Raw genomic sequence first — 70224 nt, 5'->3', positions numbered from 1 at the left:
AGAAAAATTGTGGAGATGCAGGTCGCTCGTCAGAGACTCCTCAAACTTTTATACGTTCGCTAGAGCAGATCAAAGGCAGCCTACAGTAGAAATAGCGCACAGCTATTTCTGGCCTCTGAATATAATTAATTGTCATTTGAAAGCATCCGTGTAATCTTTGTTGTGATATTAATTTCACTGAGAGATGCTAACAGGAACCATCGATGTACACGGCCTTCAATCCTCCGTTAATCTTCAGGAAGAGTGTAGCAGATTAGACACCTTTAAGCATGAATGAGCTCTGTCCTTAGGACATACCCAGGTACCCCCGTGTGCTTCAAAGAGCTTGAGGGAATTTCAGGGATGGTCGTTCTTGGTGGTAGTGGTTGGTGCTTTGACTTACGGGCTGGATGGGGAAGTCAACAGGACCCGTATTTCCAAAGAACAACAGACCAACTTTACAAGAGTTCTGCAGAAATGCTTCAAAATCCTTTTGCCTGGGAAAGAGAAATAAGAATATTAGTCCAGCAGAGAAAAATCCTGTTTTTTCAAGGGATAAGTAGTTTTCATTTCACAGTGATTAGACAAGATCAACCACGGGAGTCGATCTTACAGAAAGACTTGACGAGACCGCTGGTACGCAGCCATGTAACAGCTCCTGGTGGAGAAGGCTCTGGAGCATCTCCAGGGCGTCCATCACACAGCACAAAACAGCCTGCAACAAATGCAGGGTGTGTAACAAAAAGCAGAAAATGATAACTTGAAGGTTATGGAAATAAGTAGATCAGGTAGGAAAGTGTAGCCCTGCAATGGCAGATATTTTTTTACCTGCATCCAGGTAAAAATAACAGGGTCTTATGACTGCTGGGATGTAACACCGAAAGAGGCATTTCAATACGAAACCCCACAAAGTTTCTGACCGCGAGGAGTAGCCTCAGTCCACTCGAGGGAGTTAAAGTTGTGATTGAAGTTGTGATTTTAAACCAGTTCAGTTAAAGGGTTGCAAATTGCTGAGCAAACATTGATTCTTCGACTTCAGTCGGATTTGTTTCAGTTCAGTTCAAGCCAGGAAGGAGAATATTTAGCCTCTGCTGGGATAAGCCACCGCAACCGAAATAAAAGTGACCGTTGTGGATTCGTATCAGTTTAAGTTAACCAGTGTGAAAGTTTGTAAGTAGACAGTAAGATCTTTAGAGGAAAGGACTCTCTTTTATACACATTTCCACTGAACCCAGGACAATGGGACCAGGATTACAGGGTGTTACCATGATACAAATGAGACACGGTATTAAGAAAAACAAGTGTTACCATAGAAACAGCTGATAAATGGGCACATGCAAAAATTTTGCCCTTAATTTGCTTGTTTAAATGGGAGGGGAACTATTTTGATCCTGCTTAATTGCAGCTGATCCTATTTAATTGCATTTTTTTTCTACCAAGTCCGATATAATGTCGCAGTTAGAGCAGCAGGAGAAAACTCCAGAGATCTGTAATCTCAGGTCCTGCCACCAGGAAACTGAGGCAAGGATAGATGACGGTGCTAGCTCCCGCCAGGTTATTGATTTATCCTTGCCTCAATTTCACCCATCCACAAGAGTGAGTGCATAGCAGGAAAATGAGAATTAAAAAATGGATGAGGGAAAAATCCTTCGCTCGCCTGCTTTGCTTGAGTGGCAATAAGATCGGGTCCTATGGTTGCAATGACAGGGGGGGGTCGTCTTTTCCTATTTGTCCTTTGCAAGGTGCTAATGCTGATTTTAAGGTCGCGGGAAAAAGAGCTCCACATTTAGCAAAGCGGAAAAACAGCAGCTAAGTGTGGAGAATCGGAAACCTGATTTGAATAAGAGTAACCAGATTGTAGGAACTTTAAATAGAATGGCAACTAATGTAATTAAAATGAAAAGGTTCAAAGCGCATTAAAGGGCATTAATATGCAATAAGGAAATTCTTAACTTGTTCTATCTCCAAATACACGGTCCTGAAGGTGAAAGGAGCGGTGCCCGTGAAAGCCGTCCTTTGGGGGAGGGCATTGGGTTCAGCGCATGAGAAAGGTTCAGTCGCAAAAGCCTTCCATGGAAAGTTTGGGCACTGCAGGACATTTCATTTCGCACGATAGAAGCTCGATAACAAGCACCCGGCGGGCTCAAGCCGTGGAGCGGATTCACGTGTGAGCTACACAAACCTTCATCCTCCAGTGTGATGCGCATGAGCAAAGTCCTTCAGTCTCTCAAGGTCTGCCAAGGCAGATAAATGTATAAATAGCGCAGGGAAAGGGCCACGCTGGTTCAGCAGCCCAGTCGCCCTCCTGAGCTCTCTCCCGTAATGGCTGGTACCGGCTGCTTTGCGAGAAAGCGCCTTCTGCAGCGAGGAGCTCTGAAATAACCCACCTTCGGGGAATCTCCTTCCCAGACTCCCTCGTTAGATGTTAGCTTAAGTCCTTATACCAGATTATGCCCCTAAATATAGCTTTATTTCAGCAGCAGATTGTTTTATTTTAGCAGTAGAAATGGAGATGACATTTTTTTGGCCTGTGAAACGGCATTAATAGCATCGCTATTCTAACATTTTTCAAAGCTTTAAAAAACTAAATGAAAAAATTCCCATTACATATTTTCCTTTCTACATTGCAAGGATTAAAACCAGCTAGTCAACACAAGCCCTGTATGTCCTAATTATCTCCTTTTCTTGTAGCTTTAAACGATTCATTTAAGCTCCCTGCATAAATATGTATTTCACCTAATGGAACTGGAATTCTGCCATGGACACCACTCCAAGCAGGATTACACCTCTGGGCATCAAAGTAGCTGGGGGAATACAAACTTTGTGATTTAAACTCCACAAAGAGAGCAGCAACAAATGCTTTGAAGAGGAACAGAAAAGAGGAGCCAGTAGTAGGCAGAAATATTTCTGTTTGGAGGTGTCATAGTCACCTCTGGATGGGGAGGCAAAGGGCACAGGGACTCACTCATACCTACACACAGGCTCCCAGTATTCTCACAGCAGCTATTCCCAAGCGTGTGGTTGACAGATCAGGTTTTAGACAGTGTGTCCCACCTACAGTAACTGCCATATGCCAGATCCCCCAAATTAAAGACACGTTTCTCTTGCGTGGTGACAATGCAACTTGTTCTCCTGCAGGAATCCTCATGTCCCTCCTCAGCCTGTGGTCCAGGGAAGGCTCTTAGACAGTTTCTTGGACTTTGCATTCACCAAGACCTGCCGGGACATAATGTTTTCCCAGTGTTGGTGCTTTAACTCAGAAATGCGGTGTGCTGTCTGTTTTAACTATAGGGACATAGTTCTCCTCTTGAATTTTAAAGGAGTGCAGCTGACAGTATACCTCTGAAATATTTGGTTTCTCTGATCTTGTTTTTTGCCTTTTGAAAGGAAATCTTAAAAAAAAAAACCAAACACTTTCCAGTCTCAGTGGAAGTTGTTTCTTACTAAGATAAATGGATAGATGTGAGAATAAAGGACACGTACCCGTTCTAGTTACATCCTAGGTATTTATGTTGTTGCAGCATAAAAAAAAACCCTCCAGTTTTAATCCCGCATAATGGAAGATGATCTTCCCAGGGATAATATTTAGGCAGGACCCATAAGAGCCCATCCACAGCTTCTTAAAAATAATAAGCCCACGGTTGAATTCTCTGGTCTGCAATTTGCAAGCGTCTTTACAGTCTATTGGACAACAGTTTTCTCCAGAAAGGACAGTGTTTCCCAAACTAGAAAATACGTTCGTGCTGCAGCAGGGAAACTTCTCCCTCCTCTTCCCCCCGGTGCTGATTCCTTTACTGGGGCTCTCACCAAATCTGAATGGGACAGGAAGGACAGAGGGAGGCTGTCCTTGGGGAGGGGGGAAAGGGGCCGGTGCCGCGGTGGATGTCACGAGTAGGGAAAACGAGGGATGTGTCTCAGCTTTAATTAATCGCAACAAATCAGCAATGATGGGTGAGATCTTTGGCTGATCCACGGGGCTAAGGCAGCGAGTGGACCCAAAGGCATGACAACACACATGCTGCTATTTTTGTTGTATCTGCCTCTGGCCCTCTGCATAGTTTTTAGCAGTAAAACTGATTTTCTACTTCTCTCAACTCGCCTGCTAAAATCACACGGGTTTCTCCTGTTTTATTATGTAACTTCATTGTCTTGAAGCAAGAGATGAATCCCAATGATTTTCGTTCTCCTCCCAGCTGCTATTTGCTATTCTATTAAAGAAAGCCAAAACCCAAACACAACCCAGATGCTCGTGTGAATTCTAGAGACCCTGGTAGGATTCGGTATTGTAGTTTTAGCTGAGAAACCAGAATATTCTGAATCCAGTGATGGAAAAGTAACTGACACCATTTCCAGAGGGAGGCACAATGATGCTAAAAGAGTGGATAACTAGGAAGTTTCTATAATTGCATCAATTACAGATATGACCACAGTCCTTTTTGGGTTTGAAAGGAAGTGAAATAGATGCTCTGGGTTCGGATATCATCACATCCTGGCGTTATTACTTGATATGAAAGAAATCTTTGGCCCTGAAGGCTTTACAATAGTCTCTTCTGGATTTGTCAGGGCGTGAAATGAAGGTCCTGCTGATTCGAAGCGTATCTTTCATAGCCAAACATGTAAGGGTAGAACATTGGCCGGTCTGAAAATGAAGATGACACCCAACTACTCGGTGTCATATAAAGGAATGACCTTCTGGATTCCACAGAAACTACCGAGATTTCAAAGGGAATGTATTTGCTTCTAATTAGAAACCCAGACCAGAAGTAGGAAACTTATGCAAGAAGATAATTAAACCAAATTCCTCTCAGTCCCTGTGCGCCTTATGTCCCGTCAGCCAGGAGCTTCCCTTTTAACGAGCCGTGTTTGTCAGCCGGGGTCTGGTGGTGGGTAACGCCGTGAGAGTCGACGGGTCTGTGTTCCTTCATGCCAGCTGAGAACGTGTCTAGGTGACACCAGAGGGTGAAATACCCAGGCTGGAACAGAAAGCCAGGCAGAAAATATCGGTGGCAAAGGAAAAATTGGAGTATTAAGGCTTGATTGTGACACGTAAATTACATGTCATTGGGTTTATGAGGCCTCTGTATTGAATCCGCTGTGGGACTGGAATACTTGCACAAACTCAGGGTGCTGCTCATCAGGTGGAAAATAGGTTCATCAGGCTTAGGTTTTTTTAAGTGTGATATAATTGTGCCTTGAATTAGCCCACTCCCTTCCAATGACCTTTCTTGCAGCATATTTTGGATATTAAGAAGAGCTGGATCTGGGGCAGAGCAGTTCATCCCTCCAGCCAGGAAGCTGAGATGCAGCCAACTTGGAGGGACTTTTTTTGTTGGGTTTTTTTTTTGGGTTGGTTTTTTTTTTTTTTTTTGGACTGCGCATGTTGCCAAAAGATTAGAAATGACAATCATCAACAAGAACGAGAGCCAGGGTAGGACAGGGCTGCCTGCAATAACAGAGGGAGCCCCTCCGACAGCGCTGGAAACGCTCCTTCAGGGTTCACGGAGGCCAAGGGGTTCTCAACCCTTTTCATAGGGTGGATGATGTTTTAATACTGAGATTCTCTGCTGAGAACATGATCCCACGGACCCCACCTCTCCTTTCGCTGGAAAGAGAGGGAGCTGCAGCAGTTGCTTACGTGGGAAGTGACGGTAATGGGAGAGAATTGAATGTAGCTTTAGCTGCCTTTAAATGATTTAACAGCTGGATATAAGGAGATGTGACTGCCACTAAAGTCGTTCCATTGGTTTTAGGAGCTGGACTGGCTTCCAAGCAATTGAGCCAATTTAAGAGATTATATATGGTGTCTGGGGGAACCCCAGATACGAGCACCAATTTGGGACAGTTATCTTCTTAAGGCCCCTTTGAGAAAGGGAGGAACAGCCAGCCCCACTGTGCACTCGGGGAAGTGAGGGGGGATTTTAAGATGTCTTTGGCGACATTGACTTTGCCATGTTCACACTTTGCTGTCATTTGAACTACGGGGGAGTCGCTGTGGCAGAAATACCATTTTAAACTTTCTGTGGCACCACAGGGCACGGTGAAAGAGGACGGTGGTCTAGGTAGCCTTTTGCTCTAACCATGGCCTTTTTTATATAAACTAGTACATCCTAAACTGCATGAAACCCTCCTTGTTCGTATGCTCTTTAAGCAGGTAGAGCTTGCAGCCAGAGGCCTGAGGAAAATGTGTGCTTGCCCACAATAACTCTGCTGGGTGTTCCTTGGGGCAGGAAGGTTTGGAGGAACTACAAAGGAAAGACATGGACCTATTGGAGTGGGTTCAGAGGAGGGCCACAAAGATGCTGGGAGGGCTGGAGCCCCTCTGCTGGGAGGACAGGCTGGGAGAGGTGGGGGGGTTCTGCCTGGAGAAGAGAAGGCTCCGGGGAGACCTTAGAGCCCTTTCCAGTCCCTAAAGGGGCTGCAGGAGGCTTTTTCCAAGGGCATGTAGTGATAGGACGAGGGGGAATGGCTTCAAACTGGAAGAGGGGAGGTTTAGATGAGGTGTTAGGAAGAAATTTTTCCCTCTGAGGGCGGTGAGCCCCTGGCGCAGGGTGCCCCGAGGAGCTGTGGCTGCCCCATCCCTGGGGGTGTTCAAGGCCGGGTTGGACGGGGCTGGGAGCGACCTGGGCTGGGGGGGGGTGGCCCTGCCCAGGGCAGGGGGTGGCACTGGGTGGCCTTCAAGCTCCCTCCCAACCCAAACCATTCTATGTGTCTATGATTCTAACTAGTAGTTAATGAGTTTGGTAGAAACACCTCTGGAACGAGCATACCCAAAAGCACACTGCAGAGGAAAAAAGCCATGAAACTGTAGTTTTCATAGAAATCTGACTTCTTCCTTCAGCAAAGTATGTTTGCATTACTCGCATTTCTCTCTTATAAATTTCAGCTCGTCAGTTCCTTCCGGTGTGGGTAATCACAGAGCTTTGTGAGTTCAGAAATCTTTGTCCTTGTCTAAACTTTGCACTACAGGCCTTGTTTATGAGCTGTCTGGAGAGGATCTGTGAATCAATGGAGCATTGTTCAATAAATAATAAAAGCCAGACACAACTAGGTTCTTTTTATATGAGGCTTTTCCCATAGGAGATAGTATATAAAAATGTCTGATGCATAAGAACATGGTTGCTTCCTCTATAGAATGTAATTTAAACTCATCAAATTAATTACCACTTTGACATACCGTCACTTGAAGTAATTTGTAACATCACACGTGAAACATAAAGTCACTTTGCAAGATGGGACCTTGTTATGATTTAGATTCTTTTGTGATCATGCTGGAGGAAGCTGTAATTAATTTCTGTCCGTGTGATATATAAGTGGCACTTTGCTTCATGTTTAATGCAAAAGGATTAAACCAGGCCTTTCTGGCCCACCTCACTTGTGTTGAAGAGTCAGGTTTGTCTTGTGTCTTTCATCCCACTCTCAGTTTGTCGTATGTATTGCTGTGCCAGAGCAAGATGTGATGTCTGTCGTTTAAAGTACCTACACAGTGGTCAGAGTTAATGTAGCAGATGTTCAGATTTTATTCGTACGTGTGTGAGACCCAGAGTAGACAGTTCTGCTCCATAGTCACTATGTTTTCTTCTGGTTAGTAACACCTGGATTCATCATCACTGAAAGCGTAGCTGTTGGAATCAGAGGTACATGGAAGGCATTTCATGGGAAAGGGTATCAAGCCTCTAACCTTTCCAAAATCCTATGACTAAGCAGTGCAAGTGGTGACGAACCCATTTGCTCTTCTTATTCCGGGACATTCCTCATTTTCTAATAAAATATGTCTCTTTTTGAATCAAGGTTGCAGCCCGTGCTCTGGTATTACTGCTTTTTCTATACTTCCCTGAGTCAGCCGGTACCCACTGCCCATATCCATCAGCCTCAACCTCTTCATTAGTTCATCTGTTTGAAAGATATAGTGATCAGATATGAAAAAAAGCTTAAGATAACATGGTATCATCTCTCGGTGTATGAGATAAGTGATATTAGTAATGAAATATTCCATAAATCATCTTTATCTGCAGAGCTGGATGGGACTTCAAGGAACCGGGTCAAAAAGACAAGTACATATCTTCACCTTTGCATCAGTCAAAATGCCTAAGGCCAGACTGTAGCTTCACCTGACACAGCTTTCATCACGCTGCCTTGCAGAGCTTGTCTTGCTAGAAATGCCCTTACAGTTCCACACTATTACTACTTGTTGCAAACAGTGATATGTCATTGGACTTCTACTTTGCCTGCCAAGATTCTCTGGTTATGTCTAAATTTTCGTGGCAATAGAAAGCTCAGGAGTGGGTTTCTGCACACCCAGTGACCCACGAGCTCTCTGTCTTTGCTGGCAGTTTGTCTTGCCGTAACTCGTTCTTTGTGTGTCCTTTTTCTGTTTAGGAGGAGCTAAACTGAGAATATCTGAAGGAAGACATGATGTGACAACGCTTACTCCAACTACTCATAACCGCAAGTAGAATTTGGGGACCACGCAAAGGTGTCGCTGAGGCTTTTCCACTCAAGAGAGAGCAGCTGAGACACCCAGAACCAGATCTGAAGGTGAGTAGCAGGTAAGCGATGAGGCTGGGGAGCACGTTTGACCTCAAGCCTGTCTTGGAGGCAATTCCAGGCAGCAGAGCGTTCAAAGCCTTAGTCTGGGTGATGCGAGGGTAGATATGGACAAAGCCTGGCATGTCTGTAAATCCACGTGACAGATAAATCCCACCTGGAGCTTTGGGTTGTTATTTTCATTAAAACGACTTCTTTCAAGGATGTGCTGGATTCTTAAGGTTAGGGTGGGAAACCGAGTAAAATAGCTGCTTAAAATACCACTGTGTCCTCACCGAAAGGCCAGTGAAATCCGGGGAATGATTCCTCTTCATTTCAGTGAGGTTTTGATCTGGCCATCATCTGCCCTATGGCTGGCAGAGGAGTGGAGAGTAAACACAAATGAGAAGTGGGCAACCAAGTATGTAATTTCTGTTTGTGACTGACCAGTGAATGAGCCCTCTGTTTGTCCGGGGAGTTCAGTGACCAGATCCACACATCTAGTCTTGTTTAGATCACTCTCGCAGGAAGGATACTGCATGTTTGTGGCAGGCTTTAGTTGGGAAAACTTCAGTCAAGCCTGTAAGTATCTGTTCTGTTCTACCACCATCGCCACCAAAACCCATCTGGTATTTTAACAAGCTTGCACTGCAAATTTCCATATCTCCAGAATAAAATTGCATCTGGGGGGGGGGGGGGGGGGGGGGGAAGGAGGAAAAGGAGTCTTAAACCAAAGCATTCAGGAAACCACAAAAAGGAGGCTCTGTGGCTAACATCTATCTTCTCAACCCGAGCTGGATACACTGGAGTAGAAATCTTGCTCAAAGTGGAGAAATTGGAACCAGCCCGGACCGGCAGCTTCCCCACGAGGTCTGCTGAACGACAGAGAACAGCCCCTATTGCCAGCACCGCACTGAGGAGGACAGGGTTGACTGGTGAGGTGCTGAGTGCTTTAATGCACGTGAACATCAGGATGAGTCGAGGACAGGAAACAAGTTGCCAAACGGGGCTTCAAAGTCCTTTAAGGGAAAGCCAAGGCAGATTCTGATCACACCTCCGGTCTAACGCAGGGCTGACTGGAGTCAGTGGGCTTCAGTGGATGAGGCCTTGACCACAATGGGCTTTGAATTGCATTTCCAGAAGGATCTGCAGAAGTGTAGCTCCAACAATTTCAGCGCTGTGTCTTCCTAAATGAGTAGTAAATCAGGCCTAATGGTGGAAACTTTTCTAAGCAACCTGATACTCCAGAGCCTCCTAAACACAGAAGTAGAGGGATAATAACAGTAATAAAATAAGAGCCATCCTAAAGGCACAATCCAAACTGTTACCAGTTTCATCCAGTCCTTTCTGCCTGCTGTTCACCCTGGGTGACTGTAATTTCTTTCAAAAAGCGAATGTACCTAGAAGGGTACTTTTTTTGTGGTGATCATGTGAAACATTTGCAATGGAATGTGAAAATTTTCTGGGTGTGTCACACCCCCCAAGTTCTAGATAAGAAATAAAGCGAGACTTCACGGGAGGAGGGCACTAAGGTACAGCTGAGACGGGCCACGTTTGAGGGCTCTCCATAACCCACATAATGCCTTCAGCACATGAGAAATGGCTGTTTCAGAGCAATAGAAGATGGCTCCGAGAAGCACTTCCATGCTTCTCTATCTCATCCAGGATTGTGTGTTTAATTGATCCATCTTCATTAAGTATTTTGAGATCCCCAGAGTTAAACGGCAGCACCTGATTTACATTCTCATTAAGGAAAGCAGATGAAGTGAAGGAAGAAAAGTGAGTGTGAAAGACAGCATCAAAGCGAAAGGAAAGGAGGCTCTTTGCAGAATGTTTTCTCAGGTGTAAGAAAGGGTAAGGCTGTTTCTAGCCAAAGACATCAAAGGCAGGGAGCCCCCTCCCCAGGCCGCTGGGCCGGTTGGGTTTGGTGAGGCTTTGGCTCAGCAGCCGAGGAGTGACTCAGAGGGACGGGGAGCAGTGTTTTTCATGTGTAATCCGGAATGGGTAGGAGCCTTTGTTTGGGAACCTTTGCAACTCCCTAAGTGAGTTCATCCCAGTGAGGTCAGCGGATAAAACATATCGGAGACAGGTGAAGAAATCACTCTGACTTTTTAACACTTGTGTTTTTAAATACTTCTTTAGTACTGATTGGATTAGTCCTGTGCTCTGCCTGTTCTCAGCCCAGTTCTCTTACCAGCAGGAGGATGCTGAGTGCAATCAAACGGTCTTGTGGTTACACTGCTGGCTGATCCAGGACCCTTTTCGTCCGCAGACATCCTGCATGACTCTCATCCTTCCATCTTAGACCCTCATCTGTAAAATGGCAACACCTGCAGTGTCCCTGGAGGAGGGACTTGCCCGGGGGTCTGCAGTCCCCAGCCTTGTGCTGATTTCACAGAGCCTTCTTAAGTTACTTAAGAACAAAGACTAAATAACAGTACATTGCTCAATAGTTACGCCCCACAAATGTACATGGTTAGGAAGAGAATTCTCTCCCGCATGCAGCAGGGCAAGATTGTTTGGTTTGTGCAGGAGGTTGTATGACACAGCTTCTCCGTGAGCAGGGAAAAGAAATACAGTGACACAGGAGACCTCCTCCTTATCCCTACGTCCCTTGGACTAAGGGACAGGGACCGAAGGCACTTGGAGGGAGATAAGGAATTTTTAAGCATGGGGCTGCGATTTGGAGCACTTTGAAGTTGCATGGGCTAATGAAGAGAACAGTTTGTCCTGGAAAATGGGAAGTTGGGGTGGGACCGCTGGCTCTCGATGACCTGTTGTGTAGCACTGGCTAATTTGCCCATTGTCTCTCCCGTCTATTTAAATCTGAAGCTCTTGGGGGCACCATATGTATTTACACAATGGGGCCATGATTTCCATAGCGCTTGTGCTAATTATCCAACACAAATAATTAATGGATGGAACAAGTTCTGGCTCCGGGGTTGAGCTTCTAACCACCTGCCCTGCTTATGACTTAAGGCCAATTTGATTGCAGCAGAGTGAACACAATGCGGTGAAGAAAACCCAGCAAATGATTCAACTTTTTTCTAAAAAGAAAGGCTAAATATCCAGTAATCCTAAACCACATCAGCCCTTTCTTCACCTAGGCTGGCTGCATCCTCCTATAACTGCTAAATGCAAATAGTTGAATCAAACACCAAAACCTTAATGCTGTTAACCACTGCTGGATATTACTGTGTTGCAAGAATGAGAGCGGCAGCAGCAAGCTCTTGGATCAGTGCCACCACTTTATTACTTATTACTTATTTTTATATAGCCTTTGGCATGGCAAGAAGTCCTTCTTTAATTATAAACAGGAATGAAGAAGCCACAAGAGGAAATCATACAGTATTGTAGCCGGATAACTGGTACTGCACTGATTACACAGGGGCTCTTATCAAAGCTGACACAGTGCTGGGGCTGTGCAGATATTGTGCTGGAAGCCACAGGCTGTGCGTGGGAGAGAGCCTCGAAGCGGACGTAAGAGCTGTGTAATTCTGCTGAATTGAATTCTCCATGGAGAACTTTTTTGTTTCCTTTTTCTCTCTTTCTCCCTCTCTCCCCCTGCATTAAGGAAATAGGAGAAAAGTAAAGACAAGTCCTGGGAGACGAAGAAATAAGATAAATGTGTAACCTTTTCACTTCTTCTTTCAGCATGTTGGGGGGGTGGGAGGAGAAAGCTCAGTTTGACACAGAGATGAGCTATGGATAACGACAGTTGTTTGTGGAACCATGAGAAAACTCCTGAATCCTGTTTAAGTCTCTCCCAAGAAGCGAATAACTACTGTTTGTTTATCTTGCCAAAGCCTTTTCAGTTTTCTGGAAGGACTGTCAGCTCCACCTTCTCTGTAGGCTCTGAGGATCCTGTCCGGAGTCATCTCAGCTTCTGTCAGTCTACCTTGGCCCGTGCTGTCCTCTGTGCTCGGTCTCGCTGATGCGTGAGGCTGCTCCGAGCACTCCTGGGTGATCTGAGAACAAGTTTGCCTGGGGATCACCAAATGGCTGCTGGAGCAGAGGCCACAGATCTGATTTTTGTAAATTGTTCCTCCATCACTGATCTGCTGTGAGACTATGGGAATATTCCTTCTGCTGTTTTGGATACCATTCTCTCCATGGGTAGATGCATCTCTGGGGAGGAGCACAGCACAAGGCTGTATCTGTCCCCTTTCAGCCCTGTTTTGGGTGAAGCTTCTGCCCGGCACTGCCATTGCTCAAGGCCCCTGCACTGCACGTTAGGGATTGTGCTTTTTAACACGGGTAACATTGGCCTGGCCAACCCTCTGACTGCACCAAAACAGGGATAATATGGATCAGTCTTCTCCCCTGCTATTCCCTTGCAGAGCAGAAGGCAGCTGTAAAAGTGCTAGTTTCGGTTCTACAGCTGACAAACCCTTTTCTATCATTTCGGGCTATAAAGCCTCTAAATCAAAAGTCAAGGGCAGTTTGTACACACACACACGCACTCAGGGCTTTAAGCCAGGCCGCCTCAATAACTGTTCTCCAGGTGTGACCGGTGAGTATTTTTTCTTGCTTGAAATCTTCCCGTTTGGTCAGATGTTGGCCCCGTCTCTGGTTGTAGATTTAAACTCTTGTAATGATCTTTTAGCAAATCCTGTGGACACCTACAGATTTTCAGAAGCCCCTTTATTTTGTGGGGCTCTGTAGTAGCAAAAAGAAGCCTATTGAGCTTCATTGTCTTGTTTTTCCCCTCCGTTCCCACTCTTGATTAGTTTTCCAGCCAACACTCATTGAAGCCCCATAAATAATCGTGTCAGAGCTGCAGACATCTTCCAACCCTTTTAATTTTTTTCCAAAAGCCCCAGATACCATCTACGCTGACTGAAGCCAAGCGCTCTGGAGGGTTGGTGAACTTGAAGCTTTCATTGCCTACAATCTATAAAGGAATAGAAAGCCAGAACATATTTTTATTGTGCCCAAAGGGGATTCAGATCAAGGGGTTTGGATGAACTTCCTTGTCTTTCTTTGCTCTAAGTACTCCTTTCTTAAAACAAAGTAGATAATTTACTAGTGATTTGGGTGATAATGTGGAGCCAAATTCTTGGTGGTTTCCTTCAGTTAGTTCCCTCTGCAGAGAACTACGTTCTGGTGACAGCGCTATGAAATAGAGTCGTGGACAGATCCTGCTGAGAGCAACCGCTCACACTGCCGTACCTGGGGATTCCGTCTGCTCAGGAGGGCTGTCAGGTCATCGGATTGAACATAAACGCCAGGTAGGAGAAAATCCTCCTGAAATTTAATGTGATGGCGGATAAGGGATGAATCACCTGATTAACAATGGGAGGATTTCAACAGCTTAGCTCTTTCTCCAGATCATTAAAAAGACATTAGTTCCATTATTTTTTTTCCCCCCTCATTCCTACATCCTCTTATCTGTAGCTTGGGGAGAAGGCAAGGACAGGCAGAGATTCTCCTGCAGTGAGCAGAGGAAAAAGAACAAACTGGGCACAGAACAAGGATGAATTTCCACCACACATCCCACCACCTCGAGCTCAGGTGTGACACTGGGATGAAGGAAAGCTGTTTCACTTCTAAAAATATTTAGAAGCGTTTTGTCCAGAGGCTGAAGCACAACTGCCACTAGAAAGACAGAAGGAGGTGTCCACCTATCTGTCTGCTATCTCCGTTGATTAATTTGCTGAGCCCAAGCCATGGCAGTGGTCAGTAAAGAACTCCAGCTCCAGGATCAATGTAATGTCTCACCAGACCAGAGCAGTGTCTGTGTGTGTTTACCTAAATATAAAACACGCGTTATATAAGAAAATTATCTCCAGCGTCTTCGTTACCAACATCCCCTGTTACTAGAAAGTCCTCCTCCTTCACTGGCATTACTCGGGTTTGGTAGCCATGTATCCATCATATTTCAACTTGCCTTGTGGTCCCTGGGCAAAATAGGCATTTATAGTCTCATAACGTGCGGTGAAAGATCTACCAGATTTGCATTTTATTATTTTTATTTTTATTACAGAAATACAGACTGAGCCCAAGCTGCAGTTCCCAGTTTACCCATCCTCTGGCCCTTTAAATTGAGGTGGGAGAGGAAGAAAGCGGGTTTCTGCTGGGGGAGCTGTTTGCCACCTGGTGCCTGTAAGCTTCCATCCCGTCTCACTGGTAAGTTTGGGGCCTTTCTGGTATTTTTTGTGGTTGCTCTTCTCCTTTTTGTTCTAAAGAGGGTAAGCCCTGAAAAGTAACTATTTGGAGTGGTTTTGAGTGCTATGCAAAGCTCTGTGGGAGGTTTTCAGGTGTGTCTGATTTGCTAGGTGTGTGTGACACTGAAGGGTTTGATTCACATAAGAAAAAAGATGGTTTCCAAAAGAACTTGATTATGGTCTTTGTTTGGCTGTCCTGCTGCTGGGAAGGACTCTGGGGCCCAGGGTAGATGGGTGGCGCGTCGGTTGGTTGCTGCCTTGTCTGGGATCTGGTATAATTTAGTCCTGAGCTCAGGTGGGATCTCTAAGAATTGTTATAATACATTTGTCTCTTCAACAGGTTAAACTCTGAATGGACAAAACAAAGGAAAGGAGGGGAAAAACAAGGGCACAAAAAATGCTATAACTGGCCCGGGGTTGTGCAGCGCGGTTAAAAATAGACCATGTATCTCTAATGCTCAGCTTAACGCCTTGCCCATTTACCTGTGTCCTGCTCTGTCCTCATCGATGGGTTGATGCCACAGGTTCCATCTGTGTGCAACAAAGCCAAATCCAGCTGATGGGGGAAGAACGTGCTGCCGGCCTCTGAGCTCCCTTGGCATCGAATAGCGACGACAGAGGTTATATTTGGTTAACTTTCTGCCTTTTCAGTTTTATTTTTTGCTTCTTCAGGAGATCTCTCATAATGGACTAATTTTATTACTTGTACAAAAAAGCCCTCTCAGACTCCAGTGTAAGGACCAGCATGTCCCTAAACTGCTGTACTGACCCCAGACCCAAATATTAGAGTGTGTAGCTGAAATTGGGGAAAAAGGGAAAAATAGCAATGTGAAAAGGGACTCTCCCCTAACAGGTGGAAACTGAGGCAAATAATCTTCCAGCCCTGACCCTGAAAACATCCACATATGTGCTTAATTTTAAGCATGAGTGGTTCCTTAAAGTCTGTGCTTTAAAGGATTACTAGTGCTTAAAATTAAATACACATGTATGGATATGGGGAACTGGATCTTCAGTCTCTCTGTGTGCGAATTGGCCCCTTCTAACTTGGAAGCACCTCTGTGCTCATGTAACTTTATGGCATAGTAAATACCAAAATAAGATTATCGGCAATGCCTTGGGGGTTGTATGGCACCTCGCACAACAGATCCCTGCAGTTATCCGGGGCCTCTGCTCTACTAGTGCAGGAGAAAACGAGCATGTAAGCGGCGCTGTTTCCATCCTTGTCATCTGCCTGCACCTCTGGGGTCTCTGATGCTTCATTTTTTTAAGATCTGCTTCAGCCAAGGGGCAGAAACTTAGTCTCAATGCATTTTATTCATCATTTACTTTAAAACCCTCCCTTTCTCTTGCTTCTATTGTTTTCACGTGATGTATGTAATCGCGTTGGGTCTGCTGTGAGGCTGGGAATAGTGGTTCCATGCGAGATGGAGAACAACTTTCTTCTACCAGTTAAGATGTGCTAGCAAGGAGGAGGACATTGGCACTCGGCAGAAAATAATACTCCTCTCAACCCCCAATTATTAAAAATGAGTCTCAATTTGTAGCACGAGGGTTTCATGTTCGCTTTTAAACCCTTGCCTGGCTTAAAACTGCATATTCTTTATCTTTATTCATGTCTAAGATCTTTTTAAAAATCCTCCTACGTGTCTTCAACAATATCTTGGAATAATGAGTCCCACTGTCTAATTATGAAATATTTTTTTCTCTCAAAGCTTTTTTTTTTTTTTTCTTAAATCGTGAAAAGTGAAAAAGTTTCGCTCCAACCCTGCGGTACCTCTGCTGCAAGAACTCCAGACTCTGCTCTGGGTAGGGTTGTGTGTGTGTGACAGCATCATCCTCTCTCAGCAGCTTATCACTGTTCCTTTACAGAGACCAGAGGGAGAAACACTGCACTGAGCACTTGAATAAGACTGGGGGGGTCGCACCACCTACCCTCAACACTTGCTTTAAGTCCAAAGTGCTGCGGTTTAACTATTTCTGGAGAACAGCTCGGAAGTGACTGCATCTTGTGTGCCAGGTGTGTGGTTGTAGCAAATTAGGGTGCTGTAGTTTTCCCCGTTTCTCGAGTCGGGCAGTGGTGTGTGACTTATCAGCAGGAACCGCGTTACCAGCATGTCTTCCAAATTCAAGAGAAAATATTCCAGCCTGCCTCATTTAAGCCAGGGACAGGGGAGCCTGTTTTCCTCGCATCTTTCTCCATCAGCTAACTAACCTCTATGTCGCTGAACAAATCTACCTAGCTCTGGGTTTGTCTTGCCCAACTTTATTGTGGACATCAACCTTTCAGAGTGAGCAGAGGAGACTCAGCCTCTCCAACACTGTTGGAGGCTTCTGTTTCTGCTCCTCTTGGGCTACAGACTGCCCTCCCCAAGGAAGGGGAGATGTTGCAGTAATCCTGGGTGTGGAGAAGGGAATGGGAGAGGATGTGGAGCAATTCGGAGGGGCCAGCGTGGGGAGCTGGAGTCAGGCAGGGATTTCTTCTTTCTCGAGACAATTTCAGGAGCTGCGACAGCAGCTGGGGCTGAGTCCATCACCCTGGACCACAGGTTGTGATTTGCACCCGGAGGACAGCAAATGCTCTCTCCACCTTTCTCTGTTGTTCAAGTGACACGGAACAAAGCAGCAGCAGCTCAGCCTCGGTGTCATGGAACCATAGAATGGTTTAGGTTGGAAGGGACCTCAAAGATCATCGAGTTCCAACCCCCTGTCATCTCTTCTCACCTGACACAGGCCCTCTGTTAGGGCTTACTTTTGTGTTTTTTTTCTCTTCCTAATGGGCTTCTTGGTTTCTTTCTAATCTACCACCATTGGTACAGATGTAGTCATGGGATTGGGTCTCAAAATTCATCTTTCTCTCCAGTCTTATTTTCCATGGAGATGGGGGGCCTGGAGAACCCTGCAGAGTCATCCTTCCTGAGGTTTGGAGCTTGAACGGAAGCTCGCGGGCTGCTCCGGCACAGTGGGACGCTGTGAAAGTCGGCAGCGCTGGTAGAGCCTAACAAGCGGCAGTCGGCCATGCTGCAGGGAGCGTTGTGTGCTGAGGGTTTTATGTAACGTGGGAGAATAGGGGAACCCAGTGTCTGCGGAGGGAAAATTGCTTATTCCATAATGACTGTTCCGCTGCCTAGTACAGAGTGGAATAATTAGGGTTTCTTTTCTCTTTAATTAGAAAATGGCAAACATAGATTAATCAATTACAAATGCCTCTTTATACTGCAGTGCACTGCAATTAACATTACTTAAATGTGTTAACAAAGTAGGAGGCCTGTATTTGTAAAGCGACTTCTTACTGTTTTTTCTTTCCCCAGTTTCCCGGCTCCCAACATGACTGAACCCTTTCCGTTTTCCCTTTCTGCTCATGCCCCTGCTCCTTCTGCAGAGATTTAACAGTTCTAGATGAGATTTTTTTTAAACCATTATATACCATATAGTGTTAGCAAAACTGCTCTTTCCAAAAAAGCCCCTTTTGGTCAGGCTTGGAGGGCTGGAGGAATTAACCCAGGGGAAGAAGTGGAATCGACGTATTCACTGGGGTCGCACACGACAATAGCAGAGTAAAATCCAGGAAATACAATAACTTGATTCATTACTTGTTTCTTACGCCGCTGCCAAAAGCGTGATTAAGTCACAAAGAGTTCGATTAGGGACACTTAGTAACAAAACCCCAGCTCCATTGACATGGTCTATTTTCAGAGTACATCTAGTGCTTGTGCTCGCTGCTACGGGGCCTCTTCCTCACTCGGCATTTAACAGCCTCCACCGTGGAACAAAAGTAGCGGAGGACCGAGTAGGGGAGGGCGAGGGGACGGCTGGGGGAAGGAAGCCGCTTGCATTCAAGCGCCCAAATAAAGAAGCAGCAGCACAGGAGGGAAGGCAGGGTGGCCCAGAGGCTGGTGCCCAGGGTGCCTGGGTCCTGCTCCGCACCCCGATAGCATCACCTCTTCCCCCAGTGCTCACCTGTGCTTGAGGCTGGACCAGGGCTGGGAGCAGTGCCTGTGTCTCCATGCATTGCTGCCATCTATTGGGAGGAATCGGCTCGCTCTCACCCCGATTCCCTGCCGGAGCCGCATTTCGGGAGGAGCATGGGACTTCCAGCCCCAGCTGCTATGAGCGTGGAGGTATTGCTGTGCCATGACCGCCTTGATGTGGGGTCATCAACCTGGAGGGTTTTTGGGCATATCCTTCCTACGCTCATTGCTCTCCTTGTATCTTTGTGAATTATGTGGTAGCCCCAAATTGCCCTCTTGGACTCCCAAGTGTTGGCGGCACAGTTGGGACTCGGGCAGCACCAGCATTGCTTGGTAATCGTAGGACCATAGAGTGGTTTGGGCTGGAAGGGACCTTAAAGATCATCTAGTCCAACTCCCCTGCCCTGGGCAGGGACACCTTCCACTAGACCGGGTTACTCAAAGCCCCGTCCAACCTGGCCTTGAACACTGCCATATACTTAGTTGTGTGGTGTAACGGTGGTTTTATGCTGAAATGAATGACCCTGTGATTGTAATGAGTATTGGATGCATAGAAAGTATTTGGAAGCAAGCAATCTTAAATTTGGATGCCCCAAAACATCTGGTTCCTTGCACTGATTCTGCATTGCTATTTTGGATGGACTTTGGGGGAATAAAAAAAAACAAAAAAAAAAACAAACCAACAAACCACATGGTGACTGGAAAGAAACCTGTGGCCTCCGGAGGGGGAGAGCTGTGTGCGCACGTGGTGCGTGTGCTGCTCTCCTGGCAGCCCAGTGTGCCCTGGCCGGGAGGTTGACAACTGCAGCAAGTGGCTATCGGGTTTCTGGAGGTGGTTGTCTGCTCCTTTCTTCTCTACTGTAATTTAAAGACACTTAGCACCTTGGATCTGCCCCAAGATGAAATAGGTAGAGCAGGGAATGATATCGCTCACACGTTCATCACAACACGAAGCTAATGGAAAAACAGGTTTTGTTGTTAGGTCATGTCTTTGTCCAGGTGAAGACTAAGGCACAGTTCAGTGTTTTCCACCCTGCCCAGTGGGTACTGCCGGTGCGATGTCGCGTATTGCTTTGTCTTGTAGTGATCCCTCCGGCTCACGTAGGTGGAAGGGGGGTTTATGGTGACACAAACAGGAGCTTCCCCATCTTGCCAAGAGCATCCCCAGACTCCAAGAGGTGGTCCCGGTCATCTCCCTTAGATTGGTGATGGGTTGTCCCCTTTTGTATTGCCCTTGGTGATGGCTGGTTGCAAGATGCTGTCTTTTAGGGGGTGATGGGCACTGCATCAAACGAAACAGATGCTCCTTCCCAGCAAAATCTCTCAGGGACTAGCCAAATATAGCAGCAGCGTTCTGCTCTCTTGCAAAGCAGCTCCATTCAAATTCACAGCTGGTGTGTTTCTACCTCCCGTATCGCCACGCAGCAACTCCAAGCCCCTCTCGCTTCTGCCTGAAGGATGTCTACCCAGGTTGCTGCTCTCCCAGCGTCCGAGGAACGGGGTGTTCGACTTCAGCCCCACTTTGTTTGAAGGGAAGAGGGCAGTATGTTGTATCTGCCTCACTTGGCTCTGTTAAGAAATATCTCATGAAACAGAAGTCATTTCTCAGAGAGTTCGTTGTGTGCCACCTGTGTTCTGTCCTCTGTTGGCACATTTCCCTGAGACCTCAGATAAAAACAAAAAGGGCTTTTATGTTTTGTGTCGAACGTTTCTAGAACTGAGTAGGTGAAAAAGACTCCATCTTTAGTATGCCACACGTGCACCGCTCAGCGGCCCGACTGCCAAAATCTGCCCTATCCAAAAGGGAGAACACCTGCAGCCGTGGACAGAGAGATCTTTCCTGCTGTGGGTGCTTTCTGGGGAAAGACATGGACTCTCCGGACCCCAAATGTTGGCAGAAAGCAGGGCCCTCTGTGCTGTGCTGCCAGCCTGGCCCTTAGGAAGTGGTTGGTTTCCGCTTGGTAATAAAGCCGAGCATGTGCTGAACTACCTGCCCAGCTGCGCCCCCAAGGAAGGAGCCCCGTCGGCTTTCTCTATAGTTTTCTTTTTTTTTTTTAACAAGCCAATATGTGCTAAGTTTGAGATGTAGCTGATTAGGGTGCTCGCTATCAAGTATGTGGTTTCAATTTGGGATATTGCTGGCCATCCTCCCGGGAAAGATGCTTTGAACTGAAGCAGCGGTATGTGGCTCACCACAGCTCTGCTGACACAAGAGTCGCCGAGCCTTTGAGAGGAGAGGCAGAGAGCAGAGCTGTCTCCCTGCTCCTTTCATGCCGTTATGTTGTGAGGAAGCAGGGACCACAGAAACACGCTGGGTGGGAGGCTGGAGGACTGTCTCTCCTCCCAGATATTGGCTGGCTTAGAACAAAAGTGCACGTGGGAGGGGTTGCGTCTTATATGCTCGAGGATGCAAAGGCAAACAGCTTTGTTATAATGTCACCAACGATGATTTTGGGATTGATAAGGCCAAGGCAGCTGGCGCTTCACAGAGCAACAAGGAGCGCTGTCATGAGGCCAAGGGGGGGAAGGAGACCAGCAGTTGGGATGCCAAAGGGCTGCTCCTGCTTTGGAAGAAAATGGGATGCAGCGATTAAATAGGAGTGACTGGGAACGGGGCGCTGGGGTTCTGTTCCTGCCTCTAGGAAAGGATTTTGATCTACGGGTGAAGAGCCGGGAGCCAGGCCGCCTGGGTCCCCCTTTTTATTCTGATTACATCCGTGCATCAGTTTCCCACTCTGTAGAATGAGCACAGAAGGCTTCCCCTTGAAAAAAGTTTGTCGCACGTCATTCATGAAGTAAACTTGAGTGTTGGAGGCACAAAATATACCGTCCTTTTTATTTCTTGTGTTCACAGATTTCTCACTGTGTGGTTAAGATTAACTTGTCAGTTGGGCTCGTGTTTATCCTCTTAGAAATAAAAGGGCAAACTGAATCAACACGTGGATATAAATAGGGTAAAATCAAATTTTATTGCATGTTCAACAGTAACATGTGCTTACCATATCATATAGCTTAATGTATGTTTAAGTAGCTGCTGTCCGTCATAGTGTGCATTTATATAATAACTTAATTGGAAATGGGTTATGCTTGGGGAGATTAACTTTGCAGTGTTGAATGCTTTCAGTTTCCTGGAAACATGTTCAATGCAGTAACTCCTGGTTAGGCCTCTTTTATTTAAAAAAAAAAAAAAAAAAAAAAAAAGAAAAGAAGCTGTTGAAGATGAAATCTCTTGAAGATCCATTTTAAACCCCTCGCATGTGAGAAGGGCTGGATCTGACCAGCATAACCCGGGAAGTGACAATTGCTTTTTCTGCGTAGGGGTACTTGGGCGCTTTGTTGCAGGCATGGTGAACTGAAAATCTGTATGTTTCTTAAACAGGAAAGGTTTACTAAAGAAATAACTTGCAACTAACAAACATAAATAGACTTGCACATAGCTTGAGTTCCAGCTTTGTCTTCTTTGTTTACCAGGAATTTGTCAGACAACTGTCTAGGGCTCTAATATAACCCATAGAGGCTTCAGGCAGCTCCGTAATATATTGCAAGAAAAACTTTATGCAAGGCATCTCTCCCCCAGAAATCCACAGCCTGTCCTGGTGCTTCTTGTTTCTAACCATAACTGTGCTGAAAAACTCACGTTATTTAACAGCTTGCGAAAGTGAGTATGTTAACTGCTTTCTGACAGTTAATAGATCACCGGGAGGGTACCTGGTGGTGCTCTGGTCACGCGCAGTCCTGTGCGTGCTGTCACCAGTTCCCCTCCCACGAAAAAAAGGCCGTTAGCGCAGAGCACAGCTCACCGATATGGTGGGACTGTCGGTGACCGTGAGTCTGTAGATTTTACATCATTTAATTCTGGTGAGGACACCAGCGCCCAACCTGTGCCCAGGTCCCATGGTCTGCGGTACCCGTAGGTGTTAGGATGTGTTTTACGCTGGGTTACAGCCACCCGCTCCATCCAGCCAAAGATGAGGGACCACTTTTGGTACGGTGAGAAGTCTTTTGCAATGCAGGTAAAGAGCCCCATGGATAAATTTGGGAGGGGAGCAGGGCTGCCTGGATGCTGAGGCTGGTACTGCCTTTGCAGGCAGAAACGTGTAACAAGTGCAGCTCTATTCAGCCGTTTTAATGAGGCGGCTGAGGCTAAAGGGCCGCCGGGGGGATGGGAAGGCAGGCACAAGTCTGGCAAATCCTTTGAACAGTTTGGACCAGCAACTGAAATGTATTTAACCGTTAGATATGAAACTCCAGCCTTTCTTCTCCCCCCACCCTCCCTTTTCAATTAACAGTTGGTCCCCAGGCTAACAGCCTGCTGATTCACTCACAGCGGCCATACAGCTGATGCTTCATAAAGTCTCTGTGTTAATCTAATCCCTAAATAGCTCTGGTCTCCATCACAGTCGCAGTGGCAATTTCGGTTCCAAATTGTCATTTTATTCTTGTAGCCTCTGAAAAGTCAATAGGTTCCTGGAGGCGTTGCCTGCCCGTTGGGCAGCTTGGATGGAAAAGGGCTATTGTAAACCCAATTTAACGTGCCCTTCGGTATGGACGGGGCACGACCCAACGCCTGCTGAAGTCAGAGAGGCTTTTCCGAGAGCTCGGAGTGGGCTTTTGGAGCAGGGCTGTCACAGGCTATTCTCAGTTTCTGTCTATATATTTAGATGGGATTCTGTGCCTCTATTAGGGCCTTTCGCTGCTTCTCATAACCAGAGTAGCTGAGCAACTCTGCATTCTTTGCATCCTTGCCCAAATTTGCACTTTTATTCCCGGAAGCCATGCTGAAGCGCAGAGCTGGTGTGAAGGGAATGAGTTTGCAGATTTTGCTGTGTGAGCTGGCTGCCTGGTGGCATTGTACACTAAAATAACCAAAACTCCAGACTATTTTTAGAACTAGAGCATTCTCAAAAGCTTCCTGCCTTGATTTCCCCACCTCCCCCCGCTATTGTTCACTACTTTGGGCTATGCTGTTGCTCCAGGAGTAGCCCCAAAAGCATACCTGCCCCAGAGAAAAAAAATACTCATTTCTGTGACGTGGACTCTTGAATTACGTTGTTCCGCCTGTACCTCTTTTAGCCAGCTATTAAGTGCTGTTAATTAGTCAGCCTTTATCTTCCAGCTTTAGGAGATTTTTGCTACCCTGAATCCAGGCCATGGCGAGCGTTTCCAAGTAAGACCATGCTTCTTGCCTGTGATCTTGTGAAAATTGCTTAGATCTTTTCCATGATCATTAATTTTCAATTATTCCAGGGCCCTTTCTCTCTCATGAGCCTTATCTGGTAAGCAGGAGGCTTTCAGCACAGCTCTGAAATCCCTCGAAATAATACCTGTAGATACCCGTCGAACCCCGTAAGAAGTTCTCCATAAGAAGAGACAGTCTCGGCTGAGACATCGGGAGTTTCCTGGTATAAGATTGCTCAAAGCTTTTCAAAGTTTTGGTAAGCTCTTTGGATCAGCCACTCAGTAGCTATTACGGTCACTGTGGAGGAATCGTCTTGATCCGGGGCAGACTGGCCACCAGCCAAATTGTCCTGTAGCCCCGTTGATAGTTCCTTGGCTATCGCGGTCTGCACCATCTGAGATTCCAAGCCCTGACACCGGATTGAAAGTGTGGTTACTGCAGTGAAAAGCAGGGTGGATTTGGAGGGAGAGCGGGAATTTCCAAACAAATTGGCCAAAAGGTAGACGAGCGAGGATAAAAATGATGGTAAAATCTACCCAGTCCTTCAGCCTGTCTTTGTGCGTAGCGCAGGTTGGTTTCCAGTTTTCTCAGCCTTTGTCCAGCCGTGTCTTAAATATCACAAGAGATTAAGCTTCAAATTACATGTGTAGCTTGTTCAGCCAGGTCTTAAATATTTAGATCTTAAATGAGCGATTAGTGAGTGGCTGGATGCTGCCGTGGCGCGCACGGGGGTCCCGAGCAGTGGGGGCTGGAGACACCCACCCGGGTCCCGTCAGTGGGAAGGCAGCTGGCAGGAAAGGGGCCCCTTCCTCAGGGTACGAATAAGTATTTCCTTGAGCACAGGGATTAACAAAGCCTGGTTTCCCACAGATTTGTGTCTTGTGGGCAATTGTTAATTGCGATTGAAGCTTTTCCCACAACTGGGGCATTTGACGTCTCCCTTCCCCCTTCTTCCCCCGTAAACGTCTCTGGATCCAGCGAGGGGCGATCAGATGCTGTAGGTTTTGAGCGGAGCGGTTTTAAGGGTTGTCTTCGAACAACTGTCCTTTCTAATGACTTTGCACAAAGGTGATGGGGAACTCTGAGGCGTTTCTGCCCCCATCAAATGCGGCTGAACGTGCCCAGAGAATGGGCACACACCTACGCATAGACAGTGCGTTTGTAGAATTGTCACCTTGTTAAATCAGGCTAAAGTTACTGAGGATGGATTTGAAAATCATGGCAGGCTTCATAAACTTCATTGGTATTGAGTTAACTTAGTGGTTTGGAGGTTTTTGGGGTTTTGTTTTATGGGTTGGGGTGTTTTTGCTTTGTGGTGGACTTTTGTGTTATGTAGAGCCCAGTCTTGAATTTTTGGAGGAAAAGCATGCAAGATTAAATTCTGCTAATCTTGAAACGAGGATTGTGGGCATTATCCTGCCTTTTTTAGTACAGGCAGAGCAGGACCAAAGTCCTGATTTTCGTTTTATGATCTAGCTGAGATGTTAGCTTCTTGACATTGGCCATCTGCTTGTGGATCAAGCCTTAAAGTCTGTGTATCGATTTCCCAACTATTACATGGGGATAAAAGATCTCCTTTGTTCTATTTAAAATTAAAACTGTGAGCGAAGACAGTGGAGTTTCCCAGAAAAAGCCCCTTGGTGTTTACGTGTTTGTGATGGACAAAGCTGCTGTATGTAAACTAGAACCCTTCAGCCAAATCTTTCAATGCATTGGCTTGAACTGGGGCAAATTCCCAGTTCATATACGGCCTTTAAGATGCTTATTCTTAAGGCTGCACACCAGATAAGTGACAATTAGAGAAGACAATCAATTTGTGGCTGCTCTGGTTTTAGTTTCCATCTGATGCAACTGCAATCTGGAAGACAAATCTTAATTTAGGACTACAAAGGGATTGTTCTCTCAGAAGATAACACGCTGCCGGCCAGGCTGTTATCTTCCGTGAAAATTGATTGTCCTGTTTAGTGATGTTCCTATTTTCCCCTAACTGGTTCAGAAGGAGCTGCTGAAAAGCGAACTAAACCGAGGTTGTGGATGCTCCGCTTCTTGCTGTGAGTGGACCGTTAATTATCCCACTTCTTCTCCCTTCGCCCTTACAGGCTCCCTAAAAATGAGCTGTTTGCCCTGACATGATGTGGATGTTTGAAACCCTGTTCCGTAAAACCTGCTTTCCTCTCTCTTGTGGCGCATGGTATGAAAAAAAGCAAAAAGCCTCTTTTAAAAACGTGAACTCTGGAGCCATGATCTCTTCTGTATTGCTGCGTGCCCAGTTAGGACGCGGGTGGAAGTGAAATTCCCCACAGCAAATAAATAAATCCTCCTTGGAGGTAGGGGACAACCCCACATTAGGTTCTCCGTTGTCACCCCCTTAGTGTCCTTTATCCTTTCCCCTTTCATTTGGTCCGCTCCTTAGTTTCTAGCTTCTTTCTTTCCCTTACGTCCCTCGACCTCACCTGGTTAGCTGCTTCGATAACACCTTCTCCTGTCTCTTTTCCCAATAAAAGGGCCCAAACCAGGTCTTCTGACTAAGCTAAAAAATCAGGTTCTTTGCCGTTCTGCTGGTTACCGTACTAGCGAGAAAGCCTGGAGCAGCTGTCAGATATTTACGCAAGCCCTTTTCCTCTTCTATTTTAAGTTCAGTTTTGATCAAAAAAGAGGGTGGGGGAGAGAGGCGGGGGGCGGGGGGGGAGAAATCAGCTTGGAAACCACAATAGATTATTCAGAGCTCCCCGCTGCTTTTTCCTGCTCGTTTGCAGGAGTAGGTGTGAGGTGTAGCGACGAAACGCGCTGCTCGAGCTGAACCTGCTGAAGGAGTCAGCGAGGATGAGGGCCGGCGATGCTGACTTGCTTCTCTCCAAAACCCAGCCTTTCTCCCGGCCCAAACCGAGTTAATCGCCGTCTCCCTTGGAGGCCAACCCGCCGTGAACTTCAGCCAGACAACACACGCGACTCTTCGCAGCCCTACTTATTTAGCAATGTTCAGGGTTTCGCATCCAAAGCAGCAGATGGGGAGGATAGCACGCGCCGCGGAGGGCGGCAGGCAGAGCCGGGTTGGGAACAAGCTGTTCGAGGCCGGTTTCCACTTGGATTTAACCTCCCGCCTGAATGCTACGCTCAGCCCCAGCCCCAGACCCTCCCGTGGCTCAAGTAGGACTTTGTAGGGGTGAGGCACGGCAGAGAAAGCCACACCGTTCCTCTCCGTACAGGCTTGGAAGGAGGTCTGTGGTACTGCCTTTCCCTCTGGTTAGCGTCGTAAATATTAAATTGTAAAGTTTCCAAGGGCAGGGAAGCACAAGCACTGTGGTTGGGTTCACGGTGAGTGAGGCTATGGGGGCTATCTTTTCTTCCAAGACCATTGCTGAGCCACTGGTTTTTACCGGGAGCCCTAAAAGGAGAAGGGCTGTATTATTGATGTGCAACCTCCAAGGAAATATGGAGAATTTCCCTGTTTTGCTTCTAAAAAGAAGAGCGTTTCTGCTGTGACAAACAGGTACTGCATATGGGTATTTCAGGGCGGGCACTGAACAAGAAGCATCCAGTGGCCTGTGCTTTGACTAGCCCAAAATCCAGGAGAGACAATGATTCGGGGACCCTCAGCCCTCTGCAGTTCTGGGGTTGCATCAGTCACCCTCTGGCGCGGAGACCCAAGGCCAGAGTCCCCGGGGGGGCTCTCCCATTTGCTTCTGTATGTTTTGAATTGTGCTCGACTCGCTTAGCTCCTTATCGAACAGGGCACTGTGTTATTTAGGCTTTAGCAATTAATAGGTTTTTTCCCTGAGAATAATCTTCGCAGCTTCTGAAAAATCGCAGGGAAAGAATGATTCTCATGTTAAATGTTCTTGTCAGTACGGTAACCAGAATATTGAATATGCGAAGTTTAGGATCTGTGACTTGTTACGGTAATGAAAAGAAAAAATACAAAATGACACTCTTGCAAAACAAATTCCAGTAACTATTGGCTAGCAAAGTTTCAAGGGACTTTCTCAAGAGTAGAGTGAGGTGGCTGCCATGTCATTCCCTTCATTCCCCTTTTTTTTTTTTTTTTTTTTTTTTTTAATAAAGGAGAAAAGAAAAGAGCTGCTGTGCAAATTGAACTGTATATTGCTGGCTGATTCCTGCTTGCCTTATTTCACACCTAGTGCTGAGGTCACCCTGCAAGCGGCTGAGCAAGGAATGCTCTCGCCTGCCTGTAAACGGGGGAAAGCTCTTCCCAAGGATCCTTCCACAGCGCGCACAAAAAAAGCAAATTCATGATTCATGAAGGCTCTGGCCATAGATCTTGCAAAGAAATGCTTGGCAGCTTTAGAGAATAGCTGGGTTTATTTTAACCTTTAAGAATGACACCAATTTCACAGCTGTTAATGCTATGTGGCTCCTACGCTTTCCAATGCAAATTGCACATGAAGGGCTAATGCATTTTGATGAAGGGGGGGGGCGTGAGGCAGAATCTCCATATTAATGTGCCAATATCTTTGTTCTGAAGTGTTTAATTTTATGCTTTAATGAGAGATCCTCTTTCTGGTTAAGGCAAGCCTTTGCAAGAAACTATTTAGATATTTGCTAGTGTCATCAGGCTCTGGAGCAGGGGGAGGGAAATACTGCAGGCGCGGGGGGGTGCTTCTGTGGCAAGGGCTGTTGTGGGGGCAGTCCCACATAGATGGGGAGTCCCTGAGTAAAGGTCTTACCCGATACCCCTCAAAATCGGGGTTCGGATTAACTCTCGCTGTAGCCAAAAGAATTGGGGATTTGGGGTCAAGCGCCTGGTGAACGGCCGGCTGCGGGCTGGGAGGTAGATGTGACGGGTGTCTGACCACTCTGAAACGTCGGGGGGGATTCCTCCCTTGTCTTCGTCTGCGCCAGAATCTCTGAGCTCTGGTTGCTTCTACTTCAGGTGAACAGCTCTGTCGCTGTGTGCCAAACCTGGCGTTCCATCTCCGCGTGCATCCTCCAAAACACATTACTCGTGGGCACGATGTGGGATAACCTGCCAGAGCGTATTGCCGCGTGTGAACGCAACATCTTCGCCTCCCTGGGCCACGTCCTGCTTCTGTACCTCCTCTTGGCTACTGCGTTAGTGCTGGGACTGGAACCGGCACATCGACCTGCTGAGCGGAAGGATTAAAAAAACCCTGATTCTGTTTTTCAGGTACGAATCCAGTCCAAGCCAGTGATACCCGTGTCTGGTTGGAGTGGAGTAAAGCTGTCAGCCCGCCACAGCAATGCCTTTAAAGGACCATTTCACCTTCCACAGACGAGTATTTTCACTGCCTGGATCGGGCCAAGGTACCGGGAATTGAGTGCTGAAAGTTCTTTATGTATCTGATATGTGATGCACATTTGGCTTTAATCAAAATCCCATTGAAACAGGCAGTCGGGATTTAGAGCATAGGATTACAAGTAATACCGGGTTATTATTAGTAATCACTTTTCATCATGCGTTGCGTTTACAAGATACAAAACAATCCCAGCAGAAATACACTAAAATACATAATTCCTTTTATTAAAAAAAATCTAACTGTGCAAAGTGAATAAATCATGCCGTACAGTAACATGAGAAGACCTTTGCCTTGCCTTCGTTTATGTTTCCGATTAACTCAGGCACAGTAGAAGACAATAGTTGCAACCTTCTGTTGGGCTTTAAACAATTGTACCTTACACACACAGCGGTCGCCACGCAATTAAACCTCTTCTAACTTTTTTGCATATAAACCAGGGATATTCAATCCCTTTGTTTAATAAGAAGATTTTGAGCAGGTTTTTTGGTGGTGATGTTGCCAGGTTTATGGAGCGAAGGCCAAAGCCCGTAGCCAGATCCAAGTGGCTTTGTTGGGGCAGACACCCGGGTAACTCCTAAATTGTATCCTGCCTTTTGGAACAAGTTCTGACATCACTTGCACCAGCGCAGCCAGGGTTATTCATTTGGGCTAAGCAAATTAAAAGGTTCTGCTTAGCCTCTCCCTTACTTTGCTTTTATACTGTCAGTGTAATTGAAGCTACTCCTGGTTTATAACTCGACGGTGGGGAATCGCGTCCAGACAGCGTGTAGTGACGCATCAGAATAATGGCGTAGATGAAGGGCTAATATTGAATTCGGCGGTTATACTAATGTACACCTGTTGAGGATCTGGTCCGGCGGGATGTGCGCAGGCGGCTGGCGAGCTCTCAAGGCCTCGAGACGGCGCAGGTTTGATCCTCGTAACGCACGGAGCGTCTCCCATAAGGTTGCACGCACGTCCACGGTGCGGCGAGGGATGGAGTGCGCTCTGCCCTTTGCCGGACGTGGGTCCTGCTCCAGGCGAGCCCACCCCGTACGCGGGGTGCTGCTGCGCGGCGGCTCTTTCCAGCCATCCTTTTTGGGTGTTAACAGAGTTAAGCGCGGTGTGTCGACCGGCCGAGCCGCGAGGAAAGGGTGGGGTGGCTGCGTACGTGTGTGCCAAAGTGTCGCCGCCGCGAGAGGAGGTCCGTTTGCTTGGAAGGAGCAGAGACGTGCAGGGGCGAACCGGCAGAGCGTTGCTAACTCCCGAGGTGATGCAGTTGCTCACGTCCCTCCGGAGCGGAGCGAATGGAGGGGGTCCTGTGCCGGGGAAGGGGGGGCTGAAAGGTGGGCAGAGATCCAGTTACACAATGGCGGGGGGGGGTGGGAGGGGCGCTGCCCTCCCAGCAGCTTCCAGCCAGGGAGCAGCTGAGCACAAAGCAGGGGGGGTTATTGACTTTGGGTTCCCTTCTATTCTTTTTTCTTCTTCTTCCCCCCCCCCCAATTTCTTGAGGTTGGACAAAAATCTTAACACCTTGGGAACAGACTAACAGCGGTACAATAGCGCGTTCTGTTCAGTTTAATAGGATCTCTTGACTGGGAATGGAAAGAAGGGAAAGGTTCACTCCGGGCTAACAGTGCCTTTCTTTTTTTTCTTTTTCTTTACGTGTATCAGCCAGGAAACAAACCCTTCTACTTCAGGGCTGCATTTAACCTGTAAGGGAAGCTACGGAGAATACTCTTCTAGCAGGTTATGCCAAGCTTTTAGCAGGGAGCAGTGGAACTTCTTTGGGGATTTTATTTTTTTTTTTTTTTTTTCTCTTTTGTGAGATCCCTGGGGTCTAGCCCAGCTGTTAACTGAGAACAGGAGGAGGGAAGACTTCTAGGGAAAAATCTTATCCCATAATGGATATTCTTCTTGTGTCCCTGAACCTTCTAGCAACAGTCTTAACCCCCCCTCCGGAGTGGGCAAACCACCGATCTTTGAACAGTCGGATGATTCCCGTGCTGGTTGGTTCTTTCTCCCTTTAAAAGCTTGAGCGCAAGAGAGAAGCCAAGCTCCTCCGCCTTCATAAAGTGAGTGCAGAATGGAAGATACAGGGGGATTTTGCAGTTCTTGTTGCCTTCAGTATGCAAAATAAGTAATGGCAATATGCTCTGGTACCAAAGGACTCAAATGTCTCGCGCAGAAATTTGCTCGCACAAGTCTCCTGCCAAATTTGACAGCAGCCCAGCATGGGTCCTTCACTCCTGAATTCATTTTCCCACTTTCTGAAAGCATTAATAAAGGTACTGCCTTCACAAGGGCTTTCTGGAGGCTCGATAGAGTTTTTCGGATATTGTAATGTTTGCGTGTGTCCTGATCCAATATATCGCACTGTATTGTGGTGCCCGTTCCCATTACCAAACTGAACCTCATCTTACAGTTAATTTCCCGGTATTGCTATCCGTCATTAAAACTGGTTGCTTTAAAAATATGCAGCAGGTACAAATACTAGATATGTTCCTAAAGGAGTAAATCAGCCCTGGAATAATGATATGAGAAAGAATAGAAAATGTGCTGGAAGAATTTTAGTATCTATAGGAACTACTTGCTACTAATTTTTCCTTACATTTGGACTCAAATCAGCGTGTATACGTGCTGAGAGAGCCAGGACAACCTGTTTTGTTTTGCAAACTACTTCAGTTCAGATTGAAACATTAAAAAAGGCAAGTAGGAATGTTCACCTTGGGGGTGAAGGGGTGGAGAAATCGGGCTTTGAGTTTGAAAGTCAATTTTGTGGAAAATGCAATGCTTCCACTCCAAATAGGACTTAGATAGAATGGTGATTCATTCCCCCATTGAAGTCAATGCCAGAGTTGCTTTTGATTTAATCAGAATCAAACCCTATGGGATTATTCTCACTTGCAAACTGGACTGGTCCTATTAAGTAGAGAAACCACAGTGCTTTTGCAGGGCTGCTTCTTTTTTTTTTTATTTTTATTTCTTTTTTTTTTTTTTAATGTAATGAAATTGGCTCAGTGTCACAAAGCAGAGACGAAACCCGAAACCCTTCTGTTTCAGTGCGTTTTGAATGTTCTTGGAACATCTGGCACAGCTGTTGTTTTGACCCCAAGGCAGGAGTACAACCTCGCTCCTGTTCCTATTCCAATTGAAGCTGACACCAAATATGCCAACACGGATGGGGCTGCGCAGCCCAAACTGAGCTGTCAGCTCCATCTCGGAAGAAATCGGAGCTCAGGGATGGGGTGAGGAATCGGAGCGGTCCCACTGTCCCAGTCAGAGCTGTCAAAGCTAGGCAAAAAAAGGGAGGAATGAGGTAAAACAGTGGGCACTGTTTCTGGAGCTCCGCTAAGGGAAGAGGCTACTTCTGTTTTTCTTTAAATTGTTTCCTTATTGACTTAAATTTAGCCACCCATAAACCCGAATGAATGCCCTCAGGATGAGGGGTTGGTGGGGTTTTTTTTGCACCTCCACTTAAATGAGATTTGTAGAATTGGTTCATCCAAACGGAACTTCTGTGTGTGGATGTTGCTGTGAGTCTGTTGGAGCTGCGTTTCCTCGCCTGGCACCAGAGACGAGAGTATTTTTCCTTCGCCTGGAAAGATCGTGGGGATAACTGAGTGAGAATCAAACACGCTCACAATCCAAAAGAAGCTATCTGGTCTTTGATCAGTAATATCTGATATCTAAACCTTTTGACTTATTCTAAGCTGCAGAAACTTGTCATTTTTTATCTACAAATCTTTCTCCCTGCACCTTCCCGATTTCCTTTCAGCTCTAAGGCTTAATACTACCGCTTACGCTTTCATCCCTTAAATACTCAGAGCCTTAAATTGTCTCTGGTATACAGGATAATCAGTTCAGTAGTGTGCTAATCCTCATTATGTGCCTATTAAAATGAAGATTAAATCAAGCATTAGGGTGCCTCCTCCCGTTATGAAATCTGAAAAACAGGATTGAACTTGAGGGGGGAGAAAAACCACCAAACACCTAAAAAAAAAAAAAATTGTTTCTTGAGCTTCACTGGGAAGCGGTAAAAGCACAACTCTGCTGAAGGCTGGGTACGAACACGTGATTTTATTAAGGTAATTGTGCAAGTGCAGAGGAGATAAGGAACGCGGTGCACAAGGAATAAGGTTTTAGGCACCGCGAGGGTATTTGCATGTGCCTACGTGAGGCGTAGTGTGTTTGTACCCGGGTTCGGCGTTGTGCACACGTGCTTTGGCAGGCGAGAGGCGATGCCGCCCATCTGCACGCACACAGGTACATCCTCTTCGGCTTACTGGGGGGGACTGGGGTCAGGTGCTGAGCTCACCCACTGCACCAAGGCTCGCTGCCAGCCCCCGTTCTACGTGCCTGACGAAAATGCCCCTTCCCTTCTTCCAAGCTGCTGTAACCCTGGGATAACTGCTAAACGGATGGGAAAATAGCTTTTCTTAAAGGGCAGGTGATTTTTATTTCTTTTTTTTTTCGGGGGGGGGGGGGGTTGGGGGGGAAGATTTGAGGACTGCCCTGTCATTTCCTTGAGCTCAATTATCCATCGGAAGTGCCCCCCCCCCCTCCCCCCCCCGTCCTCCTCTCCCCTCCCTTTCCCCACCGCCTCTCCAAAGATTAACTTTTGGGCGATTGTTGTTTGGCAGGTACTTTTAATTGGCTGGAAAATATTCTTCCTGTGAAGTTGCAGTTTTCTGGGGCTTGAATGAGTCCAGTCTGCCATTGGCTCTGCCCGGCGCCTCCCGATTGGTTCGGCAGCCCGCGGGGGGGACCGATAAGGGCGGCTATAAAAGCCCTCGGCGCCGCTCCCGGTCCCCCAGCGAGCGGGAGCCGGAGGGTCCAGGCAGAGCCCCGCGGCCGCGCGTCCCCTGCCCCGGCGGAGCCCTCTCTCCCTCCCTGGGAGCGCGTACCCACAGCCACATCCTTGCTCAAGCCGAAGTGGAAGAGGAGAGAGAGAGAGACAGAGACACACACACACACACACATACACCAGGGGGAAAAAAAAAAAAAAAGCAACCAAAAAAAAAAAAAAACCCACCCAAAACCTCACACTTAGCGGAAACTTGTCAGAGAATGCTCCTAAAGTCTGGTTTTCTGCTGCTGCTGGTGATCAGTGCATCTGCATCCTATGAAGCTGAACAGAATGACTCTGTGAGCCCCAGGAAACCCAGGGTGGCAGCCCAGAACTCAGGTAACACCCAGCAAGGAGGGCTTCGAGCCTCAGCCCTGATGTCTTAAACTGTTTCAGATGTCTCTGCTGATTATTTTCTTCTTTTTTTCTCTTTTTTCTTCCTTTTTTCCTTTTTTTTATTTTTCTTTTTTTCCCCTTCCCCCCCCCCTTTTTTTTCTTCCTTTTTTTCTTCTTTTTTTTTCCTTATAAACTTAATGGCTGGTAGGAACAAATATTAATTGAAGGGTCTGATTCAGGAGGATGTTGGTGCATAGCTGGAGAAGAAATCTCCTTTCAGGAGCTGGGTCAGGGAACCGGTGTGTGCTCTGCTTGCAGGATGCGATCCGTTCTCTCTCCTCCTCCCCCATCTACTAAATGAGTTCCATGTACTTTTTTTTTTTCTTCTCCTGCTTGCATGTATCTGTCTCTCTTCTCCAATTGCTATCATACTTTGGTGTTAAATTCCTTGCTTTTTAGGAAGTTGGTAAAATCTGTGGAAATTTGACTGAACCATTGTTCTGCCAAACATCTGTCTATTCAAAGAGGGGGAGAGAGATGTGTGACTTTGAAGAATGCAGTAACCTAGAAACTGTCCACTGCCAGCATTTATTTTCAAAAACTGATTGCTATCAGTTAGATGGCACCATAAAAATACAATTGTGACATTTAGCAAACTTGCTTTTACAATGGATAAAAAAATTGCTGGCAAGTCAGCTCTGGATGTCTCTACTTTGTGCACTATAGATGCTTAGATAAGTTGGACACATTGTCTTGAACAATGGAAATTTAAAAATCTGTCTTCTAGTATACTGAAAAGATATTAGGTCTCTAATTTGGAGCTCATTAACAGATGTCTTATTTTAGATCTGCAAGGCTCTGCAGCATTATACTAGGGTGTTTGCTCAATTTCCTTTTGTATTTGGTTGCTATAGAAACATAGGGTCTCACTATTGCACCGTGCCTAAAACAATAAAAGCTTAATGCATACTAAGTCTGCTGAAAGCAAAGTTATAATTTGAACCTGTGGAAACATAATTATGGGAATGACTTGTGCGATGGTGAGGTTATGAACTGGGGAGAGGATGATCTTACCAAATATTTCTCCCTTCAGGCACGTAAGCAAGAGTGGAGAACGAGGAGGGGTTAATTGGGTGATTTTTTTATTTTTTATTTTTATTTTTTTTTCCTCCTCTTTTCTGTAAAGATCCTAGTTCTATCAATATGTCTTTAGGCTACAACTTAGCTCTTAATAAGGTGTCTTCTCTTCTCCTAAATGCAAATCCTCACTTTTCCCACACCTAGGACCTTGATGGGAGACACTGGGTTTGCATTTCTTCCTAAAGAATGTCTCGTAACATGATCTGCAAAAGTAATGAATATGCCTCGCACAGACACATAAGGGGACAGATGTTCAGTTTACCAAAAAAGGTTAATCCCTCCTAATTTCAGGGCAATCATGTGGCAATACTGCTGATTCATTGTTAAAATGCATAGTATCTGCACTAAGAAAGATGGGATGACATGGATACCCTCCTGTTCAGACTAACTACTGCCTCAAGGATTTTAATTATACATGGTCAGCTCCGTTTCGTTAACTTTCTCTGCCCAAATGTCGCTTCTCTTTACGAATCTTCAGCAATATGACCTCTCTTGGCTATGCTTGTAAACTGCTGGGGACCAGGTTAGTCATTAGCACCGAGCTGCTACTTCAAGTCCTTTGCCGTTCTCATAATTGACACGCAAACTAAAATCTTATTTCTTAGATACTTTATGCTTTTTAGAAAAGCACAAATTCCTCCAATGCTAGCAAAACCAGCGCTTCCTCGCAATAAGTGCAGATTTCACGCCAGCTTATTGGCAATGGCCGTCACTTCGGTCTCATTTTCGGATGAGGTTTGTGAGCCGCGCGCCGCCAAGCTGCTCTGACCTCCCTCCGCTCCGACACCGCAGAGGAGACCTCACCGCCCAGTGCTTTTCATGGGCCCGTCCTCGTTACTTCTGCCTTCTTCGGAGGATCTCTGAATAAAGCTGTAAACGTGTGCAATCAAAATTAGGTTGGGATAGACCTGTAAGTCTCCATCGAGGCAAAGACTATCAGGTGTTGCCTCTCTCTTAATCCATATGCGGCCAGTTGAAGGTTTTGGTAGTTGCAACTTCTGTTCCTTGATTTGCTGGTGATCTGTTGCATGACTTCATTAATAACTCCCTTTGGCCTCTCTTCATTACCTCTCCTTCCGGTCCCGAAAACCGCGAAGGCTACCGCTTGGCTGCAGCCGAGCGTGACTTGACGTTGCGCCGGAGAAGGGCGTTATGGCGCGGGGTGTCGGGGAGCGGCGCGTCTGTAACGTTGTGCCTGTGCCTCTCTCTGCAGCCGAGGTGGTTCGCTGTCTGAACAGTGCCCTCCAGGTGGGCTGCGGGGCCTTCGCCTGCCTGGAGAACTCCACGTGCGACACAGATGGCATGTACGACATCTGCAAGTCCTTCCTCTACAGCGCTGCTAAATTTGACACTCAGGTACGGTACGAGTATAAAGGGGACAAGAATAATACCTCGCCGTTAGAGCTCCCTTTTCATGCCCCGATTCGATAAAGTGCTTTTACAAGTCCTGCGGCACTAAAGCACGTGCTTAAACGCATTGCTGAATGGATGCCTTAATTTCTGCATCCTCACGGAGGTGGGGTCCGTGCAGGCTTAACCCTTCCTTTCTTGCAGCCCTTCCCGCTGCTTAGCTACTCCTCTTAACCACGATTTTGGGTTTTGGCTACAAATTGCATCCTTCAGGGCTATTTTCTACGGTACATTTTCCACATACTGTATGCTATGTGTGAGGACTTGGCAAGGAGTGTTTTGTGGGGCGGAGAGCGAAGTTTCCTCTTCAGGAGGAAATATAAACGTTCTTCTAACAAAGTAAGTCTTCTGACTGTGTGACCTGGCACAGGGCTGGGATTTGAATTGGAAGTCTTCGGGCCTGGGAATGCACGGCCAGATCAGCCTCTCCGGAGCTGCAGTCGCTCGCGGCAGAATAAATAGGATAATATCAGAGGACTGTGGCTCTGCCAAGGGCCCTTTTCCTTCGTACTCCCTTCCCAAAACGTGCACGCCCCCTCATTCCCTGCGCTCTCGCTCCCAAGGACAAACTTAAAAGCTCTTAAAGCATCTTGAGGTCTGGTGAACCAGATGCGTTAAATCGCTGGTATGCGGCGAGCCGTCCGCCCCCCTCCCGCAGGGCAGAATTGGCCCATCTCTGGTGCTGGCACCCCTCGGGCTGTGCACGCAAAGACTTCCATTGCCTACATCTTTTGGGAACAGGAGCTTGCTGTTCTCCCTGGACTGTGTGCGTCCCGACCGAAACGGCTGTGGGTATAACTGTGATAATTGCGAGCGTTGAGGGTCCAATTCCCTGCCGTGCTTGGTAAGGGACCTCCAGCAGGTCTGTTAATCGCAGCAAGGGTAATTAATAGCAGCCAGCCACAACAGAGTAGCTGCTCGTGCATCCTTCTCTATGAAATCTGTTGCAGTTTAAGGTTTTGCTTCTGTTTCCAGGGAAAAGCTTTTGTGAAAGAAAGCTTGAAATGCATTGCAAATGGGGTTACGTCCAAGGTGTTCCTCGCCATCCGGAGGTGCTCCACTTTCCAAAGAATGATCTCCGAAGTGCAAGAGGAGTGCTACAGCAAACTGGACATGTGCGGCATTGCGAAACGAAATCCCGAAGCCATCACGGAGGTCGTCCAGCTTCCAAATCAGTTCTCAAACCGGTACGTGAAGCTTTCCTCGGCTGAAATGCATCGAATGCAAAAATGTGAAGCACAGAGAAAGAAATGAGAGGAGCCAAGTTGACTAACTTCTTACAAGTCCTGATATAGCTTAGTCTAAAGTAACGCTCTCTGCCTGTTCAAATCCTTGTTAAGTTTTACCAGCATTCTTTGGATTCGCTTTTTTGGTAAATACACTTACAAACATCTCCAGGGGAGAATCATAAAATTAACTAGACGTACGTTACTTCAAAGCCCGGAGTTTGTTTAAATGTTAGTCCTTTTAGTTTGAATGGGGTATAATGGTCAACAGAGCTTTTCAACACCAAACCAGTTTGCTTCATATGGCATCGCTGGCATATTGAGCACTTAAGAGCTTCTCAACCTATTGCAACTTCATTCACTTTTTCAGCCTGCAGCCATCCCCCTTTTTGGGGTTTCTCTGGCACCTGGCAGATGCAGCCTTGCCCTCTGACTTCCCGTGCTGATGCGAAGAACTAGGAAAGCTCAAAGGGAACCAGCGAACAGGTTCCTCTATAACCTTATTCTTCCGGGATCCAGTAGTTCATATTTCTAGGGATAGCCTGGCATTCTTAATGGCCTCTTTTAGGGTTTTCACCCGTGTTCCTTCTTGATAGCAAAGGGCTGCCTGCAGAAACGGGCATGGCACCTTTATCTGAGCACAGAACTGCCCTGTCCCCATCCTCCAAGGACAAGGGACAGAGAGGAGCTTCAGGGAGCTACTGCAATCTGCGCAGTCACGCTGCAAGGGCAGGGATTTCTTCCTCTAAATCCTGGAACAATCAGTGCTGAGTCTTGTGATTGGGATAAAAGGGATCTTTTTGAACAGTTTGAGTAAATATGCTCTAGAATTTGAGTGCAAACAGCCCAAGCTGCAATTTAACGTGTTGGCTGGCTGCAGCGAATGCTGCAGCTCCTCTGGGGTGGCTGTTTGACTTGATCTAGAAGCATCTTAAACCTCCAGACCTGTCCTAGGACAGGTATGCAAGTGATATATAGATGTTGCATCTGTGACCGGCATAAATTTATTCTAGAAAGCTCTAGTGTAGATGTTATATTCAGAAAATTATACTTGTGGGAAGGAGAAAATTATACTTGTGTGTCTTTCCCCTCTTTCCCCAAGCAAATTTGGGAGAGGTTTGCTTGAGCGTTCCCCCGAGGGCTGGGACGAGGAGCAGGCGGCACCGTGGCACCAGTGGTTGACAGGCTGAAAGAGCGGTTCAGGTTAATACGATGGACTGTAGAGTTAAACAGCCCTTGGCGGGGCCGTGGGGGCGTTGGGCTGAAGGAGGGACGTGTGGACGCTTGAGCGAGGGAGGATGCAGTGACAGCAGCAGCGGTGTTATACGTGTTGGGGATGTTCCTCTCCTGAGGACTGAGCCTGAACCGGAGCCGCTGTCTCCCGAGGCGGCGGGAGCTCCTCCCCCACAGCCGCCAACCCTCACCAAAGCCAGAGGATATTATGACATGTTGAGTAACAAAAGCAGCAGGATTTCCCAGCTAATAGTTTACATTGAGGTCTCCTAAAGCATCCTGCTTTCCCAGCCCCTGTCCCAACATAGCCACAGAATAAGAATGTGCCACTTGGCCGGGGATGCCGAGGGGAAGTAGTTAAAGGTCATAGCATCTTCCTGCGATTTAATCTCATGGCAGGAGCAGGAGGAGAGGAAAGCCGTGTTGCCTTTGCTTGCCGTCTGGCTACCGAAAGGCACTAGCGAGCTGTTTGATTGCAGCTCCAGCTATGGAAACCACCCAGCGGTGTTTGTTTGAAGGAGGTGTAGGCAGAGCGGCAGAGGAAGGTGGGTGGGATCTGTTCCTCCTGCCCTGATAGATGGGGGCTGATTTAAGCTGGACGCATGGCTTGCACAGATGTGTTCATCACCGACTACCATGCGCGCTTCGGACCTTAATATTGGCACTGGGGCGTTGTGCTTGCACTGTGCTCCGCCGTGCCAAAGCCTGGTCCTTTTGTACTTCAGATGCGGCAGAAACTTTAACCTCACCTGACCTCCACTGGCTGCGCTAAAGGCCAAAGCTGAGAGTTAGGAAAGGAGTTTGAATGTGAACTCTCATTTCCCTCTTCCTTCCCCTCCTCCACCTGTGGGTTATTCTCTTCTCCGCTCCTGTGGAAAAATGTCACGGTGACCTTAAAGGCTTGAAATAAGTTCCCTGACGTCCTTTCAGGCAGAAGTAGCCAAACAAATATGGGATTGCTCCTCTTTTCTCAACTTTCTCTCCCTGGGAAGATGTTCTCTTGTACCGCGAGGTCCCGCTTTGCTCTCCCTGCCCGAGCCAGCCGTGCGCCGGGGCTGTGCTGGTTCTGCCTTTGCCCCGCGGAGGATCGCTCCTTTGAGCACTCTTCTCCGCTCGGCCCAAGCAGCGCTGGGGAGACAGATCAGCAGAGTTTCCTGGCTCCCTCCTTGTGCGAGGAGCGCATCCTGGAGGTTGCCGGGAGGTGAAAACGTGGCAGCAGGCTGTAGAGGAGGCAGGCACGCAACAGGGCGAAGCGTAAGGTCCTCACTTGGGATTTAACGTGTGCTCAGCTTGTTGGAAGCGACAACTGATTGTGCATCCTAAAGACCTGTCCCCAGGGAATATGTGCGTCTGTCAGGCGCTGACTTGGACTGAGCTTGCTTCTCCCTCTCCTGGTCCCTTGCGGAAAGGGAAGGGAGAGGGATGGAAGGGGGTGGTGCCACAGGGATGGATGCATTCATAGGAAGGGTCATACTGGCTGAGACCAGTGGTCTGTTTAGTCTGTTGTCCTGTCTGGTGATGGGCAGTGTCTGTCCATTAGAAAGATGCAATTATTTTTTTTTTTTTCCAAAGCCTAGAAACTCAGGTTGTTTAGCCGAGACTAAAACACATACTTAAGCCACTTACGAGATCCTTGCTCTTCCCTTCTTCCCAATCCACTGGGGTAACACCAAAATCACTGGTGCTTATAGCCTTACCTTGCAGAGCTGGAGCAGCCGCTCATTTAGGACAACTAAATTAGAGGTTTGAAGGGTTGTGTTCCTTCCATATGTCATGGGCACAGCATCACCAGGGCATTTGATAGATGCAGTGAGAATACATACATTGTGTGTGCACTGTGAAAAATCAATTTCAAACAGACCCTGAATGACTTAAAAATTTCTGATTGTCAGCCTGGAGAAAAGAACGCTCTGGGGAGACCTTCTGGCGGCCTTCCAGTACCTGAAGGGGCTACAGGAGAGCTGGGGAAGGACTTTGTACAAGGGCATGTAGTGATAGGATGAGGGGGAATGGCTTCAAACTGGAAGAGGGCAGATGTAGATGAGATATTAGGAAGAAATTTTTCCCTCTGAGGACGGTGAGCCCCTGGCGCAGGGTGCCCCGAGAAGCTGTGGCCGCCCCATCCCTGGAGGGGTTCAAGGCCGGGTTGGACGGGGCTTGGAGCAACCTGGGCTGGGGGGGGTGGCCCTGCCCAGGGCAGGGGGTGGCACTGAGTGGTCTTCAAGGACCCTTCCAACTCAACCCATTCTACGATTCTGTGATTCTCATAGTTCTATTGCTTGGACTGGTCTCCTGACTTGAGATCAGTTCTTACCTTGCTGCTTTCGTCTTGCCCGGAGCTGTCTTGGAATAACAGATGGTAACTCTTGTGCAGGTATTACAACAAGCTGGTGAGAAGCTTACTGGAGTGCGACGAAGAGACTGTCAGCACCATCAAGGACAGCTTGATGGAGAAGATTGGGCCCAACATGGCAAGCCTCTTCCACCTGCTGCAGACAGATCACTGCGCCCAGGGCCACCCACGTGCAGACTTCACCAGGAGACGTATCACCGAGCCGCAGAAGCTAAAACTCTACTTCAGGAACCTCCGAGGTGAGGGGTCCGTGCCGGCCCACGCAAAGCGCAGCTCCGCCGAAAGCGCGTAAGGCCTCGGGGGAGCGACAATGGGTGTGTAAGGGATGCTAAGCACTACCAAAGCTGAAGTCTCTCTTCTAGAAGAGTAAAGCACCCAAACCAAGTGTACTGTAGCTAGTTTTAATAACAACCAGGAACTGGTTTTAGATTTAGTCATTAATATTTTCTATTCCTCTCGAACAAAACTTTTGCATGGATCTGTGTTCAGTGTCTCAGCTTTCCCGCCATCGGAATGTCTCCATCTCTTTTCTTCCCCACAAAAATACACCCCAAACAATCTTAGTCTTAAATATAACCGTACAGTAGTCAGGCCTTCAGACACCAAACTCTAAACGTACTGTAGCGCTAACACCATTGAAGTCTGAAGATTTGGCACCAAGGAGAATAGCTTATTCTCTCTTGTGTTAAGCTGGTAGGCGACGATAGATGCACTAATAACTATTGCACATCCTAAAGATGTCAATGGAATTCGTGTTATGAATCTGTGCTGGCCATGGACGAATATGAATGTCATATTCCTGGTCTCTTAGTGTCATGCAGTCCTAATCCTTCCCACACAGCTCCGTTAACCCCTTGATTTACCAAACTCCCTAGCTGTGGATGAGGCTAGTTACCGGGACCTGGCACCGCGGTGCAAAATGAGTTAAAACTAACCCCCCCCCCCCCCCCCAACACACACCAAATCAGGAAAGGAACATTTTGTACTATGGAAATGATTAAAAGAGGTGCCAGTCTATGGTTGAAGCTAGTCAGAAGGTTACGTAATCTTGCATTGTATTTAAAAGCTAACATCTATGTACTGTATTTAACTGTCTAAAGCTTTAAAGGAAATCTAACACAAACAAACCCTGTCTTAAGACTAGAGTATTAAAGGTCTTGCTCTAACTGTGGTATAAATAGTTTTAAAATCTGTCATGTACTGTACATAAATTCCACGAGAGTCTGCTTAAAAGGAGCAGAATATAATATCTTTATTGCATAAACTTAGTTTTGTAAGTTAGCTATTTCTTTTTTTCCTGGAAACAGTAGCTCTGTCATATTCAAGAGTTCGCATTCTACTCTGTGGCCTTTTTATAATGAAAGAGAAAATGCTTAGGACAGGAATTACAGGGCCAGAAACAAGCCTCTCTTCTCACAGTTAAAATGGAGGAGGGGAAAAAAAAAAAAGAAAGAAAAAAAAAAAAAAAAAGAAGAGTTCAGACTGGCCAGTGCTATCTGCACAGAGCTGCTGTGAGACGTAGTCATACCCAAGGCACGAGTGCTGCTGGAGAGCTATTTGGGGAATTATCAGATGGCTGACAAAAAGCTGCTTTGGGTTCTCGTAGCTGCCACAGGGTAAAAACTTCCTTTAGAAAGTTGATTTCTGGGGAAAGGCAGGAAAAATCCTTACATTCTCTTCAGCTTCAGAAGCAAAGCAGTGTGCCTGCCTTTAAGAGGACACATGCGTTAGTGCTCTCGGATCTGCCTTTCCTCCCCTCCACCTCTCCGGCAGCCCCTGCGAGCGGGAGCGGAGCGCCGGACCCGCCGCGGCGGCGGGGGGCTCCCCCAGGGCCGCTCCGCACAGTAGCCTGGCCGGGCTTCGGGGAGCCAAAAAAAGCCACGCCGTGGCATGCGATCAGCCGGGCCAGTCCCACGCTCCAAATCTATCCCGTTCGAGTCCGCCTGCAGAGTGGATGACTCTTGCTCGACTAGTTAGAGAGCTAATAAAGGAGGGATCTATTTTTCTTTTCAAAATCTAAAGCAATATAACTTCTTTTTTTTTCTTTTTTTTTAAAACCACAAAGCCTTTAAACAATAACTTGCTGCTAATATATTGAAACCAGATGCAGTGGCAGCATTTCTAATATTGCTGTCTTCATTAAATGTAGCCCAAAAGTGCTGTCATAAAATTGTAAGCAGCAAAAAATGTTGCTGACGGTAGAGGGTTGTTATTTTATTTTATTATTTTTTTTTTTTAATACTCTGAATCGTGCCGTCCAGGGCAAGCAAGATGCAATATTGCTCGTTCTTAAATCGCAGTCAGGTATATAGAGTCCAACACAACGAAGTTTCGCAAGGTGAAAACCAAAGGCCCCTTGAATACCCTGACCCAAAAAATTTGACTTAGGCTTAGGAATGGATCCCAGAACGGCGCACGCGCGACTCTCCGCCCTACAGCATCGCCCCTCGCGCTGCGCCGCTGGGAGACGGCGGCTGCTAAACGGGGAGTTCTGCTGGGCTTTGCGCATCGGGCGCGTACCGCTGTTTGGGGAACCAGTTACAAAAAGGTCTGTCCCAGCTCCGGCTCCGGGTACCGGAGGCCCCGGGGGGGTTCGCGCCAGCAGAGCTCGCTGAGGACATCTGGCAGCCACCGCTTTCCATGGGGACACTCCTCGTGGCGAGTGGCTTCTCTGCCGCTTTGGGCACCCGTTTCTGTGGAAACCCAAAGAAGGTTTATCAAGTTGATTTGGGGATGGGGAGGAGGGTTGGGTTACCCCAAACCCCATCATTTTGGGTTGTAATAATTAACTTTCTTCTTCCGGTAGGAACTTTAAAACTTGTTGTCCCCTTAGTATGGGTGGGTAGATGACTGGGAAAATAATTCCCCCTGATTCGATGTGCTCTGGTGCCACAGGTGAACGTCCCCTGTGCAAACCAAAGCTCGGCCTCTCCGCGCCGGCACTGCCCTCGGGGACTCGCCGGGTGCCCCGTGCCGGAGAGAGCCTCAACCGCATCCCGAGACTTTTTGAGCTGCTTTAAGGTCACTTTTGTCCCCCTACGCTGAAGCAGTAAGGAAGCCGCGAGCACACGTCCCGAAAATCGAAAGGCCTGGGGTTCACCTTGCCTAACTTTTGCCGTGGAGCCCAAAGTGGCCGTTGAAAAACCCTCTCTTTTCAGGGGAGGGGACACGGAGACGGGGGAGGCGCTTCCCGTCGCCTGGGAAGGATGCCTGATGTTAGGTGGTTTGACTTAGGTGAGAGAGATCCCCCCCCCGGGGACGGGGAATGATTCTCCATATCAAGTCCAGCTATTTCACGTTTTATTTAATCTCTAACGCTTTTTATTTTTTTTAATCTTGCGTTCATTGCAAAATGGTTTCTCTTGGGGGCGGGGAGGGGCTTATCTAGAAATGTTTGCATGATTCTCATCGTGATTTGTTTGCACTTTAGATGTTTTGTGCCATTATAAATTTGCATTATGTATTTATAATTTAAAGATACTTAGAAGGGGGAGAGAGTTTGGGTTTTTTGGTTTTGTTTTTTTTTTTTTTGCTGAGTACTGGAATAAACAGTGAGCATATCTGGTATATGTCATTATTTATTGTTTAAATTACATTTTTAAAGCTCAGTGTGTTCATATAAAGGTTATTTGAAACATATCATAGTAATGAGAAAGATGCAAGTTATTTTCTTTGCTTATTTTTATAATTAAAGATGCATAACATAATGAGGCCTATGTTGGATTTTCTTCTGCAATGAAATAAAATGTCGAATTTAAGGGTTTTGCGTGTCTGACTCTTTCCTTGAACCTTACTGTGACTGCTGATGGTGATACTACCAGCTTCCAGTTCTTCCACTTGCTTTTGACTGAGCATCGTCGCTTTTACGTCATCTCTTCCGGATGCTGAAGGCCGCGGGGGCAGCGGGTGGGCAGGAGAGGTTCATCTCACGCAGTCTCCGGCAGCGAGGCTGGAGGACAAGCGGTAGAAAGGGATGAGTGCAGAGCAAAAGATTCCTGAAGTAGCCCTTCGGCATGTCCAGTATCACTGGAATAATCCCCCGGATACGTTTGGTCCCACCAAAACCTCCGATCCTGGATCCCGGCAGCGTCCGAGGGCAGCTGCAAATCCCAGAGCTAATGAAGCTCTTGTCACGCGTCTCTGAGAGTGGCCTGACCTTGGAAGTCGTGTCTCATTTAGCCTCATGACAAAATTAAAGGCAGAAACATCTTTTGATGAACGCATCCATAACAGCATTGCAGGAAAAAGAAAATACCTTGATTTTTGGCTTTGATGTACATGGAAATGTGCATTTACACTTCATTCAGGAAATCTCTAATTTCCAGTGGAAGATCAAAAAAGGTTTAATACTCCTCAGAGGAAGACTGGCAGACTAATACAGAGTTATCGCTCCAAAAAATACTGCAAAGCTTAAAAAACTATTTCCCCTGTCGATAGGGTAAGACTTGTCTGAGAGAATCAAAGAATAAATATTAGCAATACAGGGGATTAAAAAAAAATAAATCTCTTCTTCCTTCTTGTTTTGTCCAGCAACTTAGAACTTACTTTCCAAAGGGGCGATTAAAACTTTGCTTTTGCTAAAACTCCTTTTTAGTCAAAAACTTAAGTCCGTGGTAAGATGCAGTAAGTTAAAAATCAGAATTTATCGTTCTTTGCAAACAAATCCGCCGCTGTTGGTCACAGCATTGTGAGCTGATGAGCCAGAGCGACGCGACATTTCACATTGCTGCCAACCAGGGCCGAGGTGCGGAGGGAACTGGACCTTCCTGGAGACCCCATTTACTGCTGTTAATTGGTTGGTGGTGATGAGCCACCCCCCACCTGCTTGGGGAATTCTCCCTATTCCTGCCTCCAGGTGAGCTTCACGGTTCCAGCGGGAGTTGAGGTAATATCTCAGAAAAAGGCAGAAAAGGTGATCAGGGACGTCATCTGCGTACTGCCGCTTTGGTGGGGTTTCTCATGAAGTTCTTTCCCCAAATGAAGAAGTTGAAAGCGAAAAGGATCACTAAGAAATGTCGACATCGCTTCCACGACTGAGCACCAAAGCAGTTGGGTTTACGGAAGGAACACAAACCCAGTTCCCGTCCGTACGCGAGTGCCACCGCGTCCCCCGTCTCAGAAATGGCTGTCACCCGCCGCCCTCTTCATTTGCTCTGCCGTTAGTTGGAATCCCCAAACCACTTCTGAGCATCCACTCACCTACCTGTAAATCACCGCCTCCTAACTACAACCCCCCCACACACTTTCTAGGAGCCAAAGCAGCAAAAGGAGCAGCGTTTGCTTAGAAATGGCAAAAAGGTTTTGGGACAAACAGTGAATTACGCAGTGCTAGAAACAGAGCCAGTGAACATCTCTGCTCGGGCAAAAGGGTGTCTTGGAAAGAGTACAGACGCCACGCTTCCAAAAGCCGGCTTTCACGGCTATTTCGTAATTAATAACCACTATAAAATAATTACTGTCAATACAATGTACTATTCCTATGAAATCTTCATAAATCTCAGCCTGTGTGGCTCCCTCCGCAGCAAACTGCAGCCCCAAAATGAAGCTGCTCTTAGAGACTTCGGGGCTTTTGTCGGCCCAAAGCACCTCACCCCAATGCGTGGAGCCACTTGGAAATCCGGACTTTTCTATAATAAATTCTGCACAATAAATGATGTTTGAAACCCTGCTCATTCTGGGTTGGTTTTTTTTTTTTTCTTTCTCCCCATCGCTCCCCCGAGTGCTAAAGCTCGACCCCGAAGTGAAAGGAGTAAATGACACAAGAACTCTCCAGCGTGGTTCAGAGCAAGATCAACTCTGCTCCGCCGGGAAGTGCAGCATTATAATACCAGTTTTCCTTCCTCCTCCCAAATTCAAGACCAACCTCGTGGTGGAGATTATGTATTCTATAGGTAAAAATGTCAACAATTCATTTACACAGCGTAAAAAGGAGGCAGCATGGCCTTATTATTATTATTATTATTATTATTATTATTATTATTATTATTATTATTATTATTATTATTATTATTATTATTATTATTATTATTATTATTATTATTTATTCTTCCCCTCCTCTTCTTCTTCTTCTTCTTCTTCTTCTTCTCCTTCCCCTCTTCTCCTTCTCCTTCTCCTTCTTCTTCTTCTTCTTCTTCTTCTTCTTTTTCTTCTCCTTCTTCTATTATATTATCATTAGCATTAGCACTATTATTATTATTATTATTATTACTATTATTATTATCATCGTTGTTGTTGTTATTATTGTAAATTTCACGGGGAATTTTTACCTGGTGTCCCCAACTGCGACAACATTTCTGAAGCACAACAACTCCTCAAGAGTTAGAAAACAAATGCCGCATTTCGAGCAGTGCTAATAACCGGGGGTTTGATTTCCAAAAAGCAGCAGCAGCAGTGGGGGGGTCTCATCAGGAGAGCCACCGCAGTGCAAAGCCGGCGCAGAAACCACCTCCTGGCAAAAGAAATCTCAGCTGGATGATGGCGGAGCGCTCGGACTGCATTAGAGTCCTGGTTATCATCTTCAAATGGAACAAACAGAGCAGGAGTTGATTTGATTTGGCCGAGGCCCAAAGTACATGATTGACTGATGTTCTTGTCTTGTCTTTTTTTTTTTTTTTTTGTATTAAAGTTTCGTTACAAAACCAGGGGAAAAATCATTTCAGATTTTCCTGGTCCTCACCCTTCCTGCTTGCTTCGCTGTTTGGAGCAAGGAGGGAGAGAGAGAGAGAAAGGGAGAGCGGGCGAGGAGGAGTGTGATCTTTGGCATTTCGAATGACACCAGGCAAAAGGACTGGGAGTGAAATTTGGGAACGGACTCCACTTCCTGCCTCCCGTGAACTTAGAAAAATAAAAAGCAGAGAAAAAAAAAAACCAACCCTTCCACAATATAATAAAGGACATTGTCTTTGCCACCGTGATTCAGCCAGTGCGACCGGGAATATGAAAGAAGTTTAAAAAAAAAAAGTGAAGTAGGATGCTAAAAATACAATCAAAGTGCAAACAAAGTGCCTCCGCAGTGGTCGTTCCCATCGTGCGAGGTTCGATGGGCGAGAGGCAAAAGGACAAGGCAGAAGGAACGCAAATGAATGCAGAATTTACCATATCATAAACCCGGGAACTCGCAGCGGGGGGACACTGAGCTATACACATGCAATCGAGATTTTCCTATACTTTAGTGTAACGCAATGGCCAAAAATTACGCTGATGGATTTTTTGGGGGGGTACCACTGCTTGAAATCCCTCTCTTCCCCAGGCCTGATCGGAAGGAGGGACACTCAGCACATAAAAGCTTATGGAAAATAGCGTTCAACAGCATAATCCACTCACAAAAATTACTTTCTTTCAACAAATCAGAATTTTCCAGGAAGACAACTCTTCCTCACCTCATTCACAGTATCCAAAGCCGTAGTTTCAAGGGCCGGGCTCTTCCTCGCGAAGGCCAAGTTAGGCGCTAGAGATAACGTCAGGTAATTTTAGCTTAACCCCCCCTTATCTGGGCGACGGAGAGGGATCCAGGTTGCGAGCGGCTGGAGAACCTCAGGCAGAAAATACCTGTGAGAGACACGGGAGCTTTATTCCAGACGACAGCTGGAAAAACTAGTAAAACCTGTATGAGCTCATGGAGGGGGGGGGGATATGTAATTATTTTCACACAGGCGGGATTTTTTTTCTCCTTTTTTCTTTTTTTCCCTCTTTAGTTTTTATTTTTAAGCAGACTGAACTGCCAGGATAGCCCAGATTGCGGCTACAAAGTACGAGCCCTGTCACCTGCGCCTTCCCGCTGCCCCTTCCAGCCTTTCCCCGGGCCGGGAGGGGTAAAACTGAGCCCGTCAGAATGGTTATTTAAAGAGGAAAATCATTTTATGGAAACTGCGTTCCCTGTATTCTCAAGCCGGGAGAAAATTCCAGTTGGTTCCTTTGAATCGCCTTCGGGGTTATTTTTCATCTGCAGGCTTGGAGCGGTTTTGTGCTGCGAAAACAAATCTCTGCTCTTCTCTCGATGTGCTGTTTGGCTTGGAGTAATCAACCGGGCTCAATAAAATCATCAGCCGTCTCCAGCCAGTAGTGCCGAAACCTTAGCACGATTTTGCTCTCAACTGGGGAATTTAGAGAGTCCGAAGCAGCAGAACGAGCCCAGCTATTTATTTTTATTACCGGGCTGATAATTAATCCTAGAAATTTTTTCAGGACTTAAAAAATCTTTTTCTGAGCTGTTGTTTGCTTAACTGCTTCACATGTGTTTCTTAGAATCATTTTTATTCGCTGGCCGTGATTTTCGTGGGAATGAGGTGTCCGTCTGTGGGGTTCGAGTTCACATTCGTGGCTAATTATCTGGGAAAGGTCCCTTTGATCTTTTCCTAAATACGCCTTTATTCCTATGGCCACAGTGAAGGGCACGGCCCCCACAGGGCAGACTTGCAGAGGAGCTGCGGGCATGAAAATTTAAAAAATTAAATGAATCTCAACAATAGGAGAAGAATACAGCTGTTTTCTTGGGTTTCTCATTCCTCCATCACATTTGCTCGCTCCGGTGCTCCCGGGCACTGGTTTGCACGAGCATCGCTCAACTCCCGGCCCCAACAACCTGCCCCTTCGCCCGCCGCCTCTGCCCACGCCGGACACGCTCCTGCTGTGCGGCTGCGAATCTTTCCTGCCCGAGGTAAACCTTTCCTTCCTCTGGGCAAAGCCGCTGTCCTCAGGAAGAAGGAAGGAGGAGGCTGAGAGTCCCGGCGGCTCACGGAAAAGTGTGTGACTGGTTAGGTGGAGCTGCCGTCGGTGAGTCAAGGGAGTCCCAACGACGCACGAGCATTTTCCTCCTCGTCACTCGCCCGGGTGCCGGCGGGGACGGACACCCCAACCCCGCTGACACGGTTAAAGCTTTGATTGATGGAGCTGGAGAGGGCAGATGTTTTATCGCTGCATCAGAGGAAAGGGCTCCGGGCAGATCCACCCACGGGGCCCCCGGGGGAGATGCACCAGCCCCGGCGCTGGATTCCCAGGTCAGGGAGCAAACTTCCCTTAAGGATGGGGAGTGGTACGTTCTGGCCGAAAAAATGAGATTACCAGAAGGACAATATTGGTTTTTCCTCTGGTGTGGAAAGGCGTTCTGCTCGGCTCCCAGCATTGTGCGGCTTTATTCTTCCGAGGGGTGGACGTGGCGCTGACGGAGCCTGACGCTCACCCCACCGTTAGTCACTAATCAGAGTCCAGTACGAGGGACCTTTCGCTTGAAGCCTCGGGGCCCCTCGGCGCTCCGCGGAAGACCAGCATCCAGGGGAATTTTCCGCAAATACCAGGGATTTTCCCGGCATCCCCTTTTGGGGCTGCTCAGGGCACTCCGATGCAGCGCCGGGTTGAGCTCAGCGGGGCTGAGAAAGGGGCTGAGCCCATCCCGCTCCAAACACCGGCCGCAGCCGCCACCCCCGGCCCCTTTACGCGCGGCTGAGTTGCCAGGAGCATCCGGCCACGACGCCTCCCAAATTTCACATCCCAGCGCAGCTGAAAAAAAAAAAAACAAGTCACGTCGGCGTTGTAGAAATCCCGCGCGCGTCGGTGCCCGGCTCAGCTTCCCCATCTCCTGCTCAGTTTTTGCAGCAACTGACCGCAGAAGAGCGAATACCCCTCTGCTCTGACATTCAGACCGTGAGAAAAACCCCATCGTTTGCCATAGAGAGAGCGAAACATTCCCTCTAACTTGAAATTCCCGCGATTTGCTAAGCAAGGCCAGCGGGAGCAGCAGCCGTCCCGCGCCGCGGCCGGGCTCTGGTGAGCGTTGGGTTTTTTCAGCATCCCCTGATGGGGACGATATGAAGGAATGAATAATACAGTGGTTTTTCTATATTACATGTGTGGTCAGAGAGATCTGCTGCGCTCTGGCTGCTCGGCACGCAGGCGGCAGTTCCTTCCCGAGGTTGTAAATGTTGTTTGAATGCGGTAATGAGCTTTTCGCACGCTGAGGGAACCCTTAGCCACGTTCGTTGCCCCTGAGTGCCTTAAAAGAAGTGAGGGAACGGTCCCAGCTCGCCGCCACCCTCCACATCCCAACGCCCGGCCGAGATCTGAGCTCCCAAAAAGTCCTGTTTGCCCTGGGATAAGCCTGACCGAGGCAAACTAAGGATGGATTTGATTTAAGGAATGACAGGAAAGAAAACATGGAGATACTCTCTTCTGGAGAGGCATTTTGGGCTTCCAGCTCAGCTGCAGTTCGATTTTAAGACAATTATTGATGAAATCTCAAGAAGTTTGGGACTCAGTCATGACGGCAAAGGGCGAAGCTGAAGCTCGGTGCTAATCCCGACCAAACCCCCTCCCGGCTGTTCTGCTGGGAACGGGGCGAAGGCTGCGTCAGCCCCTGCGCAGCATCACTCCGGAGGATTTCTCATGCAGCTCCGGGGCTGTCAGGAAACCATTAAGAAAGCAAAGGAAACAAAAGCAAGTCAAACAGTTTTGATCCCGCTCACCCTCTTCCCCCCACGGCGCTGACGCCGGAGAGCGGGATTATTCAGGGTGCCCTTTGAAGCCATACTTGCGTCAAAGGACGGCACCTGAAAACGGGGAACCGTCTCGATTCCAGCCCGGATTCGAGGCAAAGGGGAGCGGGGGCTGATTTGGGACAGAGCCGCATCTCTGCAAACTTTTGCGTGGCTCGTTCAGTCGCTGCCGCCTCTAACGCAGCGCGTTTCCCAGTCCTGCTGTGGGGATTGCGCTGGGCGGCGAGAAAACCAGCCCTCGTCTGCGCACTTTTCCCCAGTCTGGGCTTAAACCAGCTCACGGCTGAGCCGGCAAAGCACGTCGTGATCCGCATCCCCATCCCAGCCGGGGAGCGCAGCCGCGCCGTGTCCCCCTCCTCTCGAGCATCACAAAATGATGCATTTCAGAGCGAACAGGCGACCCAAAAGTTGCTTTCTCCCAACCCAACCTCCCCCCCCCCAAAAAAAAAAAAAAAAAAAAAAAAGCCAGGGGTATTATTTGCTTTTCCTCCCCGCTCGCCTCCTCCCGGGAGGCTGCGATGTGTTTTCAGCTGGTTCGGCCGCCCCCGGAGCCGGCGCGCAGCCTGACGTCACCCCCGCGCTGCACCTCCAGCTCCCATTGATGCTGGCAGCGCTCTAAAGATAGATCCCAGCAAAGATTATCAGCCCGAGCGGTATTAATAGGAGGCAGCTGCTCTTTAAAGAGGCTTTTAAATAATGTAAAGAAACCTTGTCGTGTTTTTAAAAGCCTTTTAAGTGAGCCGAGCTCCCCCTCCTCTTCTCTCGCGCCCCCCCATCCTGAGCCCACGTGGTGGCCCCAAAGGGTCCCGTTTTGTCGCCCCGCGTGCTCAAAGGCAGCTCTGCCATCGGCGTGGGCCGGGGGACACGGCTCCAGCCTTTCTGCAGCCCCGAGGGAGGGTGGTGGCGGCTTTTGGAGGTGTCCTGACCCCCCCTCCCCCCGGCTGCCACCCTGGGCCAGCTTAGAGCGGCGACCTCTCAAAAAAAAAGCCATGGGCAGAGCTGCTTTCAAGGGAAACCCGGTGAGATGCCTAAACTAGCGCCGAGCAGAGCAAATACAGCCCCGTGGGGCAGCGGGGTCGTACTCGGGGTCTTCCCCGGGTTGACACCCCCACGTGCCCCCCCCCCCCCAGCTCCGTGGTGGGGACACGCGCGTGGCATGGCCACCGGCCTCGGGGCGGGCTCTGAGCGGGGTCGGGGTCCCGCTGCCGCGGCCGCCGGCTGCTTTAATGGCACGAAGGGAAATAACAGGAGTTCTGGGTCCTCCCTCCGGCCGGCGCCGGTTCCCGGGCCACGACTACGCCAAGGAAATGGCTCCCCAGCGCATCAACAGGGCGGGAAAACTGTGGAAGGCAAAAATAAATATTGGGAAGCCGGCGGCGGTGGAATGCAGCTGCGGCTGCTGGTCGCCACATCTGGCCGCCGCAGAGGCCGGACCCGCCGCGGCACGGCGGAGGCAGGGGCAGCGTCTCCCCCGGGTACCCCTCGGCAGGAGCCCCCGCGGTCCCCGCAGCACCGCCGTCCCTCTGCTCCGTACCCTCATCTCCCTGTCAACTGAATAATGGAGTGAAACCTTAGCCGTGCGCCTCTCGGCCTGAAAATAAAACCCTCCGAGGCAGCGCAGGCTTCAAGGGCTGCCCCAAAAAGGGAGTGGGTGCTGTGTAAAGCCCATTTATATATAAAACATTGGGTTTAGGCGGAGCGTCCGTGTGCTGCCCAGCGCAAAAGGGTCGGGGTTTGGGCCGGAGCGGGCACCGAACGTGCCGCCGGCTGGTCCCGGCCGCGGCGGAGCTGCAGGAGCGACGCTCGTGCCCGCGGGCAGCGGGTGCCTGTGGTTGTTAGCAATAGCTGCCTGCGGCGCGCCGTTGCTTTTAAAGGCCAAACCAGGGCAAGATTTATTGCCGGGACGCGAAATTAGATGAGAGCAAAGCCTATGGGAGGGGGGAACGAGCGCTGCTGGCTGGGCAAAGCGAGGCGGCGAGGGCGGGCGGGCGCAGGCGCCGGGGTTTTGTGCCCACGCAAGAAGCGGAGAGAGGGCACGGCCGTGACCTTCCCGCATCTCGGCTGTCTCTGCTGAAACGGGGGGGGACACGGGACAGGTTTGGGACCGGGCGCTGCGGGGGCTGCGGCCGTCCCCGTCCCGTGGAGGAGTTTCTAACCCTCAACACGCACCGTTCACACACTCACGTTTTGAAGGAGGCTCTCCCTTTCGGCAGCCTTTAGGGTTGAAAGCGGAGAATTACACAGCTCACCCTCGGAGCTGATGGCCGTATCATTAATTATGATTTTATTTATGTATTGATTTATTATTTTTAAATTAAGTTCCAACGAGGATGCCACCAACGCGAGCACCGCCCGGGCTGCTGGGGTTGACCTCCAATTGCACGTATTTCTCTCAGGCTCAGGAAGTTGCTCACAGCCAGTTTATATATTTTAAGGGTGGGTAGATTGACAAATAGGAAACCTATGACATGTAATAGCTGATAAGGCATGATGCATTTCCCCCCTGCCCTGTGAATTATTTGAGGCCGCATTTTATTTAAACATTATCATGCCGAGGATTTCAGCGTGGATGACATCAGAGAGAAAAATTAAGCAATTCTCCTTATTTTAGGAGCTTATTTAGTCCAGATATTTTAAGTTACGTTTTTGGCGCGGTATCCAAGCAATCTTTCTTCAATCTAAATAAATGTCTCCCATTTAAAAAAAAAAAAAAAAAAAGAAAGAAAAAGGCAAAACAAAACAAAACAAAACACAAACCCAACAGATGTGGCGAGCGCCGCGGTTGTTCCGAAGCAGAAAGCAAACCCGAGCACGTTTGCCGGGCCCCGGCCGCCCGCTGAACCGAGCCTGTCAAACCCAATAATAAAGAACACTTGGGCGGCGCTGGCGGTTTGCAAACCGCGGGGCAGCGCGCCCCGGGGAGGGACAGAGAGCGCGGGGTGGAGGAGGAACCCCCTTTTTTTAAGTGAGGATGTGGAGGTTTGGGGTTTCGGGGAAGGTGAAATTGGGAGGTCGGGGGAGACCCGAGCCCGGCTTTTCCCCGATCCCGCACACCGCAGCTCATGGGAATTTTTGACACACTTCTCCCGTGCGGTTTGGGGGGCGGTGGAGGGGTTTACACCCCACTTGCACCGCTGGAAGGTGGGGAGGGCACCCGCCGCAATGCGTGGGGGCTGCTGCTTTGCACCCTGAGCAGCGAAGAGGCACAGCCCAAATCTCCCCTTCCCCGAGGGGCGGTGGCATCCCAAACACCCCATACAGTTCCCGCCACGTCTCACCCCTATTTTCCTTGCCATAGCCAGGGTTTTCTGGGCTTCCACCGTGCTCGCGAGCCCCCTCAGCCCCCGGCTCCTGGGGGGCTAAATAACCCCTCGGCTCCCTCCCGAACAACCCAGCCAGGAGCCGGCGGTCTCGCTGCCCACCGAAGCAGCAGGATGCAGCTGCGGGAAGCCGGAGGACAAGTTTGGGACGCTCCAACCTTAACGGAGCTGCTGATGGGAGAGACGATGGAGCTGCTGGTGGGAGAGACGATAGACTGGGCTCCTGCTGGGACTCACTGGGAGCTGTGGAGGATGCTGGAAGGGGACCAGCGCCGGTCGCCTGCGGCGCCTGCTGCTCTCCCCTTACTTTCAGCAAGCTGCAGTGATGCGCTTCTCTTTTTTGCCCCCCCCCCCCCCCAGTTATGTTTTCCCAGCAGCTCCGCTCCCTGCCCAAGGCGCTCCGCCACGGCTCTTGTGCCATCTGCCGACCGAAGGGTTCCCCACCGCTCCGCAGCACCCACCACCCAGCACCCACTCGGCCTCTCCGCATCCATCCTCTCCCCTCCGGCAGCGCCCCCCCCGGGGGGCCTCCTGCCCTCTCCTCGCTCCCACCGCCGCCTCCTGCCCAGCCCTGACCTGACAGCATCCCCGAGAACCCGGCTAAATCCCAGAAAACCCAAAGATGAGAAAATTCTGCTTCTTGGTCATCATCCCTACAGATGGGGATGCCCTACCGAGGGCGGAGGAGGACGGGGCAAGGCTGCACCCAGCTGCTTTCAGACCTGTTTTCACCGGGAAAGAGGGTAGAAGCAGGAACGGTCCGGACAAAATGTCCAGGTATAGAATAATTTAGGCTGGATAAGACCTTTAAGATCATCGCATCCAACCAATGCTGCCCCAAATGCCGGGAAGGAGCAACCCAGAGGATGCGAAACCTCCTCGGGGACACTCTCAGCATCTTCAGCTGCCACCAGCCCCGGCCATCGCCCCGGCGCAGCAATGCTGTAACACACACACACACACACACGCAGAAGTCCGTCTGCCCACTGCAAACCAGGGGTTTGCACCCCTCGGCGTGGGAATACGCGGGGGCGGGAGCAGGTACCCCGATGGTTCGACGAGGGACGCTCCCCGCAGCCGGCTCGTTAGAAAAAGCGACAGACGAGTCCCCCAGAATGTAATTTTCTGAGTTCAAATTTCCTCCATCTGCCGGCACTGGGAGACACTGAATTATTCATGCCGCTTCACCAAAATAATCCCGTTTAAAAATAACTCCCCTGCTCAAAAGCCGGCGAGAACGCTTTTAACACCGACCGCTATTTTTATCTCCCGAGCGTGACACAGCGAACCCCCAAAGCTCCGCAATTCCCGCCCCGTACCCACCGCTGACCCACTCCTCTTCAACAGCGTGGGTGAAGGAGCACGGGGGGACCTTTTTCTCCCCTTTTTCACTGCTCAGCTTTGGAGTTTAGAGCAGGAAAGCTGCACATCTCCGCTGTCCAAGCAGAGGGCACTGCTGCCTAATGATTTGGGCCGGGGCTTTGGTTTAAGTCAATCCCAAACTTCTCCTGGCACAGAAAACCTCTCCCACGAGCAGATGTTGCTGGAGCAGCAGCTGAGAAACCCTCTCTCCGTTTAATTGCCCCGGTTTCAACAGGTGCCCCAAAATAATAAAAAAAAAAAAAAATGGTGATAAACCCCAGCCCAAGCGAGCAGCCAGGAGCAGAGCGGAGCACCAGGGAAGCGCTGGCTTGTCTCGAAAGGGTAAGAGCTGGCCAAAAATGGGGGGGGGGGGAGAGATAAACAGAGGGCGGGAGATGACAGCCTGCCCCAATTTTGGCGGTTCAGCCTCACGCCAGTACCGCCGGGGGCTTCGTCGTGCCGAGATGTGCCCCCACCCTGCCCGGGCTGCCCTCGCCAGGGCGACAGAGCCGCGGCCTTCGTCCCCGAGCCAGCCCGAGAGCAAATTCGCTATGAAAACTTGCTAAAGTTCCAAAGTTATTTTTATCCCGCTGATTCTGAAAAGAAACACATTTTTCTGCTTCCCCCCCCCCCCCGCCCCCCTGATGTTTATTAGAAAGCTTTGGAGAGGGAATCTGCTCTCCCTCACCCGCCTGCCGCTCACTCTGCCGTTGCTTCCACCTTCTCTGCTTTTTGTTTTATTTCACTGATGAAAAAGGACAGAAAGTAGCTGGGAAAAATAAAGGGATGCAGAAAACCCTTTAAAGTTTAGTTTCAGCTGCATCAAAGCATTCACAAACTCCTTAGAGATGTCTATACACATGCTCTGTCCTTCAACCACCCCCCCCGCCCCCCCCAGGTATATCCACCTCACTCATTATTCCCTTTATTCCCACTATATTCCCATTATTCCCTTGTTCTGAGCATTTTAAAACCAAACCCTTCTGGCCGCGCTCCCGGCAGGCAGACTCGGGTTTCCAGGGCCTCGGATGCTCATCCGCCATCGCATCGGGATCCTGATGCGTCCCAGCGATAGCTGCCAGAAATCAGATACTTTGGAAGCTGCGGTTGTGCTGCTGCCATAGAAATCCTCCCGTTCAAACGCCCGACAGCGGCTAGAAGCCGCTTTCTCCTGATTTCATCTAACCTAGTTAAAAAGAGGAGTAATGTCCCTGGAGAGTTGTAATAAAATTAACTTGCCCGTCAAAAAGAAGCCGATGATTTATGATCGCTTGCGATAGATCCTCTTAGTCTTCTTCCCAGAAATCCCCCAGTGGCCTCTCCCTGCCAAAAACACGGCAGCTGAGGGCCACGGTTCATCCCCGGCACCGCGGGAAGGGCCCAATCCCTCACGGGTGACGACGTCCACGGCACCGGGAAGGCTCCCGGGCCCGGGGCAGGGAGCGGGGCCAGGGCTGGGCAGGTTCGGCAGCGCGTTTTGGCAGGGATGATGATTTACAAGCCTCATCCGAGCCTCCAGACGCGTCCGCGAGCGAGGGAGGGCTGGATGCGGCCCGTGGGGGCACACGGAAGGGGACTGGGAGCAGCCGGCGCAGCCCCACGGCCGGCGCAGGGCACCGATCCTGCCCCGCCGCCCCGTGCCCAGCTCCGTTTTCCTTCACTCTTCCCCCAACTCCGGCCACCCAGTGCCTCATCTCTCCGCGGGTCCTGGAGCCAAACTCCATCCTCTCCATTAATCTCGGCCGCACCGAGTCATTAGGGGCGGATAAAGCTACTTACCCCAATTCCTTCCTGCTCGTCTCGATCCCAGCCAAGCATTTTACCTTGGCGCCGGCTGCCTCCCGCCATCAACGAGCCAAGGTGTAATGTTACTGTCTGTTTGCTCTCGCCTTTTGGTGATTCGAGTCCCAAACAAGCCATTTAGACGTGGCAATGAAGCCAGCCGGGGACCGGGAAGGGGTTCGTGCACAGCCCTGGACTCGCAGGACGGGCTCGCGGGAGCTCACCTTGTCCCTGGGGAGCACGGCAAAGGGCGGCAGGGAGCACCCAGCGCCGCGGTGCCCGGCACAGGCAGGAGGCTCCAGCCCCAGGAGCCTGGGCTGCTTTAAGTGAGCCGCAGCGTTGTTCCTGCACGGGATTAGAAATGTTGGGCTCCGGGCAGCAAGTGCAATAGCCCCACCAAAAAAAAAAAAAAAAAAAAAAAAAAAAAAAAAGTAAAGAAACCCCCGCACCTCCAGGTATCCTTTCAGCATGCGAAAGTCACACCGAAATAATTCACGCTCCTACCAAGCGTAAAAAGAGCAGGATCGGGCCCGTAGGAAGGCACAGCACAGCTTGAAGCCGCCTCAGAGGAGCGTGAGCGCTCTCGAGGAGCGCAGGGCAGGAGAAGCGGCTTCAGCAGGGCCCGAGCTTTACCCCCGCCAAAGGGATTTAGCAGATGCTGAAGGAGGGCTGCGCCAGGGGCCGGCGAAGGCATCGCCACGCGCTGCGAAACCCTCCCGGGGAAGGGGAGCTCAGTGTTTCTCGCCATGTATTTGGTCACAATTCCGACTTTACACTGGCAAATAAGGCACCGTGTGCAGGGATGTCCCACGGGCGTGAACGCACACACGCACAGCTAAAAGCACGGGCTACAGGGGCTGGGAACGAACCCGTGCGTTACGCAGAAATGAGGACCGACCTATGGGGCTGTGAGCGCTTTTCTCTCCAAGCCACTGTATTTATTTTCCCTCCTGTTCCAGCCCCTCACTTCCTTGCCTGCATTTCGGTAGTTTATTTATTCAGCCAGCCCTAACAGTCCGGTTTGGCTATTTCGGTGGTGCGAGAGATACCGACCCAACCCAGACAAAAACTAGCTCTGCTCTGTCAGGGCTATCAGCAAACACCAGCCCCTAAGGCCGGCCAGGAATTTTAATTGAAATAGCCGGTCACCGGGCTCAGATAAGGCCCAGCATCACCCCATGGCCGGTGGGGCTCCCCACTGCCCCACAGGGCTACCAGGACCCGGCCCCGCTCCCCAAACTCATGTTGGGGGGCCCTGGCCCTACTCCATGCCCTGGCAGGGGGTCTGCCAGTTCAGTGTCCACCCGCCAAGGCAGCACTGGGACAGACTGGGAGGGAACTGGGGCTCAGAGCTGCTGTCGATGGGCAGCCCAGGTTGGCGGGGGCTCTCGCAGCGTCCCCCCCTCCTTGGCCCGCAGGAGCTAGGTGGTCTGCGCCCCTTATCAGCTCTTATCTCCCAAAGCCGCTCGCTAATGTGACCTTAATGGAGCTAAAATCGACTCGATTTGTTTTATTGCAGCTTAGCCCAAATCCCCCCCCCCCCTTCTCTCTTCCCCTTGTTTTGGAAATACAGAGGGGAAGGGGTCTGGCTCCTTCCTCGGGGGCTGAAGGGGGGGGCAAAGCATGGGGAGCCGTGTCCGGGCGGTAGGGAGAACCCCCTCAGGGACAAACCCGCCTTCCCCTGCTCCCCCCTACCCCCGGGGACCCCCCCCCGAGCCCGGCCCGGCGGTGGGGCCGGGGGTGGTGCCTGGCCCGGCGGCAGCAGGAGGGTCAGAGGCGGGGAGCGGGTCCCGGAGCGCACAGCCCCGCTGCGGGCTCCGACGGCCCCCCCCACCACCACCACCACCTCCCCCGGGCCCTGGAAGATGCTGCCCACCCCCTTCTCGGTGAAGGACATCCTCAACCTGGAACGGTCGGGCGCTGCCGGGGGACCCCGCGCCCCCCCCGGCCCCCGGGCTGCCCGCAGCCCCGACGGGGAGGACGAGCCGCCGCCTCCGAGTAAGTGACCCGCGGGACCGGGGGGTGGCGGGGCCGGGGAGAGCTCCGCGGAGCCGCTTTCGTTCCCCCGGGGAGGAAAACCGAGGGCAGCGGAGCCGCCCGTGGCATCCTCGCACCGTCCAGCCCCGACCCCGCCGGGGCCGCTGTTCTCCGCTCCCCACCTTTTTCCCCGCTGTACTCCTATCTCCCCCCCCCCCCTTTTTTTTTCTCAGAATTTGGGGGAGGGGGGGTGTCGGTTGTTTGGGGCATTTTCCGGCAGCCCCGCATGTCCCGGCGCAGCCGCGCATCCCGCCCCGGCGGCCCTCGGGGAAACGGAACGGCCCCGGGGCGGGCTGGGGGGGAACGGATAGAGCTGGGGATTTTTTTCTACCGAAAGGCACAAATCGCCACTGTTTTCGATGACACAACCCCTCCCGCTTCGATGGTCCCTAAATTGTCTCCGCTGGGGACGGGGACCGTCGCGCCAAGGCACGACCGGCCCCGGGGGCGCGGCGCCGCTGCGGGGATGCTGCTGCGGAGCGGCCGCCGAGGGGGGGCTCGGACGGGGCTCCCCCCTTCTCCCCGCCGCTACAATCCCACCAAGTCTCCTTTGCTCGCCTTTCCCTAAATGCCCGGCGGCTGCGGAGCGGAAAAACGACGAAACCAGTAGGACCAGAGCCTGCGCGCTGGGCGGCACTGGGATACAGAGCTAAAGAGCCAGAGAGGGCGAGAGGAGCCCGGGGAGGACTTTCTGTCTGCAGAGCAGCGCTCCAGCACCCCGTTTCCCTGCAGCCTCCCCCCTCCCCCTCAAATTCCCTGAGCCCCCGCTGGGGCTGCCAGGGTACCCCAGAGCATCCCACCAGCCGGGGAGCCATCGCCGTGAGACACCCCCAGCGAGCCCCCCTGCGACACAAAACCCCAGCGAATTTAAAAAACAAAAAAAACAACCAACCAACCAAACAAACAACAAACAACTACTTTACATCCTCTCTCAGATCTAACAATTTTTCCTCCTTCATTCCCAGCCATTTTTTTCTGGTTTTGCTTAAATTCCGAGAGCTGCGGGATTCCCTCTTCGTCAGGCGCGGGAGGTAAATCCTGCCAGAGGTCTGACTGCCATCGCTTCCATCCCTCCGGCGCAGGACGGTGGGGAAGGGGATTTGTGTTGTGGGGTACTCCAACCTGCAGCGTGCCCCACTTTCCCTCTGCCCCTCCAGGCTGGGGCTGCCGCGGTGGCGGCACCCATAGCGGCACAGGCGGCGTTAGGAGGGACTGAAAGGCGGCATTATCCAAAAACAGTCAGGCTTCAAAAAGGGAAATTTCTTGAATTACCATTAAACATCACAGGAAAGTTCATATTAAATTTATCAACTGTCAGCCTGACTTCATCTTATTCCCAAGGGTCCCCATTCCCAATTTGTTCCCTCCTTCGGAAACACACCCTCACTGGGAAGAGAACCGGACTTGGGTCTCACTTTGCTTCGGGTTTTTCTTGCTGCAGGAAAATGTTTGCTCGCCCACCCTTTCGAGGCAGACGAGAAGAAAGCCGACCCCTACCACCATCCCAAGCAGCGACAGCGGAGAAAACCCCGAGTTTTGTTCTCCCAAGCTCAGGTGTTCGAACTGGAGCGGCGATTTAAGCAACAGAAATACCTCTCCGCTCCGGAAAGGGAGCACCTCGCCAGCGTGCTCAAGCTCACCTCCACGCAGGTGAAAATCTGGTTCCAAAACCGGAGGTACAAATGCAAGAGGCAAAGGCAGGATAAATCCCTGGAGCTGACTGCCCACCCGCTGCCCCCGCGGAGGGTGGCAGTGCCCGTACTGGTCAGGGACGGCAAACCCTGTCTTGGGGGCTCCCAGCCTTACCCAGCCCCATACAGCATCACCGCCAGCCCTTACTCCTACAGCTCCTACTACAGTGCCTATAGCAGCAGCCCGTACGGTGCTGCCTATGGCGGGGGGTACACCGGGGTGCCCCCCAGCGCCGCCCCTGGCAGCCCCGCCGTGAACGTGAGCTTGGGCACGGCCAGCGCTGCTCAGCACCAGCCCCCGGGCTTGCAAGCCACCGCGCAAGCAGGGGTCAGGGCTTGGTAGGTGCCCCTGAAAAGCGGGGAGGAAAGCCCCCCCCCTCCGCTCCAGAGCCCAGCCTTCGTCGGGGTGGGAGCTGAATCCGGAGGGTTTCTGCCACCCCGGACAATGGGACGTCTCCGGAGCATCCGTCCCCTCCCGGCAGCTCGTGTGGTCACATCTCTGCAGAGGCGGGTCAGGAGAGAGGGGGACGCTGCCGCTCCAGCACTGCGACATTGGGGACCCGACGGCGAAGGGCAATTATTTATTTAAACACAAATGTTTCAGAGTCTGGCCCTTCCCGCTCCCAGAGGGTTCGATCTTCCAGGACACCAGCGCGCGGCCGTCAAGAGGGTATGAACACTGGTTTTCTTCCTAAGGACAACTGGAAAACAGGGTCTGTGCACATCTCTGTGCATTCACTTTTTTATGAACGCTATTTAATGCTTTGAGTTCCTCTAATCTTTTAAGATAAATTTCTGATATATATTTCTTAATATCTCCCAGCACAGGTGCTCATTTCTGTCTTTATTACTATTATTATTATTTGCAAATAAAAAACGAATTGAGGAAATTGTGTGTTTCTACTCTCTCGCCATTCCTCACTTGGTATTTTGACCTTTCCTATCCACAACTTGCATTTGAGCATCAAAATCTGATCCAAAGGAAAAAAAAAAAAAACAAAAACACAAAACCAAAACTGAATCAATCTTAATGCTAATAATTAACTCAGAAAGATAATTGCCTTCTAGTCCAAGCTTGGGGAGCTCCTGAGGTTTAACCCCCTCCCTCTCTCTTGGCAAGTGGTTCCAGCTCTCTGTTGCTATTCCCTTACTGGTAAAATGGGTTTGTGGGTACATCGGGGGGCAGCTGTGGGGGGTGGCTCTGTGGTGATGGGATCACATGGGATCGTCAGAATTACACCAACGCCTCTGGCGCCGAACGGACGGGTGCAGGATCCCCAAATCAGGATCCATCAGCATCAGGTGCCTTGCTGCTGGACCAAAGGACTGTGTATATATATTTTTATATATATATATATTTATGAGCTGCAAGAGGGCTGAATGCCATTGCGGTGTCCCAGGGCAGATCAAAGGGGACCACAGCCACATCCCGAACAAGCAGGACGAATCCACAGCCTCCTGCTCGCGGAATAAACCCAGCGAGACCTCGTTAGACCAACCCACTCATCGGGCTGCCCATGCCCCCCCCCCCTCCCCCCAGCGCAGGCTTTTACTCGTATCGGGGAGCGGGGAAAAACACCCAAAGGTCACGGCCTGATGCAAAATAGTGGTTTAACAGCCATCTTTCCCCTGGAATGCCAAAATATCGCCGTGACGGAGCCAGACAGCATCCCGCACGCAACTCCCACCGCACGGGAGAGGGAAAATCTCCCCCTCGCGACCTCCGTCCCCGCTCCGGGCTGCTGCCCCCTCCTCCCCGCTCCTTTCCCGACAGCTTCTTATCCTCCCGGGCTTTGGTGAAAAGAGACCTGCAGGAGGCAATTAAGCTTTTATCTCTAATCCCGCTCAGCCCCATCACTCTGGCTTTCACTTGCTTCCCGAATGGGACATCCCTGACATCCAAATCAAACCAGAAAAACCCTCTCGGCGAGACAGCTTGCTCGCCATCCTGCCGCTCCGAGGCTTCGCGGCCCCACCGAGACCCTGGAAATGACTGGGTAAGGCGACAGCCACGCTGGGTGCTGCCCCTTCCCCTCCCCTTCATCCATCCGCGCTCGCTCAGGGTTATCTCCCAAAATCAGCCCAGTCTCGGGTCTCTGTCCCAGCTCGGGAGCAGCCAGGGGGCTCGACGGGGTCCTTGCTCCGGGAAATGCTGCCGGCATCAGGGAAAGCCCCAGCAAACAGCAGCATCCCCAGTGCGTGGGTTCCCCTGCGGGTCTTGACACCGCTGAGAGTGTTTCCTTTGAGGTCCAGCAATAAAATGAGGCAAATCACATGAAACTACCCCCCTCCCCCCAAATAAACACAGAAATCAAAGAAGGACACACCAGCCCACGCTTCCCCAAAACCTTCTCCTGGACCAAAACTCCCAATTTCAGGGGAGTTTTTGCACAGTTTCTCTGGACAGCCTGGGCCAGGGGCTCACCACCCTCACAGGGAAAAATTTCTTCTGAATATTCCATCTGAACCTCCCCTCTTCCAGTTTGAAGCCATTCCCCCTTGTCCTATCACTACATGCCCTTGGAAAAAGTCCCCTGGAGCCCCTTTAGGCACTGGAAGGGGCTCTGAGGTCTCCCCGGAGCCTTCTCTTCTCCAGGCTGACCCCCCCCACACCTCTCCCAGCCTGTCCTCCCAGCAGAGGGGCTCCAGCCCTCCCAGCATCTCCGGGGCCTCCTCTGGCCCACCTCCAGCAGGTCCATGTCTTTCCTATGTTGGGGACTGCAGAGCTGGAGGCAGTACTCCAGGTGGGGTCTCACAAGAGTGGAGTAGAGGGGCAGAATCCCCTCCTTTGACCTGCTGGCCACCCTTCTTCTGATGCAGCCCAGGGTACGGTTGGCCTTCTGGGCTGTGATCGCACACTGCTGGCTCATGGGGAGCTTCTCATCCATCAGCACCTCCAGGTCCTTCTCCTCGGGGCTGCTCTCCAGCCATTCCCCGCCCAGCCTGGAGTTGTGCTGGGGATTGCCCCGACCCAGCTGTAGGACCCTGCACTTGGCCTGGTTGAACTTCATGAGGTTGGGACGGACCCACCGCTCCAGCCTGTCCAGGTCCCTCTTCAATCCTTCCAAATTCCCTTTCTCAGACTACAGGAGGATAATGAGGTTGAATTATCGAAGCTACTCAAATTTTCCAAGCTCACAGTGACCGCAGGGGGACGTTTTCCAAGCGGGGAGCATCACCAAGTTAAGGAAGGAGAGAAAAGGGCAGGTTAAAAGCAGGGTTTGGGGCACGTCTGCTCAACCTGCTCCGGGCTTCGGGCTGCCGTGACCAAACACCCTCCTATAAAATCAACAAAGTCCTCAGGGGATCTCAAGGAAATCTATTGTTTCCCTTTTTAAAGTTAAAAAAAAAAAAACAAACATGCCCGGGCTTTTCGGCTGGGGAAGAGGGGCTGGGTTTGAGCGAAGGTTTTAGGAACAGAAGAGCTGATGAGTGCTGCGTTATTCCAACAGCAGAAGGAGTTTGCAGACAACAGGGCTATAGGAGGTCACTGTGTATATATATATACACACACATCTATATGTAAATACACATATACATCGCTCAGAGGGTGCCCGCAGCTCCCAGGGATGCTGCTCACCGGCATCCGCAGAGCCGAATCCTGCTCCCACGGGGGTTTCCCCGGCAAATTGCTTTGCCTTATGATGGGGCAAAGTGATTTTTTAAGCATGTGCTGCCCACATCTGGGGGGTTTCGCGGCTGTCTGTGTGGCGAGCGGGGAGTTGTTTTCCAAACAGAAACTCTAGAAGAACGACTACAAATAAAGTAGACGCTCAGAAAAAATAGCTATCTGTCATAACAGAGAGCTCGACTCGGGGTTTTGCTTGGAATCGGGAAGGTTTTGCTCCTTTCGGGTGCCTTTGGACACGGGGCCCGGCAGGATGGTGTATAAAGGTGCTCAGGCTTCTTAAATAAATGCTGTCCCATTCCGCAGCTGGTCAAGGAATTAGTCTGAGGTTTAGGCTTAAATTTTCATGTGAACGCTCTGCCTGTTTCTGTGCAAGCATTTGCCTCTGGAGCCGCTTTCCCTCTCTATTATATCTTAACTTTCTTTTTAAAGCCCTAATTAAAGCAGCTTTACAAAGCTGATGAAAATGTCTTTGACATTTCCCCCTGTTTTTCAACAAACTGAAAGTGGAAGTTTTCGAAGAAAACCCTCAAAGCCCTCAAATAAAAAAAAAAAAACAAACAAACAAACAACTTTTTCTTTTCTTCACTTTTTTCCCCCTGAAAACAGCATTTTCCCCAAGAGCTCTAGGGATCACCCCGGGACAGAAACCGTTCCCACAAGCAGGAGCAAGCAGAGCACCGGCTCGCTGGGGCTGGGGCAGGGGATGCAGAAGCCGTCCCCTTGCAGAGCATCCCTCCAATGCTGCTCCCCCCTCCTCTCACCAAAACCCCCACCCCGGGAGCATTTTGATCCCAAAAAAGGATGAACCCGCTTGGGCACCCTTCTCTTCGTCGCAAAAACTCGGGGGTGGAGGGGGAATTGCCAGGAAGGGAGCGAGAGCGGGGCAAAGGAGGAGGCTGAGGTTTGGCTGTGACCCCACGCATCCGTGGGGAAGGGCGTCTGGTGTAAGAAGGAGAAGAAAGCAGCCGGAAAACCGGCGGGAGCCAAGACACAACCGAAGGGCGTAGACTCCTGCCAGGGATCTCCAATCAGGCCGGGAGGAGGTTTGGCTGCCTGCCCTATAAACGCCGCGCCGGGAGGGTGGGAAGCCAGCGCGCCTCCGGGCAGGGCGAGGAAGAGGAGGATGAGTGCCGGGGTGCTCCCCGCAAGGCGGCAGAGAGCCCCCAGCAGCACCCCAGCAGGGATGAGCTGGAGCCCCACCACAGCCCAGCAGACCGTGCCCGTCTCCTCCAGGCCCCGGACATCCTTCCTCATCCAAGACATCCTCTGGGATGGGGCAGAGCGGGGAGTGCGGCCGGAGAGGGGAAAGAGCGGAGGGTTTGGCCGCCCGGAGGACGGGGAGCCGGGGGCGGCCGCGGCAGAGGGCGGCGAGGGCAGCTTGGCCCCGGGGGCTGTCCCAGGGCACCCCCCCGGCAGCCCTCGTCTCCCCGGAGCATCCCCAGCCCAAGCCCGAGGGACACCCCAGGAGGCGGACGCAGGTAAGGGGGTGGAAGGTCCTGGCCGGGGGATGGACCGGGAACGTCTACACTTGGCTCAACCGAGGGGCAGGAGCCAGACCCGGCTGCCTCGAGTGCCCCGGAGCCCAAAAACCCGCGCTTTAAATACCGGGGAGTATCTGCGCTCCGGCGGTGGGAAAGTAAGAGAAATCGCGCCTGCGCGCGAACCTTCTGCCGGGCGCTTCAAATAACTCAAAGGACTGAATCTGCCTAAAATACCGTTAAAAAAATAAAACCCAATCCCAGTTGACGCATTTCTGTGATACGTTGGGAAAGAAAGTTCCCTTTTAACACAGGAGGTCCCCAGCAAAGGCAGCTCAGGGCCGGCGGCTCAGAGAGGCAGTTTGTGTCCCTCCTGCACGCAGCCCTCAGCCCGGCGGTGCCACCGCAGCAGAGCTCCTCGGTGCCTCCGGTCCGGGGACATTTGGAAAGTCCCCCGCGTTGAATTTGTGCCGTTTGCAGCGGGGCTGAGCTTTCCCGCCTGCGCAGCCCCGATTTCCCCCTGTGCTCCCGCCTCTGCCGCTGCACATCACCCGATTTAATAACACCGATCCCGCTCCTCCGGCCGCAGCATCCCGCTCCAGCGCGCGACTGCCGAATTCATTGCGGGCCACAACGTTTCAGCGCAGAAGCAGCCTACCGAAAACCACACTCAGAAGCAAACGTTTTCGACCGCCGGCTCTCACGTTGCAGCGGCAGGAGCACGGCCGGGGCTGCGGGAGGGCACTCCGCCTTTCCTCGCCCAGACAGCGCTGGGCTGAGCCAAAGCAGCCAAAAAAAGCAATTGTGAGCTCTCTAGCGACCGGCTGGTGGGTGCTAAGAGAGCCTCTGCCAGGGGAATTTTGGCTTTACGCTTCGTTTCTATTAAAAGAAGTTTCTACATAAAAGCAAGTTCAGAAAGAGCCACCAGGCTGATTATTACAGAAATCATAAAAAGCCGTACGAAATCTCCCAGAAAGCGGCTCGTGTACATCAGCGCAGCTCCGGGGATTTCAGTGGGACACCCGTGATTTACACAAGCTGGGAATTAAGCCTGTTGTTTCTATCTTGAGCGTTACGTCCGCATCTTCAGAAAATATACTAAGAAATGACTAAAGGGAAAAAAAAAAAAAAAAAAATTGGCTTATTTCCATCCCAAGCTGGGTAACACACAAAAAGGAACTCACCGCCTAAATAAATTGACTTAAGGAGCTTTAGTAGTTATAGTTGACGCTTCCCAGGGAGCTCAGCACCTCTCTGGGTCGCGGCCACGAGAAATAAGTCGGAGGCGAACACTTGAGGTGCTGCTTTGGAGCTGTGACCTGAGGCCGGGTCTGCAGTTACACCTGCGCGAAAGAGAAAAGGGAGGAATTTATTTAACTACAGACCGCATTAAGCCGCCCTGATTTCCCACTGCTGAGTTACCCTCTGCAGCTTGAGGAGAAAAATTGCTTTTCTTTGGGGATCAAGATTCTCCCATAGGCGCAGCAGAGAGGATGTTTCAAAGAAGCGCCTGATAGTGTGAGTTCTGCAACAAAAATCTCAACAGCCGTCGATGCCATAATGTACTTAACAACAGTACCTTGAGGTTTTAGGCAGACCTCCACCAGCATTGCAAAATAGTATATATATGTATTATTTATATGTATTTTTATAGATATATGTATTATTTTAGTCCCTTGAATGTATGTTCCTATTGAATGCACGCTTATATGAGTTAAGAAAGTGTGATTTAGGAAGAAAAAACTCCCTTATATGACTTCGAGACGGTGTTCACTCCATTAAACGAAAATATTTCCATGGTAATACGAATATTTCGCTCGCTGGAAGCAAGCGATCCGGGCAATTTCCAAGCGGGTAATCCTCAGCTCTTTCCTCCCGCAGATGCCACGGCGGAGACCTACCTGCCGGAGTGCGAGCCCCCCCTGCCCCCCCTTCCCATCGCCCAGCGTCCCCCCAAGCAGGCGAAGCGCTCCCGGGCGGCCTTTTCCCACACCCAAGTCATCGAACTGGAGCGGAAATTCAGCCACCAAAAATACCTGTCGGCCCCCGAGCGAGCTCACCTGGCCAAAAACCTGCAGCTCACCGAGACCCAGGTGAAAATCTGGTTCCAGAACAGGAGGTACAAAACCAAGAGGAAACAGGTCGCCTCCGAAATCAGCAGACTGGACAGACATCTGGCCGGGCAGAAAGCGGCCGAGCTCCCCGCAGCGTCGCTGCTCGCGCTGGGGGGCGGCTGGCAGTACCTGCCGTGCCTCTACTACTTGAACGGCTGGAGTCCCTCCTGGTGGTAACGGCTTTTTTAAGCAGAAAGCAGCCTTTTCTCTTCGTTTTGGTTTTTTTTTGTTGTTGTTGTTGTTTTTTTTTAATCCTGCGTCACCCTTTCTAGCGCTAATTAGGGGAGGGAGACGCCACTCGCAGGGATGCTCAGCCTCTTCTAGTTGCCGCGCAAGCCTCCCTCATCACTAACGGTAAAAAAAAAAAACCAACCAAAAAAAAAAACCAACCTAACAAAAAAACCAACCTAAAAAAAAAACCAACCTAAAAAAAAAAAAAACAAAAAAGCCCAAGATTTTAAAAAGCGTGTAATCAACGTGCTTGACAGCACCGCTCTGGGGTTGATTTGCAGCTGTAAAATATCGCAGGCTCTTTTGGGGGCAGAAAGGGCCGGGCCAGCCCCGGCGGCAGCGGTCGCCCCTCTCCGCCCCTCCTCAATCGCCTGCGCCCCCCTGAAGCCTTTGGCCCTTTGCTGAGCTCAAGCTGCCAAAAAGCTGGCGCTGAAATGGCCCCGGCTCGGCCACTCGGGCCACCGGCTGTTGTA

The 70224-nt window shown here is 49.8% G+C and overlaps 3 protein-coding genes across 3 annotated transcripts; all 3 read left to right on the top strand.

The window, feature by feature from the left end:
* Window positions 1–33904: 33904 nt before the first annotated feature.
* On the top strand, window positions 33905–42381 carry STC1 (stanniocalcin 1). Its single transcript, XM_082495734.1, has 4 exons — window positions 33905–34259; window positions 36610–36752; window positions 37782–37993; window positions 41640–42381. Exons 1-4 carry the CDS (start codon window positions 34142–34144, stop codon window positions 41908–41910), a joined length of 744 nt encoding a protein of 247 aa, XP_082351860.1. The 5' UTR covers window positions 33905–34141; the 3' UTR covers window positions 41911–42381.
* An 18053-nt stretch (window positions 42382–60434) lies between these two features.
* NKX2-6 (NK2 homeobox 6) lies at window positions 60435–62640 on the top strand (the record flags this gene model as incomplete). Its single annotated transcript, XM_082495844.1, has 2 exons — window positions 60435–60567; window positions 62048–62640. 2 exons carry the CDS (start codon window positions 60435–60437, stop codon window positions 62638–62640), a joined length of 726 nt encoding a protein of 241 aa, XP_082351970.1.
* A 4471-nt stretch (window positions 62641–67111) lies between these two features.
* On the top strand, window positions 67112–69697 carry NKX3-1 (NK3 homeobox 1; the record flags this gene model as incomplete). Its single annotated transcript, XM_082495843.1, has 2 exons — window positions 67112–67406; window positions 69288–69697. The coding sequence occupies 2 exons, from the start codon at window positions 67112–67114 to the stop codon at window positions 69695–69697; spliced, it is 705 nt and encodes a 234-aa protein (XP_082351969.1).
* Between the last annotated feature and the right edge of the window lie 527 nt (window positions 69698–70224).

Source organism: Vanellus vanellus (assembly GCF_965231255.1).
Source record: "Vanellus vanellus genome assembly, chromosome: 26".
NCBI lineage: Eukaryota > Metazoa > Chordata > Aves > Charadriiformes > Charadriidae > Vanellus > Vanellus vanellus.
The sequence above is the reverse complement of the archived record's forward strand: the minus strand, read 5'-3'. Positions and strand labels throughout refer to the sequence as shown.

Excerpts from the sequence above, each read along its gene's own strand:
- STC1 (XM_082495734.1), top strand. The coding sequence starts at position 34,142 with ATGCTCCTAAAGTCTGGTTTTCTGCTGCTGCTGGTGATCAGTGCATCT. Across the intron at positions 34,260-36,609 it reads GGTGGCAGCCCAGAACTCAG|CCGAGGTGGTTCGCTGTCTG; the intron begins GTAACACCCAGC and ends CTCTCTCTGCAG. Across the intron at positions 37,994-41,639 it reads CCAAATCAGTTCTCAAACCG|GTATTACAACAAGCTGGTGA; the intron begins GTACGTGAAGCT and ends ACTCTTGTGCAG.